Here is a 72,089-nt window from a genome sequence, read left to right as displayed (position 1 = left end):
ATTTGGCGTATTTGAAGCCAGGTTTAGAGGAATAACTCATTTTAAATTAACAGTTGTTACCACCAATCTTTCTACCACCAATACTTGATCCTTTTCTCATTCACTCCTATGTCACCACCTGCTCTCCCTGCAGGGATTGAAATCTTTTTTGACCACCTCCCAATATTGCTGCTAGATTTTAAAGTTACCACTGCCAATTAGAATTTCCACTAGCCAAAATGTTTTTCTTGAAATAAACCAGAATATGAGGGTGTGTTGAGGGTCACACGAACAAAAATGCACTCTTGAAGCTAAATAAATCCAAAACCAACGAGTTAATTAAATTTGTACTTCAATGTAGAACAGTAATTTCTTACACATGAGATTACTTTTAGCCTTTTAGTCATAAAGATTATTGAAAGATATTCCATATTCCAGACTGAAATACTATAACAGAAGTGGAGTATTGGCCAGAATGACATGAACATTTGGACACTTATTCAGCGGGTATCTTGCATGTTGCCTTCAGGTGCACTGTAAAAAAAAAAGCAAAAATCCAGCGCGGTCCGGGTTTCTAAGCAGAGTCAAGAGTGATTATATTGTTTTAAGAGAATTCTTAAAATGTAAATAATGATAATAATAAATAATGATAAGTCAGTCTTCACTTTCTGGCAAAGTCCACATATAATAGTATCATAATCTTCCCTATGTTTCCTGAGTGTGTGACTGACTGTATTTTATCTGTTTATTTTGTGTTTGTGTGTATTGATGAAACGGTCTTGGAAAAGAGGTTTTAATCTCAATGAGTTTTTTACCTGGTTAAATAAAGGATATTGATTGATTGATGCGAGCAGAATTTGAGGCGCTCCTTTCTGGTTGTGGGTTCAGGCAGCATGGGCTAAGTTCAACAGATACCTGGCTGGATGGTGAAAGTGAATAAGAAACACTGTGATCACGCTGCAGAGGACAGTAGCAGAGGACAGTAGCAGAGGACTGTGGTTGTACAGTATTCAGCCTTCAATTATGAATGTGTGGTGGCAATGTGAGAAGTGAAAGCAGGGGTGGAAGTAACGGATTATAATTAGTTGTAATTGAGTAGTAATAATTTATGCAGTGGCGGGCAGGCTGCTTGAAGGGCAGGGGCGGGGAAAAAAAAAGTGCATCTACTGCGCAACATGGAGCGCCACCAGCGTGTGGAAAAACGATGCAAGGCTTTCCACAAGCATATCGTGTAACCAGCCAGTGGGGAAAAAAGTAGCCAGCTAGGGGGGTCTGGGGGCATGCCCCTCAACACCCACCTACTCCCCCCTCCACTCCCCCCCCCCCCCCCCCTCACCCGGAGAAGAGTTATGCCCGTAAAAACCCAAATTTGTTGGCCTCTGGCATGTTCTAATACCACTATTCCATCATATGCACTGATCATTGCATAATAATGAGGGTGCCTCTCCAATTGTAAACATTTAGTGAATTATTGTAAACACGGCCAATTCAAAATCGTATCACTGTCGTCACGGCGCCCACTTTGGGAAAGCCTGGCCTTGTAGCGGAGACTGTATGGGGCACTGCATTGTCTTTTGTCACTTGGAAGGCCATCTAAGAGAGCACTTCAAGAGTTCTTCCACCAGAAAGGCACCTCAATACCCTCAGCTCAATGCTGCTGGGCAGTAAACCAACTCTGTGAGCCACTGTCACACTTGTTAGGACAGGTTTTCTCAGAGCTTTTCAGTCTTTCGTCCGGGTGTCTATTTTCATAACTCTCAAACTGACTGAGGCTCGAACCCTCAACCTCAAAACTGCCACGCAGCTGTCTAACTCTGTGAGCCACTGAGTCTCACAAGGTCAAGTCATTTCTGTCAGAGCTTTTCAGTCTTCACTTGAGAAGTTCTTCAAAGTCCAAGCTTTCACTGAGGCTCAACCCCAAAACCTCCAAATTGTGGTGTGGCCATAGGTGTCATTTACAATGGGGACATGTCCCCACCAACACAAAGTGACACCCTTGTGTACTCAGATGTCAAATATGGTCTGACAGAGAATTCTGGAAATTAGAGTCTGGAAAAGTCTGGAATTTTGAAATGGAAAATGTGTAGGAACCATAGATTGTGTAGGAACCCTGATTTATGTGTAATAATAATGTAATGCATGTGTAAAAAAAAATCAGCTTGTAGGCTCTTCACCTACTTGAGTAAAACTTCAACAAAGTATTAATAGCCTACTTCTGTGACATTTTGGTTGTTGTAACATTACCCATGTGGGGGCTGAAAAAGAGCATGCACGTCAGTTGACTTCCGGTGTTAAAGGTTAAAAAGGACACCACAACCCACGCCTTCTCTGGTAATTCAATTTCCTCTTCTTTCCATTGCTAATTTGAACGAGTTTCTACATATTTTGCCTATTGTTTGTGTTATTCTCATGTCTTTATTCTTTTTTATATATTTATTTTTTACACTACAAAAGATATGACAGAAAAATACATCCTCACACAAACAAAAACTAGAAATAAGATAACTGGTAACACTTTACAATAATGTACACAAATAATGTAGTAGTTACTAGTAAACTAATCATTAACTAATAGTTAATGATTAGTCATTAGATAATGAGTAGTTAATGAATAATTTGTCATTAGTCAATCACTAGTTGAGTAGGTAGTCATTAGTTAATGATCACTAAATGTCAGCTCGTGAATATAGTAGTTAATCATTAGTTACTGATTAGTCGGTCAGTTCTAGTTAATCGTTCGTTAATAATTAATAAATGTCAGTTCGTGAATATATTAGTTAATCATTAGTTAATCATTAGTTCATGATTAGTTGTTAGTTCCTTAGTAGAGTAATTACTCATTAGTTAATGGTTAGTCAATGGTCAGTTTGTGAGTATAGTAGTTAATTGTTAGTTACTCATTACTACTCATCAGTTACTTATTACCTGTACAAAGTTACTCTTTTGTGTACCCTATTGTAAAGTGGTGTATCATACTGAGTAGTTTATGAGTCCATTAGTTACTCTTTTTGTGTACCCTAATATAAAGTGAAACCTATATGTAATAAATTCAAGACTTGTTCCAGGTGAGATCTGAACCCTCAGTCCCAAAGGGTCTAAGTCCAGTTCTCTACCAACTGAGCTAACCAGCCTGTTAACACAGCTTAGTCGGTAGAGCCATACTATGGATCTGTAGAGCCGGAGACCAAGTATTATAGTTTTGAAGGTATACTCCACCCAAATACTACTTTCTGTCCAAGTACTTATAGTTTTGAAGGTATATTCTGTGCTTTAAAACACAAGTACTTAGACAGAAGTAGTATTTGGCTGAAACATACCTAAGTACTTGGACATGAAGTAGTATTTGGATGGAATATACCTTTAAAACTATAAGTATTTGGAGAGAAGGTAGTATTTGGGTGGAATATATCTTCAAAACGATAAGTACATGAACAGAAAGTAGTATGTGGATAGAACATAATACTTAGTCTTCGGCTCTACAGATGCATAGTATGGCTCTACCAAATAACAGGCTGGTTAGCTCAGATGGTAGAGAACCAGACTTACAATTTAACAACCTTGGGGCTGAGGGTTCAAATCTCACCTGGAGTGAGTGTTTATTTGTTAATGATATGATCTCTCACTTTCACTAAGAACAGGTAATGATTCAGTACTCATAAACTACTGAGTATGATGCACCACTTTACAATAGGGTACACAAAAAGAGTAACTAAAAAGCGCAATGCCCGCTAAAATATGCCTCTTAATTGAGTTTATTGACACAACAGTATGAAAACTTGGAGAAATCAGATGCTAACACCCACACTGAGGAACAGCTCAGCGGGATGAGCAGCTGTTTCTCTGTCTCTGCATGAAGGCTGAGTGTCGGTTCCTGATGGAGGAGAAATGTTGTTCCGCAAACAACTCCCATCTCTTTAACATGGCTGGAAACACACGGCTGACAGAGCGCCTCCTACAGACAGTCAGCCCACCCCTCAGTCACTTTTAAATGGCAATAGCCAGAGGAAAGAGTGAAAACCACTGAGAAAACCATTCTTAAGAGGTCTGACCTGGTGGCACAGAGGGTTAGCTTGCTGCCCAGCAGTATTGAGCCCTCAATGGCTTTTGAGGTTGTGGGTCTCAGTCAGTTTTGAATGGACAGCCAGAGGAAAGAGAAGAAAGTGCCCACAGATTAGCTACTTCACTAGTGTAGTCGCAGACTGTAGTTCAATCATGGAAGACCAAATAAGGCATTAATAGAGCACCCCATGCTGTCATAACCCTCAGCCCAAATGACGTCACTAAATGACGTCACCATCTCCGACGTCACCTTCTCCATGACGTCCCAAATGACATCAGTATAAGGCATTAATAGAGCACCCCATGCTGTCATAACCCTCAGCCCAAATGACGTCACTAAATGACGTCACCATCTCCGACGTCACCTTCTCCATGACGTCCCAAATGACATCATAAATGACATCATAAATGACATCAGTTATGACATCATAAATGCCCTTCTCCCAAATGACATCAGTTATGACATCATAAATGACATCAGTTATGACATCATAAATGCCCTTCTCCTGGTACTATATAAAGCCCCCATCACCACAGCTTAAATCACACTTGTGCAGTCATCACTCACCTTGTGTCAGCATCACGCATTCATCCAGCATCTCCAGAGCAAAAAGCTTCATCCCACCACCTCCCCAGATCACCACCAATGTCATGACTCCTGTTGGAAACAAATCCCCTTAGGGGGGATGTCCTATGTGGTCCCCTCCCGGGGGGGTCCTCCCTTCAACAACTGGGCTGCTGTCCTCATCAGCCATGCGTCCTACATCCATCCAGAGCAAGCTGCTATATCATCAGCCCAAAGATGCCTCCTTCCATGATTGGTAGGAAGTATTAATGCATTTCGTTGGTGGCGGTCTTCTCTCCCAATCCCCGTTTGGTGCCCATGCCCGGGCAATTTGCATATAACCCCATAAGTGTCCTTGCCATTGCTTAACCTCAGTCAGCCCACGTCCTGACAATTTGCACAACCCATCATCCCTGCATTCTGCTTAAACATCAGTCAGCCCATGTCCTGACAAGTCAGCCCCCGTCCTGACAATTTGCTCAACCCATTATCTCTGCATTCTGCTTAAACCTGTCAGCCCACGTCCCGAGAAGTCAGTCCACATCCTGACAACTTGCTCAACCCATTATCCCTGCATCCCGCTTAAACTTCAGTCAGCCCACGTCCTGACAAGTCAGCCAATGTCCCGACAATCTGCATAACCCATCATTCCGGCATTTGCATAAACCTCAATCAGCCCTTGGCCCCCTTTTCCTCATCTCTCCCCATCATCACATGACAGGATCCTGGTTCGTCCTTCACTTCAAGACCACACTCCAGAAATGCAACATCCCTGCAGAGAACTATTCCAGTCACTCCTTCAGGATCGGAGCAGCCACATCAGCAGCCATGCAGGGGGCGTCCTCCGCCTCCCTTCAACAACTGGGGCGCTGGTCCTCATCCGCCTATGCATCTTTCATTCGACCAGAGCAAGACACCATATTATCAGCCCAAAGATCCCTCCTTCCATGACTAAAGAGGCAACAAGCACTTCGTTGGTGGTGATCAAACTCTCCTTTTCCTCATCAATGCGCCCATGCCCGGGCTATCCACATCCACGCCCTTGCAACCCCGCTTTGCCTTAAAAAACCCCGGTCAGCCCCTCATCTCCCGACATGCCTAAATTCTCCCCCCGTCAGCCCACGACCTGACTAAAGCATACCCCAGGCGAGCTCCATGACCCCCGTTTTCACTCTCCCAGTTCCTGAAATAACTTTAAATTCCTTTGGGGGATGTCCTATCTCATACAGCACTGACGCCCCTCTCTCATAAGCAAGAGGAGCGTCACATCATGGAGTCATACGCCATACTCAAACTGTCTATTCTGATTCAATAAAGTTTGTTAAAATTATATTACGAGTCTCTCATGATTGAAGTGTAGTCGCAGACTGTAGTTCAATCATGGAAGACCAAATAAGGCATTAATAGAGCACCCCATGCTGTCATACCCCTCAGCCCAAATGACGTCACTAAATGACGTCACCATCTCCGACGTCACCAAATGACATCAGTTATGACATCATAAATGCCCTTCTCCCAAATGACATCAGTTATGACATCATAAATGACATCATAGATGACATCAGTTATGACATCATAAATGCCCTTCTCCTGGTACTATATAAAGCCCCCATCACCACAGCTTAAATCACACTTGTGCAGTCATCACTCACCTTGTGTCAGCATCACGCATTCATCCAGCATCTCCAGAGCAAAAAGCTTCATCCCACCACCTCCCCAGATCACCACCAATGTCATGACTCCTGTTGGAAACAAATCCCCTTAGGGGGGATGTCCTATCTCATACAGCACTGACGCCCCTCTCTGGGGGGGGTGGTCCCCTCCCGGGGGGGTCCTCCCTTCAACAACTGGGCTGCGTCCTCATCAGCCATGCGTCCTACATCCATCCAGAGCAAGCTGCTATATCATCAGCCCAAAGATGCCTCCTTCCATGATTGGTAGGAAGTATTAATGCATTTCGTTGGTGGCGGTCTTCTCTCCCAATCCCCGTTTGGTGCCCATGCCCGGGCAATTTGCATATAACCCCATAAGTGTCCTTGCCATTGCTTAACCTCAGTCAGCCCACGTCCTGACAATTTGCACAACCCATCATCCCTGCAGTCTGCTTAAACATCAGTCAGCCCATGTCCTGACAAGTCAGCCCCCGTCCTGACAATTTGCTCAACCCATTATCTCTGCATTCTGCTTAAACCTGTCAGCCCACGTCCCGAGAAGTCAGTCCACATCCTGACAACTTGCTCAACCCATTATCCCTGCATCCTGCTTAAACTTCAGTCAGCCCACGTCCTGACAAGTCAGCCAATGTCCCGACAATCTGCATAACCCATCATTCCGGCATTTGCATAAACCTCAATCAGCCCTTGGCCCTTTTCCTCATCTCTCCCCATCATCACATGACAGGATCCTGGTTCATCCTTCACTTCAAGACCACACTCCAGAAATGCAACATCCCTGCAGAGAACTATTCCAGTCACTCCTTCAGGATCGGAGCAGCCACATCAGCAGCCATGCAGGGGGCGTCCTCCGCCTCCCTTCAACAACTGGGGCGCTGGTCCTCATCCGCCTATGCATCCTTCATTCGACCAGAGCAAGACACCATATTATCAGCCCAAAGATCCCTCCTTCCATGACTAAAGAGGCAACAAGCACTTCGTTGGTGGTGATCAAACTCTCCTTTTCCTCATCAATGCGCCCATGCCCGGGCTATCCACATCCACGCCCTTGCAACCCCGCTTTGCCTTAAAAAACCCCGGTCAGCCCCTCATCTCCCGACATGCCTAAATTCTCCCCCCGTCAGCCCACGACCTGACTAAAGCATACCCCAGGCGAGCTCCATGACCCCCGTTTTCACTCTCCCAGTTCCTGAAATAACTTTAAATTCCTTTGGGGGATGTCCTATCTCATACAGCACTGACGCCCCTCTCTCATAAGCAAGAGGAGCGTCACATCATGGAGTCATACGCCATACTCAAACTGTCTATCCTGATTCAATAAAGTTTGTTAAAATTATATTACGAGTCTCTCATGATTGAAGTGTAGTCGCAGACTGTAGTTCAATCATGGAAGACCAAATAAGGCATTAATAGAGCACCCCATGCTGTCATAACCCTCAGCCCAAATGACGTCACTAAATGACGTCACCATCTCCGACGTCACCTTCTCCATGACGTCCCAAATGACATCAGTTATGACATCATAAATGACATCATAAATGACATCAGTTATGACATCATAAATGCCCTTCTCCCAAATGACATCAGTTATGACATCATAAATGACATCAGTTATGATATTAGTTAATGATTAGTTTACTAGTAACTACTACATTATTTGTGTACGTTATTGTAAAGTGTTACCAGATAACTAAATGGAACATGTCTTCATTCTTTTGTGAACATGTTTTGTACTCCATTAATACACACATAATACACACATGAGATCAGAGTGAGGTGCCACCCAATGAAGACAGTTATGTGAGTGGTTAGAGTCTGCAATAGCAACACCATTACTTTGCATTCACTTCAAAGGTCAAGTTTATTATTCTCTTGCGATATATATATTATTTGGGGTATATTTTCGGAGCTTTTTAGCTTGCCGAAATGGAACATGGAGTGGGATGAAAATACATTGCTGACCAGATAAAACCGTTACATTGGCACCCTATCTAACCTCTACGAAAGGAGGACACTTATCAAAAATGGACACATCGCTGGTATGACAGCTGATCAAATCTATGTTTAGCTCTCACAACACAGATGGAGGTTTCATAAACATTTCAAACGCCATATAGGCCTCTGAGGACCTGACCTCTGGGTTGGAGTGGCCAGGGATTCATTGTGATGGTAATCCTGTTTTATCCAGTTGGACCCTAAAATAAACCTGGCGCTCTGAATGCGCTGTAATCCTCGTACGTCCCGGAGGCCGAGCTGAGCGGGCCTGTTATGTCACAGATGAAGCTGGAGAGTTAAAACCATGCTCAAACCAGGGCTAAGGGAAATGAGCAGGCACAACCAGGGGTTATCAGGATCAGCGTTAATTTAAAATTACCATTTGGGACACACACACATACAGAGAGAGAGAGAGAGAGAGAGAGAGAGAGAGAGAGATTCCTTGTGTATGCATTCATTGATAGATTCAGAAGAATACAGTGAGTGTAGTTCAGTGGTTCTCAAACTTTTTCCATGTCGAGGACCTCTAAACTGACACAAATTAGACCACTGACCTCCATCTGATAAGATTGTGTCCCATCTGATCATATTTTTTGCTTTTAGATGTTTTATGACAGTAGGTGTATGAAACCCACGACGAAAATAGCCAGACATTCTGTAATTGTGTTGCTTATGGATGGAATTATAGTGAAAATAAAGTATTCCCCCTTTTTGCTGCGCACCCCCTGGAACCCCCTCAAGGACCTTTTAGAATCAACGGTGTAGATCCTTTAAAATCATGGTTAGAAAAGTGGACAGCATCCTCAAAGCACTGCTATCTATGGCTCTCTCTAAGTGCACACACAGCATGTCTTTCAATCAGGATTACCACTGCATTTGCATTATGTACATATAGAGGGGTAAATGACTCAGAATGGCTTGTATACATTCATGAATAGGCTGATGTGATGAAATATCACTTGTTACAACGTGTTTGTCTTTGTTATAAGGAGCTTTCACAAACAAAATACCATAAGTCCCAGATGGCAACTTGACAAAGGTAAAGAAATGGTGGTTGTGATCCAACCCTATTATAATATACTGTAGGACTGCAATGAACTGGTTGAACCAATCACGGGTGAGGATTCAGCATTCACTAACAACGCTATACAATCCTCTTAGGCTCAAGTCCAACTTCATGTACATCTGCGGCGATCTAATGAAATGTATGTTGCCTTAATGCTCTCAATACAAAGCAAGCAGGAATGACCATGTGGCATAACATAAGGATTATCAGGTCAATTGGAACAAGGGGAAGAAAATAAAAAATAACTGAACCTGTAGTAAAATAATCCATATACAGCTGTATTAATAGATACACCATGTATTAATACAGATTTAATTGATTGTATTAATATATTATATTCATACATATATATTACACATGTTTGAATACAGCTGTCAGAGGCCAAACATCTGGCCACATGGGTTTTTGCTGTAATTGCTGTGCCTTTCTAAAAGCAACAGTATAGGCCTACATCAAATCCATCTATGTTATCCCGTCATCAGTGATGAACTAAACGAGCTGTGCTATTTATCTGCTATAATGACAGGGATAGATTAGAGGGGATAAGTCATGATGATGGGTAATAACCCCCACGCGTGGTGGTGTGATATTGAGGTCATTGACACTCAACCAGCCTGAGCATTTGACATGGTTTGACATTCTCCTCCCCATAATATCAGACGCTCTTTGGGCTGCCACATCCAGCACTGAGCCCACAGATGGCAGGAGGTGATTGCAATCATCTCTGATTACAATGACACAAGATCCCACAGACGTGGATGGTGAAGAGCTATACATTGCTGCTTTTGGAAAAACTAGAAGTGCACTTGGAGATTGCAGACCTCCGCCAAGGCCAATACTCCAGTCTGCTATGATATGCACATTTTGTGAGTCGGATCAGAACCTTGACCCTGAACCACCACCCACATCCCCCCCAATGCACTCCCCGTACCCACCTGTCGAACCCTGACTCTCGAGTCTAGGACCTTCCTATCCCTAGCTATGCCCCGTTTTACCTAACCTCGCTTGTTTCCTGACCACACCCCCAGGGCCACCCAGGTACACCCAGCCACTCCCCCTACCCATCCCTCGAAACCCCGACTCTCGATAGCCTTCCTATCCCTAGCTACATACGGCCTCTTTCCCCCTAGCACCACCCCTTTCCTGATCAACCCACCACCCAGATACACCTAGCCAGTGGTTATTAGCCAATCCCCCTCGTACTTAAAGGTGCGTTTTGGCATTTTTCAACCTGGACCCTATTTTTGTAACTTTTTATGTCTAGTAGTAACTTAGCATTAGCATTTTTCAGATGAGTTATTTTTACATAAAAAGTTATGAAAATAGGGTCCAGGTCAAAAAATACCAAAATACTCCTTTAATGCTCATGGTACCAACTTGGCCTAACAAAGCAGTGCAGCTCCTCCTCTAGTCTCTGCCTTGACCTGGGTGGTGACTTACTCCCTACCAAAGACCACATAAAATATGGACGTAGCCACCGTGAAGTCACCCATTGATTTGTGGACTACCATTTTGAAGCCTCGAGTTTGGCATTTTGACCATGGCCATCTTGGTTATTTGGAGCCAGAACCAGCTAAAGCGAGACCATGGGTATCACAGAGCTGCCTACTATTGGTCCGTGATCGGCGAACTGCGCGATCACTGTACTGGTACTGGTTTATAGTCTATTTTACTTGAAATGGGACAATACTTTACAAAATGAACATCATGCTGTATTGAAGGAGACTTGAAACTAGCGATTGAGACCATAAACTCATTAGGAAAGTGTTTACTAGGATCATAAATCAAGTGAGAAGTATGGTGATTTTCCCATTGACTTCCATACAATCAGATTTCTTTTTGGAGCCAGTGGAGTCACCGCCTGCAGGTCATTCGAAAGAATGCAGGTTTTCACTTCCTCATTGGCTTCATCTTTCAGGACCGCGGGTTGCCACCGGGTTCCCCCTTGCTCACTACGCCTCCCTCTACGGCTGTAATTGCGCTGGGGTATAATGTGCCGTTTGAATGCATAGAGCTATGCATTATTGATAAATGTATAAATTCAGTGGAGAGTAATAGTCCATTGCACTGTGTGTGAGGTCGTTGTACAGTGAAGCTTGTCTATGTGTCTCTGCTGCTTCAAGACAAACTCCTGTACCTTTACAGTACTGTGCTAAATTTGATTTTGTACATTCTCAGTTCCTCACAGTTGCTTTATCTTCACGACAATGCAAAACGAGTCACACATTAAAGTCTTTATTTAGGATCAAATGTCAACCAGGAAGGAAACGTGTTCTTTACACCAGGGGTTCTCAAATGTTTTTCAGCCAAGGACCCCTTACAAGATAGAAAATATACCGGGGACCCCTTCATTCTGATTTGCGATTTACAGCATACAATATTTTCGTTGAACTAATTATGAAGCTTTTGCACACAAAAAAAAGTTTTTTGTTTTATTTTCCTGAAAACTTTTCGCGGACCCCCTGGCAAAGTGCCACGGACCCCTGGGGGTCCCAGGACCCCCATTTGAGAACCACTGCTTTTACACCACAGCAATCTTTGATCGACAGCACTTGCACGGCGGAGGCATTCAGTTAACATATAGAGAAATCAGATAGAGCATGAAATTACCTATTTCTCAATCGCATTATGCCTAAAAGTGGTGTGGAAAGTGTGGAGAAATAGCGACAGGGCCGTGCCAGATGATTTAGATCCACGCTGCCAGGGACTCTGGACTATGAGAACACAGCCAATTCAAATATAGCACAGACTCTTGGGAAAAGGTTTCCTTGAAAACATGATTAATGGCGATCCAGTGGATTTGACTGAGCCAGCATGGCGTGACTAATGCAAACAGCTTTCCTTAGGCAACCTTTGCACAACTGATATATGTGAAGAAATCACAGTCTATTTATATCTTCTGTTTGCCCGCATAAAGTATACAGCAATGAATATCAAGATCTCTAACGTGTCCATAAAGTGCTCCCAGGATACATTGGTAACACTTTAGAATAAAGGTAGGCTACATGAATTAACGGTTACTTAATGCATAATAACGCAGAATAAGCATGAACTAACCCTTAGTTAATGCTTACTGTATTAGCCTAACCATTTAATACTTGGTTAACATGACCACCATTAGTAAATGATTACTCGACACATTAGTTAATTGTCAATTAATGGTTAGTTAATGTCGATTAATTGTACTGTGTTACCAATAGATTTGATATCCAAACAAAATGACAATGCATATTCTGCCTTTTCTGGTTGCAGCAACAGCATTCCATCATCAGTGAATGTGAATGGCGCATAACAAAACGTTCAGGGATCAAATATGTCAAATGTTAGAAATCTGACTTTCTCCAAAGACGCTCTTGCAGTTTCATTGCATCCACTTTGCATCGAACTTGGCTGTTAAAAAACACAGTGTAAATTTGAGTCAGCTCTTTGAACAAGTAATGATATAACACTGTGCAAATACTGGCAGCATCACATTGTGCACGAATGCCAGTTCCAAGAACTGTTGGCTAATTTTGGTTCACATGCAATATGGAGCCTCTGTTGAACTGCAGCCTTTGTTAGAACAATATTACCTGGGGATATTGTAGCTTTTATGTTTATGGTTCTACATAATGGTTACTAGGTCATATACACTGACTGACATTCTTTATACTGTGTGTGTGTGTGTGTGTGTGTGTGTGTGTGTGTGTGTGTGTGTGTGTGTATGCGTGTGTGTGTATGTGTATGCGCGTGTGTGTGTATGTGTGTGTGTGTGTGTGTGTGTGTGTGTGTATGTGTGTGTGTGTGTAGTAACTGACTCTCTGATGTTATTTTCAGTCACAAACCTTTCCACGAACTTTCTAACTTTAGTCCCGCCCACAAAGGCGCTAATTGGCCCAGTCGTTTCTCGCCGTTTGACAGCAACACTTGACCATCTGAAGAGCGGAGGGAGTCTGGACCCAGACTAATACAAAACATTAGAACACGGCTCTCTTGAATACTCGATTCTGATTGGTCAATCGACAATATTCACCGGTCATTATTTCTCGACAACCGACTGCTGCTCTGCCACACCTGGATTGATCAGTTGATAAGAGCTTTTTGTCAGCAAACACTACTAATTAGGCCAACCAGTTGCAGCTGTGGTGTCTTGTGTGCCAATTACGAATGAAACCGCTTTGTCGTTGAAAACGCTATTAAAAAATCTATTTGAATAATTATTTTTGTCAGATTATTGAATGATTTAGTTGTAGGCCGTGTTCTAAGCGGGATAATGTATATTGAGGCGGTGATTACTGGGAAATAATGACCTTCAGGTGAATTATTAAGCCCGTCGGGCTCAATCATCACCTGTCGGTCATTATTTCCCCCGTAATCACCGCCTCAATATACATTATCCCTTACGTAAACACCATGAAATAGTTTCCACAAGTCTTCATAGCAATTATAATCACAGTTTGAATGTGTCTTTGACCAATCGGGGCCGGTTTCACAAAGATATTTTAGAGATTGCTTGTCTTGAAGGTGGTTATGTACCATGTTAACATCAATAATCACGACAACATTCATTTGGAAAATATGACTGTAAAGAGATGGTACCATCAGACTGACTGCTTGTACCCGCCTCTACAATGCACTGTTGGGTCAGATCTTCTGGGTAAAATTACAGCACCACACTGTTGTTACTTTAACTTTAACTAATAGCCTACATAACTTTGTTCCAGGTACACTATTCTAACAGCATAGTTCCAACAATAAGTTTGCTGACCTCGTCAGAATGCATATTCGCTATTACCAAGGTCTGTCTTTGTCTTGCTCTTATCTAAGAACATGATCTTTGCAACAGAAAGCAGTATGGGAAATGTGGTCATAATTTTGAGAAACAGAAAAGACTACATGTATGGCGACCGACTCATCTCTTGTAACACGATGGCCAAGTCATCATGGCCTCTGATGGTGACATCACTGTGGACCAACACGGTAAGGTGCTATGGTCGACGTGTTTGATGAAACCATACAGTAACACACCATAACTGGGGCTACTTAGCTGCTGAATTAGCATCAGTGGTCTTAAGCAAGCCCCAGCCTTCGGTTCTGAAAAATGAAACCAACGCGGAAGTTCCCGAAAACTGCAGTTCCACGAATGGAATGTTCCCTTGACGCTGGGCTCCACAAGGGAGTCATTCCCCTTTCACCCCCATGTTAACATGTCCAACTTCAACAGCAGAAAGAAAAATGTTTACTGCCTGGTACAAAAAACAGTTTTGGACTCTATAGCTAATTTCACCATTCATGACAACTGTAAACTTTTATATAACTCACCAGTTTATTACAGTCTATGGCTGCAAAACTACTCACTTGATTTATTACCTCTGAAACATTTTCCTAGTTAGTTTATGGTCTCAATCACTAGTTTCAAGTCTTCTTCAATACAGCATGATGTTCATTTTGTAAATGACGGTCCCATTTAGAGTCAAAAATATGATAAAGCAAACTATGTTTTGGGGGCGTGCCATGTCAAGTCGCCTGTCCAGTGAGTGATCGCACAGCTTGCTGAACATGGACCAATAGCAGGTGGCGCTGTAGCTCTTCTAGTGGTCACTTCTGGCTAAAAAAGAAAGAAAAAAGATGGCGACGGTCACAACGTGAGACTCGAGGCTTCAAATCGGGAGCCCAGAAACCAAGGGATGATGTCACAATGGCTACGTCCATATTTGTCGACAGTCTATAATTATTGTCTCTGAATTGATTATTTTCGTACATTAGCACTATCTCATACACAACAATGATTTGCTCAACAGTAAAGACAAACACACACACACACACAAACACAAACACAAACAAACGTTTACTCTTATCCATTGATTTTGTATACAATACTGCTCATGTATCATTTATGTAAATTCAAATGTAATGTCATTGGCTAAGATCACTTGAAAGAATGAGTTTGTGGCACTACTAGTGTTTTGAGCTCTATTAAAAGCATCGTGAGTCATGACCTCAGGACCCACTTTTATAGAAACGTCTCGGAATGAAATTGGATCGTAGCAATATGCATAAGTAGAAATCCAGGCCAACATCGTTATTTATAAAACTTGAACTTGATGTGAAAAATCTCCAGCTCTGTGACAGCCAACATTTAGTGCATTGTCACTCCTCTTTGCGTTCCACATTGCTATATTCAATTACCATATTATTCAACATCCCAAACATCCTCCAGGTCTGGTGGGGCTTATCCAAAGAGTGCAACACTGACAGATAACCAGAAAGAAACCATTTCAGTATTCACGGACCAAACATTGTGATGCTGTATGAAATGTTCCCTGCGGTCTCAGAGAACGCTCAGTATGAGCTGTCTTCCCATTTCAATCCCCATGAGAACCACTGCTCATGGGGTCCGGGGACCACCGGAGTCCTTGAGGTGGTTTCAGAGGGTCCCAGGCAAGGGGCAAAATTATTTAAAAATCTATTTAAATTTACAAGAAGTTAACACAATTACAGAATGTAGAAGAATGACTATTTTGATCACTAGGGTATCCGAAACCCCAGGCTCGCCTGCTGCGCGGCCTCGCCTGCAGCCCAGCTGCTGCGCGGCCACGCCTGCTCTGGTATCCACAGCGCACAATCGCCTGCTCTATTGGCATGCGTAGCACACAATTGCTCAACTTCGCATCACTGATGACATCACTGTCACTGATGATGTCACCATGCCTATGACATCACTGATGATGTCACAATGCCTATGACATCCTCAGTGCCTATGACATGTTCAGTGATGTCAAAAGATGATTTTGGCCAATAAAGATGTCACTGATGATGACATCACTGATGATGTCATAGACATTGTGACATCATCAGTGGGACAAAAATTGAAACAGTCCACTTGCTCCCTTTTATATCGCTCTCTACCTACAATAAAAATAGTCACGGAATCCTATCATAACTAACAATAAAAGTATTCTGATAGTTTAGGTCCAAAATCTCATAAAATGGGGGTGGGGGTGGGTCTGTGACCCATGGGGCCTTCAAACCCACACAGAGGCTGCAGAGAGGGCCTCCAGACAGCCGTGGATGGAGAGAAGCCAGCCTCATGTTACACATGCGAGCTACATGGACACAAGCCTAGTAGGGTCACCTGTCTGATGTTGAAGGACTGAAACAACCCAATGAGCCCTAAATGCATCAGGATGTAGGAGAGGTAGGTGTTGGACAACATTACTAAACACACAGAAGTTTCTCAGAGTTTCTAAGAATGTTCTAAGCGAGAGAGTTCTAAGAATGTTACGCCTCCGAGCAACTGCCAAGTCTGCAAACAAGTCCACCCTTGCCATTGGAAGCACAACTGAATAGTGGAAGCAGCAACAAAGTAACTGTTTCCTTTCTGATCCGCACCAGTTCAGCCCAACTACAGGTTAGAAGAACCAGTTCAGCCCAACTACAAGTTACAAGAACCAGTTCAGCCCAACTACAGCTTAGAAGAGAACTGTCCAAAAAAATGAGAGAAAAAGGGGGGGGGATTGACTTTGCGAGCCTCATGTAGGTTATTCCAAAGTCTAGGGCTCCAGTAAAAGCCTGATAACACTTTGATTTTCAGATAGACTTTGGATGGTGAAGAGACCCTTGCCCAGGAATATCAGGCTGCGCCAAACTCATGGAGTTAAAAGACTGGTGATAGGCTACTGGTGATGTACTAGACCCCTTGTTTTGAAAGCCTTCAGTAAAATTGTGAAATAATTTCTAAACGCGATAGCCAGTGTGAAGAGGCTATAACTGGGTTTCCGAGGTATTTCGAACAAGCAAGAGATACATTGATTTCTACAAGGAATTGCAATTATCAGTTAAATAAAAGCACAATGAATGTTCTCCAGGTGAACAAGACTTGACTTTAGCTATTTCTGATGAAAGCAGAACTGCAAAGGTGCTGCCAAGGTTTTTCACTTCAAGTTGGATGACCAGTCTCATTTTCAACTTAACTTGTTTTTCATTTTTCATTGAAGTGGAAAGTAGACCCCCAAACATTTCACTTTGAATGTTTTTAGACTTACTGAGCAGCAGCAGACATCGACAATACATCACACAGCAGATGTATGGAATAGGAAAGTGAACACTGCCATCTGCTGTTGTGGAGTTGCAACTGGTTTAAACAGGGACCTGATTAAAAAGTAGGACAGAGACCTTTTTTATTAAAAGTATCTTTTATTGTATTGAAGATTACAGAGAATCATTGATTTTCATTCTATTAAAGGAAGTAAATCAGAATTTAAACAGCTATTCAATGGTATTAGTGGCCTCCAAGTGCTAAATTATGAAATGGTTTCTGTTCATTACAGTATGTGACAACATTCCAAGGACTTCAATAGTACTGCACTGAGTATCGTTTTATACATCTATCCTTCAACAGCAACACAATGAACTATAGCTAGATAGATTAGTCCTGTCCACAGCTCCGTTTAAGATAGAGGAACTGAAAGAAGTCAACCATCCCATAGAACTTTGAATTTGTGACTACTGTATGTGCCTTTGACATGTTACTGGTTCAGTCGATCCATTTACAGCATGTTATGGTGAATTTTCAGAAGTCATTTGTCTGGTTCAAAATCATCTCCTTATCCCACTTATTTTTTTGTCACTCTGAAGGTCCACTCAGAAGATAAGTGGAATGACAGAGTGTAAAAGAAAATAAAACGTTTGTATGTGCTTTCATATTTATCAGCTGAATATCTATTTTCTCATGGAACTCAAAATGTGAAAGCAGCCATATATACAACAGTGCCAACTCAGACGTTACACCTTCGAATGGACAGCTACACTACGAAGGCATCGACGACTATACCTGCACCATCTCGTTTCATTCCAATTGTGTTATCTTTGGTGTTAAGTTCTCAGGTACATTTCTCACAGCCAGTTGAAGCACATTCAGCACACCATGGCTGTGGTCTGTTGTTTTCTCAGAGTGATTTGAGGATGAGGAGACACAAATGTTCATTGTTAGAGGTTGGGCGATGGGGGGTGTAGGGTGTATACAAGGAAGAGGCGAGTAGTTCACCAGTCTACGATCTTTTCCGTCTGTTCTCAAAATTTCTGAAGTTGACCGGCCTAATCTTCATCTCTACAAATTCAATCGAATGCTCATGGCCCCTCCAATGGAACCAGTTGATCCCCTGTGGAAAAGTAGAATGTATATTGTGAGAAAAATGGCTATAGTGAACTATTACAGTAATTGACACACTAACAAACAGTCCTACTGGACACACACACACACACACACGCACACGCACACGCACACCCACGCGCGCGCACACACACACACACACACACACACACACACACACACACACACACACACACACACACACACACACACACAGTATGATCTATTCTAGATGATAGTGTATTACTGTATTACTGTAATCATTCAGATCTATTTGTCTCTGGATAGAAAAGGCAGTATTTCAAATTGTATGATTATAGTGATTTATATATGTTACATACCTTACTGTGACTATTGTCACCATATTTTCCCATGGGGTTGGCACGATGACAGTTTTTATACCAAAAGGCACCCTTGTAGGACAAGGCACAGTTGGTGACAGCGATATCGTTATCGTTGTCATAGGTGGAGAAGGGGCGCCCCTGGTGGTAAGTCAGGGAGTCACCTGGCAACGACACACAATTCACAATACAGTAATGGGATGAATGGGTGAATGTGGTCACACTTTTGGGTTGATCGCTGACTACACACCATAATCAAGCATTATGAGAACTCATAAGCAATACAATTTATGTATTGATTTATTTCTAGTTTTGTTAAGTGACACGTACCTGCTGTTCCACTATACGCCCCTAGATGGATTTTGTAACGTGTGCGTGGCTCTGCAACAAAGAATTTGTCATACTGAGCGTATGCTGATTCCCCGCGGTCCCTCAAGTCCACACGCAGCTCATACTGGCCAGAGGATGTGATCTTATGGAGATTGGAGAGACCTGCAACACAAGTTTAGTATGTGCTGAGTGAGGGAGTGAGTGAGTGAGTGAGTGAGTGAGTGAGTGAGCAAGGGAGTGAGTGAGGAAGGGAGTGAGTGAGTGAGTGAGTGAGTGAGTGAGCAAGGGAGTGAGTGAGGAAGGGAGTGAGTGAGGGAGTGAGTGAGTGAGGGAGTGAGTGAGTGAGTGAGTGAGGGAGTGAGTGAGTGAGTGAGGAAGTGAGTGAGTGAGTGAGGAAGAGAGGGACAGAGAAAGTGAAAGAGGCTCGAGGATGTGTGCACTTACCCAGCCAGAACTCATCATTCTTGTTGCCGAAGCCAGCAGTGTAGTTCTTCCAGTTCCTGAAGAAGTCCAGCTTTCCATCCTGGCGCCTCAGAAAGACCTGAAGAGTGAAGAATACAGCCTGGCTCTCATATGAGTGTCACAACATTCAGTCATAACATACATCACCTAGGTCAGTGGTTCTCAAAGTGGGGTCTGGGGACCCTTTAGGGGTCCATGATGGCGTTCCAGGGGGTCCCCAGAAAAAAGGGGAATACATTATTTCCTCTATAATTCCATCCTTAAGTAACACCATGACAGAATGTCTGACTATTTTGGTCATAGTCAGACATTACACTTTCTGTAATAAAATGTCTAAAAGCAAAAATCTTATCAGATCCATCAACCCCATGAAAAAAGTGGCACAACGTCCGCCCGCCAGACGGACATCCACACTCCCAATGTTATTGTAGATTTCTATAGAGACCTGCTCCATCAAAATGAGTCACATTGACCCTAAAACCATTTTGAGTTTACTACACTGTTGGAAAGAGGAGAATGTCATCTTAGCCATCACAACTGTGGTATCAGTCACCATACAATACTGCTGTGAAAGGGCTGAGTCATTTATATAAGGCCTACACCTGTAAGCTTGCTTTACTTGCATTGTGGTGGCATTTCTATTAAATGCCTATAGGTCACACGTATGTCACACGTCCGTTTCTCTAGATGTATGATAATGCTATTTATATATATCTATATATGCTTCTATAAAGCCTCATCCTGTTGAACGCAGCTCTTTTTGTCTCTGTGCATGTTGTTGTTCACTGCTTTCACTCACTCACACCCAGACACACACAGCAGCTGAAGATTGAGACAGAAGATGGAGATGTCTGAGCACACAACTAATTATGTTCTTAATTAAAATTGGCAAAGTGGGTGGTAGTGTGTGTGGCGGCAGTGTGGGTCGCAATTGTGATGTCATCAGTGATGTCACTCGAGCAATTGTGATGTCATCAGTGATGTCACTCGAGCAATTGTGATGTCATCAGTGATGTCACTCAGGCAGTTGTGATGTCATCAGTGATGTCACTCGAGCAACTCTGATGTGATGTAGTATGAGCGCGCACAGTTGCACGATGGCGCCAAGGTGGGTGAGTGGTGTTTCTCTGTCAGTCATGATTTTGGGAGCCCGTGGAGCCGGCGATTTCCATAACTGCAGCCATGGCACATCATCTCCAGGGATACTGATGTCAGATATCTATGGCTAAACATGGTCAAAGTTCCAAAACTTGAAGTTAACATGTAGAAATGCTGCCTGTAAGTCAAAAGCCCTCACAGAAGGTGATTAACAGCTGAAGTGAGGGAGAAATTGGCTGTGCTGAAAAACAGCTAAAACTGAAATGGAAGAACTGTAGTGTGTAGAGGGTACACAAAGGAGAATACTGTCACAGAGGACTAAAGAGACGATTTACCATCTAAAGAAACCATAAAATTTCACATTTGAGAAGCTGGAATCAGAGAATTAGGACATTTTCCTTACAGAAATGGCTCAAAATGATTAATAGATCATCAAAATAGGTACCGGTAATTAATGTAATATTTGGCAATGAATCGATGGATTGACTAATTGTTGCAGCTCTTCATCAGTTTTTATAAAATGTATTTGTATGTATTTTCAAAATACAAAATATGTATTTGTATTTCAAATACATTTTTCAGACCAGTATTTTGTATTTGTATTGTGATACATTTTTTGAGCACGTATTTGTAATTTGTATCCAAATACTTTATGATGTATTTTCGCCCATCTCTGTGTGTAACAGTCCCTCTGGTGCTTGAGTTACTAAAACATGGCCGCTCTGTCTTGTTCTTACAGCTGATGTTATCCAGCCAGTGACCAAGCCCTGCAGGGTGACTGTAGTGTGTCTGCTGCTGATGTGTTTTCTCCTACTGGCTGCTCTTATAGGCGTTGTGGTCCACTGTGAGCCATTCACTTCCTCTATCACACATTAGATTTGCCCTCTTCAGCATCCATTTTCTATATTTGTCTCTACCTAAATTTAAACACTGTTTTGGATTTTCTGTTTCCTGTGCAGATACAAAGTCTACTGGCAGATTAGAAGAGACATTCTCAAGGTGCAACTCCACTGAGCTCAGTGAGTCTGACTTATTCTGCCTCTGTGTGTGTGTGTGTGTGTGTGTGTGTGTGTGTGTGTGTGTGTGTGTGTGTGTGTGTGTGTGTGTGTGTTTGTGTGTGTGTCTGTGTGTGTGTGTGTGTGTGTGTGTTTTGCATTTATGAACTTGCATGTACTGTACATGTGTGTGCATATGCATTGTGCTTTTATTTGCTGCTCTTAAGATCATCTCTTCTTGCAGAGCGTTTCTGTAAAGATGGAGGATATAGATAATTCAGCAACAGTTTTTACTACATTTCTACTGAAGAAAAAACCTGGGAGAACAGCAGGCAGGAGTGCAAACAGAGAGGAGCAGACCTGCTCATCATAAACACTGAAGAAGAACAGGTAAAGAGAAAAGTGGCAACACGTTTTTCCCCCTGAAGTTGCTGTTTGATTGTAAAAATCTCTTTAGAGTGTGTTTCATTTGGATTAAGTGTCTCACATTACACACTTTGTTTGAGTGCTTCACACGTGTGTTTTGATGTCATTTGTCTTTGAAACAATTGAACAGAACTTCATCAATTCCTTGAACAAGATAATCTGGATTGGTTTGAGTGACAGAGATGAGGAGGGAGTCTGGAAATGGGTGGATGGTAAACCTCTGAGCAGCAGGTAAGACATTCATTCTTCAGTCCTATTTAACAGTCAACAGTCAACAGTAATGATAATGCATGGTGCTCTTATTTGGCATCAATCACAGTTGACTCTTTTCTTTTTAAACAGGTTCTGGTACAACGGCCAGCCCAGTGGAGAATACAATGGTGTAAAGCGCGACTGTGTTAACACACTTATGAATGAAGAACTAAACAGCTGGAATGACATCAATTGTGACTTATCGTATTACTGGGTCTGTGAAAAAGTGATTGACTTCTAACATTGTGTCATCTCAAATGAAAACATATTGTGACTTTACCCCCCACACGATTGTCACTGTCATTCACACATGCAGAGAACATGAAATCTCCTTTTCAGGGATCATCTTTTATTGTTTGTAAAGAACTTTGTCATCTATTTTTTTGTCATAGCTTCAGAACAACTATTTGTATTTGTGAAGCGTCCAGTAGAAGTGTAGATTTACCAGCTCCTCTTTTCCACCGTCTCAATTCAAGACTTATAAAGTGACTTTTGTTAGCAAGATTATATAGTGCAACATCCTGCCTGAGGAACTTAGATAAGATAATAGATTAGATTGATTATCTTTACATTGATTATCTTTCAAATCACCTCAAAATACACGTTCATTGTTGTAGTTTTGCAGGTTTTTAATTTTCTTGTGGTGTGTGTGTGTGTGTGTGTGTGTATGTGTGTGTGTGTGTGTGTGTATGTGTGTGTGTGTGTGTGTGTGTGTGTGTGTGTGTGTGTGTGTGTGTATGTTTTAACATTTTTTTTTACAATTTGTAACTCCTTCGTATATTTACAATTATTTATTTATTTATTTTATTTTTATTATCCATAATAAATAAACTTATTCTGTATGGATTAAGATTTTTTTTATTTTTAGAAACACACTAGATTGCCTTGATTAAGTATGATGAACTGTCTGATGACATCACATCAGATCTCTAGACCCATCCTCCATCACAACTGTCTGATGACATCACTGAGGCCCACCCACTTAGCATCAGAACTGTCTGATGACATCACTGAGGCCCACCCACTTAGCATCACAACTGTCTGATGACATCACTGAGGCTAACCCACTTAGCCATCATAACTGTCTGATGACATCACTGAGGCCCACCCACTTAGCATCACAACTGACTGATGACATCACTGAGGCCCACCCACTTAGCCATCACAACTGTCTGATGACATCACTGAGGCTAACCCACTTAGCCATCACAACTGCCTGATGACATCACTGAGGCTAACCCACTTAGCCATCACAACTGCCTGATGACATCACTGAGGCCCACCCACTTAGCATCACAACTGCCTGATGACATCACTGAGGCCCACCCACTTAGCATCACAACTGCCTGATGACATCACTGAGGCCAACCCACTTAGCCATCACAACTGTCTGATGACATCTCTGAGGCTAACCCACTTAGCCATCATAACTGTCTGTCTAGAATAGTCAACAGAGTACACTGTCTAGGTTAGGAACCATATTTATAGCAGCCACAACATGTATTTTAGCTTGAACCACAGCTATCTAAACAGAAGGCCAAAACAGTGTGCGTGTAGTGTAGACAAGGTGCAAGGTTCACAAGGCACTAAAGGCAAAAGTATAAACATGTTCTCTCTTTTTCTTTTTTGTTGTTGTCCCAAGCTGTCAGAATGGCTGCACTTAAAATGTTTTATATTTTTTGAAAGATGATTTTATTTCAAATTGATTGATTGATTTATTTTTAATATGTTTTAATGTTTTTTTAAGTTGAATTCTGATCTATTAGGTATCGTATCTGTATCAAGTATCGTATCGGCATAGAGTATCGTGATACTAAACTTGGTATCGGTATCGAAGTCAAAACTTTGGTATCGTGACAACACTATGGGGGACCCTGGTTAGCCTGATATTCAGACTGAATTGTCAACTCGTAAATTCATTTCTTATCAAATGGGGGTGCGTCAGTTTAGGGGTCCGTGACGTGAAAACATTTGTGAACCACTGATCTAGGTCACTGTACGTGTCCCATAGCCATCATTGATAAAACCACTCCAAGATATCTGTTGACCTGTGTCATCCAAAAAGCCCTCCGTCACCCATAACGAGGTGACTTTCTTCCTCACCAGCCATCCTCCGCTGTCTGCGGTCATGTCACAGTAGACCTGGGTGGGTTGGCTCTCCTCTCCTCCCACATAGACGGTATACAGGCCAGAGCTCGTCTCCCCATTCAGTAAAGCCTGGGCGCAGTCCTTAGGGCGTCGGTACAACTGTCCAACTAAAAACACACAAATTAATAATAAGAAGGGGTTCTCTTTTGGACCTCAGGGGAGGTCTGGTTTATGTTGATCTCTGGTATAATTATGCACTGTAGACAACATAGTGTGAGAAAGAACTGGGGTGCTAGAGCTTGAAAAAAAGTTGAAGGGAAAATACAGGTTTTTTCCATTGGAAGCAGCTGAGACAGAATGAATAATAATAAGCAATCTAACTCAACAAACAGATGAAATGAAAGCAGTTTGAGTTGGAGGAAATGACAGAGTGCAGACAGGGAGTGACGCTTACTGGTCGTGAAGACGGTGTTTACGTGACGACTCCTCTGGCCTCCAGCGACGGCCTGCAGTCTGACACTGTACTCTGTGGAGCCAGTCAGCTGGCTCATGCTGTAAGAGGTGGCTGTCGGGCTCACCACCACTTCCTGAATACACACACGCGAGCGTGCACGCACACACACACACGCACGCACGCACGCACACACACACACACACACACACACACACACTTACTATGTAATTACATTGGTGTTCATGTGTAATTACAAATAGTTCATACGTTGTTAGGGAGCTGTAAAATAAATGTTTACTGAGTTTGGAAACAGCAGGGCATTGTGATTAAAGTGATACAAAGATGCACGTACCCTGACTGTTCCATCAGCAGAGGAGAAGGTGAGGGTGTAACCGGTGACAGCGGCCCGTGGAGGTCTCCATGTGAGAGTGGCGCTATCAGTTTGAACGTTGTTAGCTGCTAGATCACGAGGAGGATCCACATCTGAAACACAGTTGTCTCACTGTCATTCTATATGCAGTAAGGAGATCATAGCTTGAACATATGCAAGAATCATATAAGATCATAAGAATATAGATTTTGTCATAATTTGCTGTACAAAATAAGACCTGGCTGTATGCATATGAGGACCTGTTATACATCTTGATAGGTGTCTTTTAGACCTGCTAGACCTACCAGTGACTAATTGGGTGGTGGCGGAGTCACTCTTCTGGGTGTCCCTCATGGCGTAGACCCCGACTGTGTAGTGGGTGGCCGGAACCAGGGAGCCCATCTCAAACTCCACCGTGTTCCCGGAAACATGCTCCGTCACTGGGAACACTGCAGGGCAGTACACACCCCCACTTACTGATCAAATCACATCAAGTCTCCAAGCATCATTTAGATGGTGTCGTGGTTGTCAAGTTGGATAATATACAGGAGGCAGGGAGTTGGATCGATAAGAGATTTCCAAAGTAAAGTGGTAATTAATGAGAATAAACGGTGACAGCATTTGAGGGGCATGTAGTGTAAATGACCAAAACAATCGTGTTAGGGGGGGAAAAAAACAGAAAGACACCTGAATCAGCAGTGTAGGTAATGACGTAGCCATCGACAGTGGCCACAGAGGGTTGCCACAGCAACAGGGCGGAAGTGTCCGTGACATTTACTGCAGTCAGACCCTGAGGTCTGTCCAGAGCTGGAGGACACAGGCACAAACACTGTCTCAAATACAATACACACTGACACCAAGGTCACTGCGTGTCAGCAGCCACAGGGAACTATTAGCTTTGTGGAACAAAGCGAACCTGTTGTTACGGTGTCAGTGGTGGGCTCGCTTTCCTCCAGACCCGTCACGGCAGTGACCGTCACCTGGTAGGTCAGGCCAGGGACCATATTGGGCAGCACAGCCTGCGACACAGAACCGTCCACAGTCAGTGCCATCGGGCTTCCTATGGAGGAAAAAGAACAAAACAGGCGTCATGATGATACATGAACCTGGCTTGTTTTCAGTTGTATTCCTTGGACCATTTCCATACTGTGAGAGAAGTGTCCAACTATAAATACTACGCAAACACATTCATATCAACACTTACTATATTCATTCAAACACCAGCCATAATGTATGGAAACTTCCAACACACTCCACGGCGTGCATTGAAATACTACAACCCATACAACTAAACTCTAAATTGAAAATGTAATGGGCGGATGAAAACTAGCAAATGCCATTTGAGCACTACTGTAACTGTAACAAAACGAAACAAAAAAAATGTAAATAAAAAAATAATGATATACATTACTGTATGTTATAACCCCTTACCTCCTTGAAGCGGCACATAGAGGACACGGTAGTTGTCCACTCGAGAGCGAGACGGGGCCCAGTGAACTACAGCCGAGGTGTCGGTCACTTCGGAGAACTGAATTCCCCTTGGAGAGCTCAGGCCTAGACAAAGTGCAAATGGATATGTGCAGACAGGAAAGCATAGGGGGGGGGGGAGAAGTTAAAATCAAGAAAATATGTGCAATAATCTGGTCGAAAATATCTAATTTCAGCTCAGATGCAAATTCAACTGGTGTTTTTCAAAAGAACATTTTCCATTAGAGAGAGACAGTTAGACCTATGAGGAAGAAAGATTAGTCACAGCCACTCAGTTGACAGATGTAAGCGACACACTTCCCAGTGTTTTTATACCTGTCTGAGCAACCCCGATAATAGGTTGGGAGCGCCGGTCCAACGTGACACCGTACAGCTCGATTTCGTATTCGGTGCCGCCCATGAGTCCGGTTAGAACCTTGGTGCGCTCATCACCGAGGACGCTGTACTCTTGTGGATGGCTCAACTTTTTAGTGTCTCTCAGTTTGATCACAAATCGGTCAAACAAGTCTTCGTCGGAGGCCCACGACAGACGGAAGCTTTCGGCCGTGACGTCCGAGACGAAAAGATGCTCCACCTCTGGCTCGGCCTCTGGTTGCAAAGGAAACAAGAACGTTGCGACAGGCCTGCTGCTTCGCACAGCCACATAAATCAACTTGTGAGAGGTGGCTGAAGGTGTAAGTTCAAGTTTGGTTGAAGCCGGCAATCAGGCAAGAAGGTTTCCAGGTAGTCGTGAGTGAACATGGTTACATTTGGCCTGAAGGCCTCTTTCCCACCACCGGCCATGCACGTCAGTTAGTGCAGTCAAGGGTCAAGAACGCAGCGGTCGAGAGGCAAAGGGCACAATGCATTCAATCAGTTGGTGAGTTTCTGAGCTCATTAAAAAGACAAGATGCGTTTTGTCGAGATGTTTATTTAGCTTCACATTCCATATCAGGCTCTGTAACTTGTCTGTTGGAAGGATTCCAGCAAACAGTGGTGAGACCAGACCCCCATGCGTCCTTCAGGCCAGCCTCGATGCATTCAGTGCATTCAAAGATCATGAAACGAGATGAGATTAGAGGTGAAAATCAACTGTATTAATTCATTATGATTAGAGGTGAAATCAACTGACACGTCATGCTCACAATGCCTGGTTGATTCATCAGTGTTTTCCTCCTTTGTCCAGCCTTTTGGACATTAAGTTTAGTATTCAGTGGTCTGCAGTTGCCAGTCACAAACACAGACTAGCCTATTCGAGCAGGGTAAAGGCGATGATAGACGTCATTGGACATAATATGATCATGTGATAATCATATCATGTCCGCTGATATCTGCGTCCTCATTATCACCAATCAGAAATCTGAGGGAAAACACAGTATAAAATATGAAAACAAACGAGGATGCTTGTTCATATTTTGGAGGTAAGGAGAAAACAGACAGGAACTTCACATCTCTTTCGGGCTGAATGCTTCAAATGAAAGAAGAGGGGGGACAGGAATGGTGCAATTGTTCTGGAAAAGAGCGACGTTTGGTTAGATATCACTGCTCAGGTGAAGCTTTACCATCAAAACATGGCATTGACCAAAAGCTATTAATACTTAAAACTCATTTGGTTCAACTAAGTTACAAGAAACAACCGTTATTGTTATACAGCAGGCTAGAAAGTGTTATGATGCAGAAATTCTCTGTATAGATCTGCCAGGTTGTGATGGTTAAACTTCAGGATTGGATCTTATGATATATATATATATATATATATATATATATATATATATATATATATATATATATATATATATATATATATATATAGTGATCAGTGATAATTTGAGTTAAGAGAGGGATTGGGGCCCTTGTGAGCAGTACCTGTCACAGCCACTGTAGTCAGTGGCCGAGAGAGCAGCCCTGACTGTGACACCCCCGTCAGCCTGACCTCATAGCCTATGCCGGTGATCAGGCCCCAGATGTCCAGGTGGCTCTGGTTGCCCGGGACAGTGAACTCATGGGGCTCCAGCAGCCAGCCGGAGTCTGTCACCACTATGTGAAAATGGCTGAAGCCGCCACTAGAGGGGGCCAGCTCCTCCTGCTGCTGCTGCTGCTGCTGCTGCTGCTGCTGCTGCTGCTGCTGCTGCTGCGGCTTCACCTCCCAGGACGCACGGAAGCCGTATGGGGTCATGTTTGAAATGGTCAAGTTTTCCACTTTGGGCAAGGGAGCTAGAGCGGAATGGGTTTGATTTGTTTTCAAACGGGAAACAGATGTGGGAAGGGGGACAAGATGCCATTAGAATATTTTTGGGGCGATGCTGCGTGCAATGGTTGCAAAAGCACAACTGTTCGTTTCAAATCATAGAATCTGTTATTCTACTTTGCTCCCATGTGTTAATGGTTTGACAGAAGCAAATAGGAGCAGTAAAAATGAGAACGACTGATCCATATGTCTCCTGGATATAAGACTTGCAGATAAAAGCCATTGTTAAATTCCAATACACCGATCCGGGTTCAAATGCTGGGGGACAAATTTCCCTGAAAGATACTTCAATTAATTACAGAGTTCCTGGACATTTTAACACACATGCCATTTACTATCGATATGTGATTAGAGTTGAAGATATGAGTAAAATACATAGTACCTGTGATGGCATGGGCTAACACAGAGGGAGTGCGGCGGCCATGAGAGATACCATACAGTTCAATATCATAGCCTGTGGCGTCCATCAGGTTCGAGAGCGTAAGGTTGTGGACGTCAGCAGGCAGCGTGAACTCCAGTGTATCAGACAGCTGCTCAGAGTCACTGACCCGGATAATAAAGGCGTCAAAATGGCCTGACACTGCGCTCCAGGACAAGGTGAGGTTATCTGGGCTTACAGACGAAGCGGCTATGGGGCCCAACTGTGGGACGTCCTCTGAACAAGAAAGAATATGGCTTTTCAGTTATGTTGCGCTGGATATTGGTTAGCATAAAGTCAAGTTTAAAGGGACACTTCACCCCCAAATCAAAGATACATATTTTCCCCTCTACTGTTATTTACCCATCGAGGTCGTTTTGGCGTGAGTTGCCGAGTTTTGGAACAAACTACACCCTAAAAGCTAGCAGGTGTGGTTTGATCGAAAGTAAATAGCTAACTGATAGCTAACTGATAGCTAGCAGCTAGCGCGTGTAGTTCGGTCGAAAGAAAATATTTCCTACATGCAATTGCATACAACAAGGTCTGTGGATTATCTTGAGTAAAGTGGGTGATCATTTCTGGAAAGAGACATTGCTGTCAAGTTTTCCCATTGTATTCCTTTGGCGCTTTGAGCACCACAAGCCGAGTGCATCCAGTTCCATTGTATTCCTTTGGTGCTTTGAGCACCACAAGCCGAGTGCATCCAGTTCCATTGTATTCGAGAGAAGGCAGCCATCTCGACGACCGATATCTCCAAAACTCGGCAACTCACTTCCAAACGATCTAGATGGGTAAATAGCACTACATATAAGGGGGAAAATATGTATTTTTGATTTGGGGGTGAACCGCCCCTTTAAATAATGGCAACTGTGTGTGGTCTCTGTCTTACATGCAGTGTAAATAAAGGGGGGTAAGGTTGTACCTGTAGTAGCTACGGCGTATAGGGGCTGTGTGTTGTGGCCACCGGTGCTGGCATACAGCTTGATGTTGTAGCTCGTGCTCGCTTTGAGCCCGGCCATGACCGTGGAGTGCGCCCCTGCTGGCAGGGTGCGCCCCATTGCCTGCGAGGGCAAAGCAGACTCTCTGACTTCTACTATAAAGTTATCAAATGCCTTTTCTCCTGTCCTCCACGACAGAGAAAATCTGTCTGAGGTAATGTTAGAAACAACTAGCCTGGACAAATCAGGCTCTGCAGCTATAGGGGAGAGAAAAGTATAGTATGTATTCAGTCCAGCGTCAGACTCCTGGGTCAGTGTGCACTCACAAATTGAGTTTAAGTAGGAATTCTGAGCTTGCCTCTTACAGTAACTCGGGATGAAATTTAGATTTTCTTATAGTAAGTGCTGCAAAATTAGTTCTTCATGCATAATCCAAGGCAACTTTTACAATGCACCTAAAAACTGAACAATTCTTTAAAAATCTTTAAAAAATATGTGTAGTAATAATAATAATACACATTAAATCAAAATACCTGTTGATGCAACAATACTGACAGCGCTTGTTCGGGATCCCTTGAATATCCCATAGAGGTAGGCTATATAGTCAGTGCTGGGCATAAGCCCTGTGATGTCCTGGGACATTACATTGCTGGATATGTTAAATTCCTCGGGCTCCCTCAGCCAATCAGAATCAATAATCTCCAGGGTATAACCATCAAATTCTCCCCCAGTGCCGTTCCAGAAGATTGAAAAGCTCTCTGATGTTAAGTTAGACACATACAGTTTGCCAACCACTGGCTCGTTCACTAAAGAGAGAAACCATTATTAGATTTTCATCATCATGCAGAACACGGTATGCCTAAAATTGTACTTCAAGTGTGATGGGAAGTAGACTATAATCTGTTCGAATGGTTTAGCATGTAAACATATGTGCAATGTTAGAGGGCACTCACCACCACCCACTTGCAATTCTTGATAGTCTGAGTAGCTTAATAAAAGATTAAATACATGCGCATATTTTTGCATAAACAACAGAGAAAATCTGTGGTGCTAAGGTGAGAAATACATATGGTCCACTACAATTAAAGGAACGGTTCACCAAAAAATGAAAATTCTGTCATCTACTTACCCTTTACCATTTGAAACACAGGTGAAGTTTGTCCATATAACACACGGGGACGTTGGCAGCACAACAGGAGAGAAAACCAGTCACCGTGGATTTCAGTTGTACTGTACTGAAGTCAATGGTGGTTATATGGACAAATTCACCTGTGTTTCAACTGGCATGAGAGTGAGTAACTGATGGTAGAAGTAACATTTTTGGGTGAATTGTTCCTTTAACATAGAAACTAGAATTTTAAGTTGATTATTGGGTTTCTACATCTAACACAAGGTCACCAACACAGAGCATGAAAGATGGACAAACATATAATAATGCCAAGAGAAGAGAAAGAACAGCAAATAATAAGTGATACGTGGCTGTAGACGATTGGTCTGCTAGATGAAGTGTTGATTTACGGTAAGTGTGAAAATGTGGAACAGAGACTATAGGATTAAAATAGTCTCTTCCAAGCGCATGGGCCAAGAGGCAATCATGCACTTGCAATGTTAATATCATGGAAGGGATGGAGTCTGCGTTAACGTTGCACCAGATTGCCTCTGCGTACAGAATGACAACGAGAAAAGGAAAAAGCCGTGCAAAGTGTCGTTCATGCGTTGAGGAATTTCCATCCATGTCAGTTCCATGCACAGAGACATGCAGTAGAAACAGACATGGGAGGCATCATTCAGATGTAAAACCAGGTGCCGTTGCTGTTAACCTCAGATATATATACTGTATATATATTTTTTCTTTACCTTGATAATGACAAGATGATTTAATCATTTGCCACCTAGTAGTTCAAAAGGGAAACGAGGATATTTATTTCAACATTCTCCTAGTAGTAGAATGAAGAATAAATGTTATCAAAATCTGCAAACATTCTGTAAATACCGTTGAAATGATATCCTTCACACCCAGAGCTCAAAATGTCACTAATACTCACGCAGACTGTGAGTGCTTATAGTTTTAGACAGACTAATTACTCACGCAGACTGAGTGCTTAGTTTAGACAGACATCCACGGGCAAAGGATCTCTCAAGGTTAATTAAAGACACACTGAATGATTGGGTTGATGGGATGAGATGAGATGGACATGGACACGCTGTTGACTGTGCGATGGTTGGGGGTGAAAGTTGTCGCTTTGCTTTTGCAATCACTGCAGCACATCAGCATCAAAACTCACCACGATGCAAGGGATGGTGGAGGGGGAGGGGCTTCATGCACTTTGGTAACTGGGAGGGGGGGGGGGGGGAGCAGTACAGGGTAAGGGCGGTCATTGGGAGGCCCGCTCGCAATGTGGCATGGGCGTGCGACACCCGTCACCCTACCCCTCTCTCTCAGCTAGACACAAACAGTGGCTGGAGGGCAAGGATGGTAACATGGCGTGTTGGTTAAGATGAAGCATTGCAGTACACTGTGGCCGGGGGTGTGGCACAGTTGATGACAAAACACTTAATAGGGTTATCATGTCATTTCCCTCGCTCCATGCAATGTGATGCTTAGTGTGGGGTGGACATTGTGAGCAGGATGACAGAGGTGCTAGTATGGAAAACAGTGTTTATGTGTGTGTGTGTGTGTGTGTGTGTGTGTGTGTGTGTGTGTGTGTGTGTGTGTGTGTGTGTGTGTGTGTGTGTGTGTGTGTGTGTGTGTGTGTGTGTGTGTGTGTGTGTGTGTGTGTGTGCGTAATGGTCAACCCAGTCGCCAGAATAAAATGTCTGCATTTTAAGTTTCTCCAATCCACGGATATGTCACATTCAACGTTTGCGGACCAAAAATATGTTGCATGTCAACATTTCAAATTGCCCGGCATTTTCCAAAGTAAATTTCAAAATCGCAGAGTTTCCAGTTCATTTGAAAACATTACGCAAATAAAACAACTTGGTAAAGGTTAGGCAACTAAAACAACTTGGTTAAGGTTAGGCAACTAAAACAACTTGGTTAAGGTTAGGGTTATGGTTTGGGTTATAAATGACAAAACCTTGAAATGTGACTTACGGTTGAAATGTAGGCTTTGAACACTGGGGATTGAACACGACTCTCCGGTGTGAAAGGCGAGTGTCACGCCCTCCATCCACTCTGACCACAAAGCCCTCACTGGCCACCACGCTATTTCAGCAGCAGACTCTATGACGTGTATAACGTTGATATACACGTACCCATCTCGAAATGTTGATATGCAACATATTTTGGCTCACAAGGCATTCAACGTATCTGTGGTTTATTCGGGCGACCAGGCTGGTATGGTTCACCTCATACCCCAACTGGAATAGAAAGATGTGTGGTCAAAAATCCGTGGAAGGAAGGAAGGAAGGAACAGAGAAGAAAGAGAAGAGAAAGACAGCAGTGGAGCGCTGGAACACTGCCAGGGGCAGGTACCTGTGGTGGCATCAGTGTACACAGGTTCAAGGAAGGAGCCCTGATGCATCCCGTACAGAGCAACCATGTAGCTGGTGTTGGGAGTCAGCCCAGAGAGGCCCAAGCTGAAGGCGTCTCCAGAGAGACTGAGGTTCTGGCTCTCTGCCATGTGCTCCAAGTTTGTTACCTCAATGACAAAGCTGTCAAACTCCCCGTCCTTGGGGCTCCAGGACACTTGGAAGCTGTCCCATGTAATGTCAGAGATGGTGAGGTTCACCACCATAGGCCTCAGAACTTCTGGTAGATAGACAGATCAGAGTGGGGTCAATTGAATGGCAATACGGGTTATGAAAATGAATGACGCTGGCATCACTTTTGAAGGCACATTAAAACAATGATATGGGCTGAAATGTTGGATGAATGAGGATGACATGAAAAAAGCAATATTGATGAGCATGCAATATAAGTGTGCCAATTGGAACTGCAATGATTAATCGATTAATTGATTACTTGTCAACTATGAAATTAATCGCCAACTATTTTGATAATCGATTAATCAGTTGGACAAATAAAATCTCAAAATTGTCTGATTCCAGCTTCTTAAATGTGAATATTTTCTGGTTTCTTTACTCCTCTATGAGTAAAATCTTTGGGTTGTAGACAAAACAAGAAATTTGAGGACGTCATCTTGGCCTGTGGGAAACATTTGCCATCATCTTCTGTCATTTTATAAACCAAACAACTAATCAATTAATTGAGAAAATAATTGACAAATTAATCGACAGTGATCGGTAGTTAGCCTTAAGCCTTACTTCCAATTTCCTCTAAAATATACAGAATTTGCTTTATGTATGAATTGTCGACGGAATAAAATGTTACTTTATAGCATATAAAAGCAGACAGGACAAAGTATGGAGAGATCGCTTGTGATGAATGGCTATGAAAAGAAAGTTCCGCTCCATGTACCTGTAGTAGCAAAAACTTTGAGAGGTAAAGACCGCTCCCCTTCCACCAGCCCATGCAATGTAATATCATAGCCTGTAGAGGGGGACAAGCCCTCGATTTCAGCCTTCCTGACACTCCCCGGCACTGTGGTCACATGAGCTCGTGTCCTTCCTGAGCGAGCATGGAGCTCCACAGAAAAGCTATCAAAGACCTCGTCGGGGGCTGACCAGGCCAGCGTCACGCTAGCGGAGCTCACGTTTGTGACCGCGAGTTCCCCAAATATGTCGGCGCTCGAGCCCTCAGGCTGATCGCCGGAGGTCATCCCACCAGACTCCGAAAGGGAGGAACCCCCAGAGTTTAGGGGGTGGAGGGGACCTGGGCTTTGAACGGTTCCAAAAGCATCCGAAGCAGATTGTGCTGTCGTAGGGGCATCTGTGATACTCAGCATAAATACATCTGGAGAGGTAGGCTTGGGTGCTACAGTAAATACAAGTGTGTTAAAAAAAACAATTATGTTACTGGCGGTGCTGGTGGGCAAAAACATCAACAACAACAACAAAACAGATAACTAACCTGTGAAGAAAAGATTTGATTAAAATAAATAACTGGGAAAGTAGTATAAAGACATTCAAAAGCATACAAGTACAACATGGTATTACATTCACTGCAAACCTTAATCTACTTAGTCCTTGTGGAGATTCATGTTACCTGTTTCAAAATACCCAATTGCCACGAAAGTACTGGTGGTCGTGGTGATGGTTGGATTTTATTTTATTTTTTCATTAGAGCCCAACAAGATGTCAAATGAAAGCTGAGAATCCACAGATTCCAACGGTATTACTCGTATCACTCTACGACCAAAACTCACTGACCTAGCAGCAGCAGAAGATAGACCACTTACTGCTCGGACAGACGGCAGCAATAGGGTACTTTGAAACGGGTAACATCTGTAGCTGTCTCTTCTCAAAAGTGTGTTTTTTAAATCATCCCATGGTTCTCCAGGACCATGTGTGATGTCGTCATGCACCAGGGATTTACTGACCATTTACTGACCATGTGTGATGTCGTCATGCACCAGGGGGATTTACTGACCATTTATGCGGAGCAGCTAATGCGTTAATGGCACTGGAGTCAGTGTCATTAACCTTTGAAGGTTCTGAGTAGTCCACCAGAGTGGAAGTACACAGTCGTCTTCAAATGGACGGTGAAGCCATGCACAGCCATTTTATTCCTGTCGTCCTGAAGAGAGACCGTTTGAGTTTTGTGTTGTATGCACACATCTCCATCTCCATCGTCATGACTGAGGCATTGGTTCAACATGCAAAAATGACTTGACGTCGTAATCTTCTTGCAAGCAATGAGTGAAGTGGATGGAGACATTCACAGAGCAAAATAGTTGCATTTTAAAGCTCAAATGCAGGAAGAAATCAGGATAGCCAATGTTCATTGATCATCTGATGGTAATCAATGCCACAGGGGATCGACATTACTACTTGGAAAAAACGGTTGATTTCTCCTTGTATTGGAAAGCAACATTGTGCCATAGTGATGAGGCCAGGTGGTATGAGGCCAAAATGGCCTGTTTGTGAAAACACAATCATCTCTGTTGCATCCTCATCATGCCATGCCAAACGATCTGCAAATGATGATTGTCATCAAAATGATTCTTTGTGTATCTCAATGATTCAAATATGGGCATGCAGATCGTATAGCTAGCTGCATTGACCTAATAATAAGACCCATGGAGGGGAAAGCTGTCAACACCAGGACATGATGGTGTCTGGAATCAACATTCAGTCCAAAAAAGAAGCTTATACCTGTGACTGCAACAGCTTCAAGTAGCGCGGATCTCTGGCTATCGGTTATCCCGTAAAGCTTTATTTGATATTCTGTAGATGCCTTCAGGCCTTGGACTCGAGTGCCAGTGGCATCTCCACGAAGTTGGACATCTTTCATTTTCCATAACCGCTGAGTGTCTCTATATTCTACTGTGAAATTATCATAGACGCCGCGGGCCTTTAGGTCCCATGAGAGGTCAAATCCATCGGACGCTAGGCCCGAGATAGTCAGGGCTCCAAGCTCGTCTTCGGGCCCCGTCCCAGAAAACTGGGAGTCAGAAGAGTCTAAATACACAAAGCTAATGACATTGTCCTCCGAGCCTGTGGGAGTGGTTAGCTCAGGGACGTCAGAGTCAGCTAAGTAAAATGTGAAAGAGGCTACAAGAAAAACACAAAGGCACAGATCAAGATAATCATTTTCAGTGCATGTGCATCTCATTGCTCTGTTATTTTGGCTGCAAATTTATTTCCAAAATCATCAAATCCCTGGAGGAGCAATTCCAAATCCGAAGATTGAAAGTTGGAATCCACTGCCCTGAGAGTGGGTCTGGTAAAATGCAGAAACTTTTGGAACCCTAAACTTAACAAAATGGAAAAGCTAGCTCTCCTGTCTGTTTTGAAGACTGTGAAAGCCCTGTGAAAAAATCTGAGCGACTTCTGTTTTGATCTTGCTTTGAAAGCATGCATATCATTTACTCTAAGATCAAATCTTGGCAACGTTGGAATGGCCCACCCACCTGTGGATGCAGACAAAGTGGCGGGTTCGCTCTGCCTCTGGCCCCTCCCTGAGGTCAAGGTGATGGTGTAGACCATGCCAGGGGTCAGGTTGGGTAGGACATAGGACGTGGCTGTCGCTGGGACGTCCACCTCCTCTACTTGACCGTCCCGGGAGACGTACACCAGCTTGTATCCCGTGATCTTGGCCCGGGGCTTTTCCCATGCCAAGGTGATGGTGGTCTCTGTTGACTCGCTTTTATCCAGGTCTCTGGGGGGATCCAGGTCTAGGGGCGTTACAGGAAAAGTCATCATCAGGTAAATCAAGCAGTGTTGGGCAAGTTACTCATGAAGTGAATGTTTCTTACTCATTTAAAAAGTAATACAATTACTTTACTTATTGTATCAAAAGTAATTAGTTACATTACTCGTTATATTACTACTGTATATTACTTTCGCTATATACCCCCTCTTTTCGAAAAAGTGACGTACAACCTGTTTAGCCAGCTTGCGTTCTGGCAACGCAGTCTTGCATAGCCAGACCTACAGTATCTCTACACTTTGTTTTAGTGCTGTGCCAGCCCTGGCGAAAGTAATGCAGTAACTTTAAGTTACTTGGATTAGTAACTGTAATATAATGTAATTACTGTTTTGGAAATTGTAATCCCTTAGAAGGATGGAAAGTACCGTAATACAATTACAGTTATGTTTTAACTGCCCAACACTGAAATCAAGTGATGCTGTTGCAAGCAAGGAAAAATGCTTCATGGTACATTTTTACTAATTTTTTAAACTTTACATCTGTCTGCACCTCTGGCACATTGTTGACACAAAATCCTGCATGTTTTTTGGCCATTAGCTTCATGTTAACACCCAATTCATATGAACAGCCATAGACTGGTCATATGTGTATTTATATGAACAGCCATAGACTGGTCATCTGTGTATTTATATGAGCAGCCATAGACTGGTCATATGTGTATTTATATGAACAGCCATAGACTGGTCATCTGTGTATTTATATGAGCAGCCATAGACTGGTCATCTGTGTATTTACATGAACAGCCATAGACTGGTCATCTGTGTATTTATATGAACAGCCATAGACTGGTCATCTGTGTATTTATATGAACAGCCATAGACTGGTCATCTGTGTATTTATCTGAGCAGCCATAGACTGGTCATATGTGTATTTATATGAGCAGCCATAGACTGGTCATCTGTGTATTTATATGAGCAGCCATAGACTGGTCATCTGTGTATTTATATGAGCAGCCATATATTTGTCATATGTGTATTTATATGAGCAGCCATAGACTGGTCATCTGTGTATTTATATGAGCAGCCATAGACTGGTCATCTGTGTATTTATATGAGCAGCCATAGACTGGTCATCTGTGTATTTATATGAGCAGCCATAGACTGGTCATCTGTGTATTTATATGAACAGCCATAGACTGGTCATCTGTGTATTTATATGAGCAGCCATAGACTTGTCATCTGTGTATTTATATGAGCAGCCATAGACTGGTCATATGTGTATTTATATGAGCAGCCATAGACTGGTCATCTGTGTATTTATATGAGCAGCCATAGACTGGTCATCTGTGTATTTATATGAGCAGCCATAGACTTGTCATCTGTGTATTTATATGAGCAGCCATAGACTGGTCATCTGTGTATTTATATGAGCAGCCATAGACTGGTCATCTGTGTATTTATATGAGCAGCCATAGACTGGTCATCTGTGTATTTATATGAGCAGCCATAGACTTGTCATCTGTGTATTTATATGAGCAGCCATAGACTGGTCATCTGTGTATTTATATGAGCAGCCATAGACTGGTCATCTGTGTATTTATATGAGCAGCCATAGACTGGTCATCTGTGTATTTATATGAGCAGCCATAGACTGGTCATCTGTGTATTTATATGAGCAGCCATAGACTGGTCATCTGTGTATTTATATGAGCAGCCATAGACTTGTCATCTGTGTATTTATATGAGCAGCCATAGACTGGTCATCTGTGTATTTATGTATGAGTGTGAAGGATGGATGTTTGGACAGCTGAAGTGTCTCTCACCAGTTGCTGCATTCGTAGTAGAAGGGAGGCTCTCCCTCTCATTCTTCACAGCCGTCACTCCAATCCCATATTCTGTCCCTGGCTTTAGCCCTGCAATACAGAAGCATCAGGAGATGATAATAGTATGACCGATACAATGAAGTCTACAGTTTGTATATAGTTGGTATTTGTCCATGTTTGACTCGTTGATCCTCACCAGTGATAGTAGCCTGTGTGGTTCCTCCAGGGCCACGTGGGAACAGCTTCTCCCCGTGAGGGCCCCCAGAGATGGGGCTATACTTCACCCTGTAGCTGCCAACATCAGCTGCACTGTTACTCCAGTCCAGAGTGATGCTGTCGTCGGTCTGGGACACGGCCTGCAGGTCCCTGGGCGCATCCAGGTCTAGAGGAAAGCAAAATATAATCACATTTAGAGTGTTATGTGTTCCACAAAATGTTATTTTGGTTATTATTATGTAATTAACTTAGATTAGATTAGGTAGATTATGATCCCAATGGGCACATTGCAGCAGCAAAAGATATCATGCAGCAAATAAAAATATATGATAAAAAATTAATAGAGCAAAAAAATAAAAAATACACTAGAATATACAGAGTAAAAAATATGTATGGAGGGAAAAAACAGGAATTATCTACATTTATAGCATAGAGGCAGGGTTTGAAAAGAGAACTGAGTCGAGGAAAATTTATGTAAAATACATATAAAAAAAATATGGGAATTGATCAAGGAAGAAAATGAATAAAAAATAGATACAGGAATCATAAATGTTGTACAATACGAAGTGGTGATATTTTAGGGACTACTCTTATCAGGATGTGTTCTCAGTGCCTACCCGTGGTGAATGTTTTGGTGACGGGGTCGCTGGTGGCGTCTCCCCTCCTGGAGGTCAGGGAGATCTGGTACTCCGTGTCCGGGCTCAGACGGTCAATGCTGTGCTGCGTGTCCGTGGAGGGAAGCTCCACGCTGGTTCTCTCTGTCGGGTCGGAGCTGGGCCCGTACCACACGGTGACGCCGTCCACGCGGGCCACCGGCTGGGGCCAGGCCACCAGGGCAGACGAGTCGGTCACGTCCTTCACCTCCACCTGCCGAGGGCCATCGATCTCTGCACAGGAAACACGGACATCATCCTTCTTCCATTTCAAATGTTACAGTGACGCGCTTCCTATGGAGGCACACGGCACATTTCTCTTCATCCAGGGGTCTCATTTATCAAACTAGGATGAACTAGAAGAACGACTAACCTATCCAGTGACTGCGTGCACCGTCTGCACATCTGCATGCAATTTCCCTGTTCATTTGCAGGCTAATTTATAGGTGTCGTGTGGCAACGGGTGTTGACCATGGTTGGATTGAGACGGATGATCCATGTCCCAGTTGGACTGTGATTGTGGGTAATTGCCTGCAGCAGGTGTGGGTACTTGTCTCCCAAAATGTGCTTAAGCAAGGGACAGAATTGACTTAAATCATTGGTGCAAGTTGTCTTGTTAACTTTGACATACTTTTGTGTGGAATACCTTTGCAAGGCGACACTAGATTCACAGGCGGATCAAGTAGAGTCTACTTGATCCGCCTGTGAATCTAATTTGTAACCAGTGACTGTCTACTTAGTAGACAGTCACTGGTTACAAATTAGTCATAGTTCTAATAGGGATTCCAGGCACATATTGATAAATGAGGCCGCAGGTCCGTTAGTCAAGACCACCGTAGTTCTGGCAAAGATCAACTCTTAAGACAAATTCTTAAGTGACAAAACCCGCAAAGTTTGTTGACGTACGCCATCCATAAAACAGCCCTTCGAAAACTCGACTTGGCACTCGCATAAGACAAAGCTGGTTGGATCATACATAAGGAACTATTGTGAAATATGTGATTCCCTCTCACTCACTCGTTCACTCGTACTACCTGACAGAGTGCTCGTGTTTACTTGTACAGGAGAAATACTTCAGCTAGCTCTCACGGCACTGCTGAGAGGACCTCTGGGAACGAAAAGGGTACGAAAACGTTCATTGCACAGCCTCACTTCTATCAATCATTGCTGCACGCCGTGTTGAATTTCAGCCTATATAAATACATGACATCAGATACGGAATGGTAAGACACTCAGGAGTCCATCAACAAGGACTTGTAAACGGAATGGCTTTTCCATGCACAAAGAATGCTTAGCCTGGCATGCCACCATCTATTCCATAAACAACCCGGAGCATATATGACCACGTAATGTATGCGCTAACACGGCGCAACGACAGCTTCAACGAGGGTTAACGGCTAAGTCCAGTGGAAAAACAAACAAACTATTATACGTCATGGCTAGGCTGAGGTTCAGAATGATGTCTGCCTAAAATCTCTCAAATTGAACTGTTGGGGTAGTTGGGAAGTTGGGATTTCCTGGGATTTCCTGTTGTAACTCTTCTCTTCGTTATGGAATTTCATGGTGTGACTGCAGTTTTTTTGCTTGATCTGGTGATTTATGAGGTGTAGGGGGTTTCCTACCCTATAGGGTACGCTGCTGATAGTGGCCAGGTTGAGCAGCAAGGACAGGCAGACATGACATCATCGTCGTTATGAAGACGACACATCTCATGATACAATCTGAGGCATGGGGGTGGACTCTAAATGAGGTGTGTGCTAAATGTTTGGTTAGAAGACAGCTTGAAACTCACTGGTGGTGAACTTTTTGGATGTCTGGGGTCCTTTGGTGTTGTTCTTGACGATATTGATGGAGACTTCATACTCCTGCCCTGGTCCAAGGCCTGTCTGCTCGAATTGGTTTTGAGACGACGGGAGAGAATGCTCAATCTTTCCATTCTCTTCTTTCTGCATGGACACGTAAAACACAAAATAAAGAAAATAATCATACAATGTGTTGTTGTATGCAATAAATTGATCATGACAGTTACTGTAGCTGCATAGTGAATAGCAGAGGTGAAAAGTAATATTCTCAATCTTTTTTGGGGGGATTTGTAAAGTATTTTTATAATGCTATGTTTACTCTTACTTGAGTAATTTAAAGAATAGATATTCTACTCAAGTACTTTTAAATGTAGACTGAGTAAATTCAGGTTTTTGTTTTGCACACCACACTATGAAAACAGCACGGTAGCATTGGGACTGCTCAAAACAGGTCCAGAATCACTTCCGTATTTAGGGTGCCCAAACATGGTGGCTCCTTAGTGCAGTGGTCAATGAAATTAAATCGTGCTCTAGACTGGCCAATTGAATTAGACAGGTGTAGATGATCCACAAAATTATAATGATCACCAGCGTCACATTCGTTCCGGAATCTCAGTTTCATTTGACACTGCTGATAGCCATAGCAGAATGGATGTATCTGATTCGACTGTGACATTGCTGCTGCCAGCAGCTCTAGCTCGTCTGGCAAAGGAGAGAATCACCAACTGAGCATGCCTGGCTGCATCTCAACGAGCTGTTCAGCATGAAAGACAAGCCAGTACTTTTAAATAGTACTATAATACTTTTTACTCTTGCTTGAGTCATTTCATGGACTAGTAATGCTACTTGAGTTAATTTTCACTAAAGTAACAATACTTTAGTACTTGAGTAAGATTTGTCAGTCCTCTTTCCACATCTGGTGAATAGTTAACCAGTTAAATATTACAGGTTGAATACATAATACACAGTGAATGGGTGAAAGGACCACTAACAAAAAAACACAGTGAATGAACCTTGACAGACAGAACTCCTGTGTAGTCAAATACATGATGAAAATCACCACGGGAATAATGAATGATTGAATGTTACATTTGATAAAGGGTAGGGCCTCTGAAGCAGCTGCTATAGTATATTCAAAGCTATCTGGTCTCAGATGGGTCTGAGACAGTAGTTATTTATTTTCAAAATAAAAAAGCATTGGCTCAAATGATAAGCGATGGATTCGTTCTGATACTTTTGAAATCTAAACCTGCTCGTTCAGAAGATTTCCATATGACAAAGCAATCAGTAGTATTACCTCTGTGCAGACGATAAAACATTTTAGCCATCTAGTATTCCACAGTAAAGGTAAAGTAAATCCAGAATTCCAATAGGTTGGAATAGCTCATCTCCCCTCACTTCCCCCCTGTTGGTTAATAAAATCCTCCAAAAAAGACCTTCAAAAGAACTGTCTTGTGGAGAGATAGGCAGACTGACCGTGTTGCGGAAATAGATCTCCCAGCCATCAAAGGAAATGTCCAGCTGGTCCCACATCACTTCCACTGAGGTCTCCCTCACTGACTTGAACTTCAAACCCTCTGGCTGTGGGAGATCTTTAGGGATGAAAACAAAAGGTCTTCAAAGCCTGGTCAAGATAATACACTTGTATCACAATATAATACAATACAATACAATACAATACAATACAATACAATACAATACAATGCAATGCAATACAATACACTACAGCAATGGATAAATGCGGCATGTTATTAGCATATTGATTTATCCATTGAGGACTATGTTGCTCCATTAATGTGCACAAATGTTTGTTTTTGTTTTGGACTACAGTAGGGATGCACGATATTAGATTTTTTTGCTAATGTCCGATATGCCCATATTTTCCAACTCTTTTGGCCGATTGCCGATGGCGATACCAATGTACATGTACGCATACATTTCCCCTCCACCTCACTTCAGAGAACATGTCTCAGTCTCCTATAATGGAATTAACACATTATTATGTCTACTCTTATCGTGATGGCCCGCTGGCAGATTAAGACATTTAAATACAATGCTTTTCAAAATGTACACATTCACTGGGCAAAATAAGAAAACTACGTGTACTTGTGTAAAACATGCCATATATTCAAGCCTCGAGAATTTTGGCAGAATTAAAGAGTCATTCTATCGGCCTGTCATGTCAGCAGAAATGTTTGTTTTGGGCCGATACAGATGAACGTGCTGATATCATCATGCATCCCTGTTTTGGACGTCACTGCTGAAACTGTTTCTAAAGGTTTTCAGAGTAAAACAGCGTAGACTCAGAAGACGTGACGTGACGTACGTGTGGCGACCCTTGCACTGACGGGAACACTCCTCTTGTTGCTTAGGATGGCATAGACCTGGATCAGGTACTCGATGCCGGGTTCTAACTCTTTGAGAGTAGCAGCGGACTTGTCTCCTGGCACAGTGAACTCCTGGTAAAACCCGCCAGCACTGGTGGGCACGTAGGACACCAGATACTCTGTGACCAACATCTCATTGTTCCAGGACAGATCCACGGTCTCAGGGCTAACATCAAGGACAGTTAGGTCCTTAGGTGGAGACACTATGGAAAAGGACAAAAAATGACACTGGTTTTTCTATTGCACTAGACAGATGGAGAGTCTCAAAAACTTGAATCACAAACGTCTTTTTCATTTGTGCATTGGACTGAGTTGAGCCACTCACCTTCTGAGCAATCTTCTCCGATGTATCCCTCATCGCAGACACACTGGCCATTCACACAGCGGCCTTTGTCCTGGCAGTTGTTGAGACAGCTCAACTCCCCACAGTTGTCTCCCTCATATCCAGCCTCACACGCGCACCTGCCATTGACACAGCGCCCCCTATTGTTGCAGTTATCTGGACAGGTGAGCCCGGAACAGTCATCTCCCGAGTATCCCTCTTGACAGACGCACGTGCCGTCTAGGCAGTAGCCCCGGGACAGGCAGTCATTGGGACAGGCCTTCTGGCTGCAGTCTTCCCCGGTGAAGCCCTCGTCACACACACACTGCCCGTCGATGCATTGACCGCGGTTCAGGCAGTTGTTGGGGCAGCTCAGTTCAGAGCAGTCCTCACCCGCGAAACCAGCATAGCACGCGCAGCGGCCGTCCACGCACTCTCCACGGCCGTAGCAGTTTGAGGGGCAGGTCTTGATGCTGCAGTCCTCGCCAGCAAAGCCTTCCATGCACACACATTGGCCATTGAAACAGCGCCCCCTGTTGAAGCAGTTGTTGGGGCAGGACAGCTCAGAGCAGTCCTCTCCCTGGAAGCCCACACCGCAGGCGCACTGTCCGTTGATGCACTGCCCCCTGGTGTTACAGTTGTTCAGACAGGCCAGCTGGCTGCAGTCGTCGCCTTGGTAGCCGGCGTCGCAGATACACACGCCGTTGAAGCACGTGCCTCGGCCATTGCAGTCATTGAGGCAGGTGAGCGTGGAGCAGTCTTCTCCACCGTAGCCAGCGGTGCAAACGCACCGGCCGTCAACACAGAAACCATTCCCATGGCAGTTGTCGGGACAGGTGCGCACTCCGCAGTCCTCCCCGGCGTAGCCCTCGTCGCAGTAGCAGGTGCCGTTCACACAGCGCCCGCGGTCGTAACAGTCTTTGGGACAGATGAGTTCGGAGCAGTCGAAGCCGGTCCAGGGGGGGTCACACACGCAGTCTCCGTCCTCACAGCGGCCGCGGCCTAAGCAGTTGTTCAGGCAGCTGGTCTGAGAGCAGTCTGCGCCGAAGAAGCCGTCGGAGCAGACGCAGAAGCCGCCCACGCAGCGGCCGTTCTCTCCGCAGTCCACAGGGCAGACCTCCAGCGTGCAGTCTTCTCCGGCGAAGCCCTTGAAGCACTCACACTTTGCGTCCACGCAGCGCCCCCGGCCCTGGCAGTTGCCGGGACACTCGGACTCAGTGCAGTTGGGTCCCGTCCACCCAGGCTGGCATATGCAGCCGCAGCTCTCAGCACTGTAGTTTCCATGACCATTGCAGTAAGGCTTAGTACCCACTTCACCTAAGACAAACACAATGTGTAAGAAATGCCTTGAAATCACTTTGTTTCACTATTTTACTAGAGTAGTTCCATTACAATACTTTGTGTAAAAATAGCATTTCTATGGCATTGTATTAATGTATTTTGCAACACATGTTGTTAAAGGAACACTCTGCCCATTTTCAACCAGCTTTGTATCATTAGAACATCAGTAGTATATCAGAAAACTGTAAACGGTTTTGAAGTCTGTCATTTAATTTGACAGTTATTGAGTGTTAAAGTGTGGACCAGTGACATCACTGGTCCACACTAACTCAAATTAATAACTCATTAACTCAAATCAACTCTCAATAACTGTCAAACTATTCATCATTCATCTAGTTTGACAGTTATTGAGAGTTGATTTGAGTTAATGAGTTATTAATTTGAGTTAGTGTGGACCAGTGATGTCACTGGTCCACACTTTAACACTCAATAACTGTCAAATTAAATGACAGACTTCAAAACAGTTTACAGTTTTCTGATATACTACTGATGTTCTAATGATACAAAGCTGGTTGAAAATGGGCAGAGTGTTCCTTTAACACAGAATTATTTTATTATTTTATTCATTGATGGAAAATACTCATTACTTTCATGGGTATTGGAGCAACTACATGTCATGTGTGTCTGAGCTATTATAAAGCCCTATTCAATCGTGATTCGTAACTGATGAACTTTTGTCATCCTCTGTGTCAACAAAGAGGATCCACGTCCACATTGAGCTCCAGTGAGCATTTTAACAGATGAATTGAACACATGTGCCTTAAAAGTGAAAGAGAAACCATGGAGTTATGTATCATCCCATTAAGGCCCAGTCGCTGGCTGATCCTAGCCATCCCCTGTCCAAAGAGTTCAATTGCTTCTGCCTGGCTGATCCTAGCCATCCCCTGTCCAAAGAGTTCAATTGCTTCTGCCTGGCTGATCCTAGCCACCCCCTGTCCAAAGAGTTCAATTGCTTCTGTCTGGCTGATCCTAGCCACCCCTCCAAAGAGTTCAAGTTGCTTCTGTCTGGCCGCAGAAGGCACAGGTACAGTCTGCCAAGTTGCAGGACCAATAGACACAAGACCTCTTTTGTCCCTGCTGCCATTGGCCTTTTAAATAACTTACTGTGGTTTTTATTTCATAATTGTTGTCTGATGGTTGTGTTGTGACTGCTGGCTATCCAACAAATTGCCCCTCGGCGATAATAAACATAACCTTGATCCTTGAATGGCAGGAGTTCCAATACTCAACTCCTCAGAACAATGAGGGATGATTTTTGGTGTCTTGGCCAAACCCTACATACCCATGATGACACAGTGGTTGACATAACAAGAGAGCATTATACACAGTACCTGTGACCTGAGCAGTGCAGCAGACAGTCTCCCCGTGACACTGATCTCTCAGTGTGGAGACTTCTCCCTCCAGCATCTCCAGCCTGCTCAGGAGCTCCTTCAGGTCGGGCAGCCCGTCGGCGCAGTCGCAGGCCTGCCGGGGGATGTTGATGCGGTGGGTGAAGACAATCTGGTTGTCCTTGTCCACCGTGTGCTCTGTGGTGTGAAGGTCCGAGGAGGCGGTGCCCGCGTCTTTGGGGTCGAGCAGCGCGCTGTCGGCCGCGTCCAGGTTCACAGAGCACATGGCGCCGGCGGGGACGTTGATGTTATAGACGTGGCTGAAAACCACGGGCTGGTCCGCGCTGGCCAGGGTGTGGTTGTCTTCTCCAGAGGTGGCCAGGGTGTCTCGTCGATGCCGGAGGATTTTGGTCACCAGCCCGGCATCGGATAGGCCGAGCAAAGCGGTCGAGATGAGAAGGCAGCCTAAAAGGCCCTTTGTACCCATGCTAGATGTGGGATTTGGATTTGGTGAAATGAAAGTCAAGTTAAACCTTTTACTGAATGGCAATCCTGGTTTATGCTGAAGGTCCCTGAAAATAAACAAAAAGAACACCATAATGAATCACACAAAATGCAAAATGTTCAATATCCAATGCATTCAATACAGTAAGATAAATATATAATATATATTTAGCATGACTACAACAAAAATTCAAACAATAAAGAGCCGTAAAGCAACAACATAAGTGTCAACAATAGCAGTTAGGATCCATAAATTAACACATTCCTGGAAGGATAAAGAGAGTAGAAAAAAGATCCTGCAGTGTACGTCATCACCTAATTACCACCATCTCCTCAAAGGCACCCCTCAAAAATAAAACGTATCCCTCTCACCCATTTCCCTGAAATGGTAGGCTGTTAAACTGACCATAAAATTAATGAGCAGTTTATGTTTCACTCCTTCTTCACTCAAAAGCAGGGGACACTGTGGGATATGGAATATAAATATTGAATAGTTAACTAAATAAAATGTGCAAAGAGAATAACATTTCATTGCAGGTTTGACAAACTGTTTTGATAAAGCTGTGGTCTGGGGAACCTCAAATTATCTCAGCAGAAGGCAACAATGATTTGCAGATATCATTTTGTTCCTAAAAAAAACAATCTTGGCCAAATCTACTGGAAATATATTTTCTAAAGCTACCAAACATTATTGTTATGATCCTTTGTGTGAATAAAAACATTTCATTGTTGATTCTCACAGGAATTCGGAGTTGACAGTTTTGATAGATTCTCAGGCTCCCTCCTTAAATATATTCATATTTAAATGAGTATGACATCATCTGCCTTTTTAAGCAGCCAATCTACTTTCTTTGGAAGAGAGCTGGCAACACGTTGGTGCCAGTCATGTATGAGGTCATCATCACAGCATGGCAAAGGCAAGGCATGGAGATCTGGATGGGAAAGTGGGGCATGAGGCTTGACATTACGTAATGTTAGCAGAGCCAGGGAGCAAAGTTAGCCGTTTCTCCCCTTGCACAGAGCCAAAAGAAAGTGTGGAGAAATGCCTGGCGATACAAGACTAGGGCTAACTGGTTAGCAAAGACCATTAGCGCTTCCTAAAAATAGCAAAATATCATCATAGCACATCACTGCAAAGTCTGAAGTATTTGTTGTGGCCATTATTGACTGTGGCCGAGTCAAAGTTCATCAATATCACATTGCTTTGGCTGCATTTCGTTTGCTATTTTTGCCTGTTCCTGCAGTGTGTGTGTGTGTGTGTGTGTGTGTGTGTGTGTGTGTGTGTGTGTGTGTGTTTTGAGTCAAACTAGTCAAACTAAGACAAATTCCTCGTATGTAACTTGCATACTGTGGCATACTGATTCTGATTTGGACTTAGCGTGGTTGTAACTGCATACAAATTGGGTTAATATATATGTATATATATATATATATATATATATATATATATATATATATATTTCTTTGTTTTCTCTTTTTTTGCTATATATTATATTTTTTGATAATGTATTCATTTGATGTATTTATTTAATTAAACATTAAAGAACCACAAATGAGTCCAGAATGACTTAACATTTTTTCAGTAAAAAGCACCTTCGATACCCTGCCCTACTCATGAACACGCATTACATGTAAGGCATTCCAATGGTCATCATCTGGTTAGCAGTCAATGTGCTCACGAGAACACACCTTCAGAATGGAATTCTGCACCTCGTCTGGAAAGAATATGCATCAACCAAAATGAGACAAAGGTTGGTACAGTCATCTCAATCATTTGCGATGATTTAAAATGGTGGCATGACAAATGATGTTCAGTAGCTTAGGCTGCTGTAGGCCTACATGCTTGTCCAGTATCTCGCAATTCCACTGGCCCACTGTCGATGGCGACAGCTGTGCTGTTTTATTCTTTGGCAGGAGTCAGGGTGTTGACAAGAAAACCAAGACAGAGACAGCGATCGATGTCAGAGTCTGAAGTGTGTCCAGCTACTTCTCCCCCTTCGAGTGGCCACTCATAACTGTTCCATACTGTGGTATTGTTCTAGTCTTGCAAACTAGATGACAGAGTCTTTATGACAAGAAATGAACTGCTCATCCTGGCCAGCAAGACTGAATGAGACTTTTGCAACGACTCGACATTTGGAGACTACATTTTATAGGATGATCAAGGTATTGACAACTTTATTCCATAGATACAGTCAGTCTCCTCATAGACGCTGGGGTAGCTGGCTGGGGGTGTGATCAGGGTGGGGTAAATCCTCCCGTTCTCTCCATTCAGCATAGTTAGCATTTTGCTGCTAGCCCAGCCCAGGCAGACAGGATCGGGGATTTAACCCCCGCAGTGAATGCACATCTGAACAGACGTCTATGTACCTGCTCTAGATTCCCCAATCCTGTAGTGTAGAGCCACAGCACCGTCGTTTGGTGAGTCAGCCCGTTGAGATATATGTTGTTGTTTTTTTTACCCCGCTCGCGCGCCAGCCGTAGTAACATTTTGTGGGTGTTCCCACACAGACCGACTGTATCTATGAAAGATAAGCTTCTCAAATTAAAGCAGGGAAGGAGGAAGTGAATTTGTAAGAAAGGCAGAATCCACACTTGTGCTGGCACATCAACTGATACACGTTTAAAAATTCTCAGCTGTTGCATATTACCGCATATATACCCATTACCCTACTATCTGTATCTACAGTATAATGGGGTCAAGCAATGCATGAAGAATTGAAAATCCAAATGTATTCCACACACATGACTCGCACTCGCCCATGGATGCCTCAGATGACTTCATAAACTGGACAGTAGAACGTATCATTTGTGGGAGACACACAAGAACAAATGATGGACTTCTTCCTCGGCGTGGGAAAGCAGTCTTGCATTACTGTACTTTGGGGTTTCCAAACGATGTCAGTAAGTAAGTGTGGGTGGGTGAGAGGTCACAGCAACTGGCTGCACAAGCTACACGTCAGTTAACAATGTTAGTGCGTTAACCTTTCCCACCCATGGCAATGTATGTGCTCAAAGATGTTTTCAGTGATATTTAGAAAACCATGATATTGTCACTAGAAATATGAGAAAGCTATCCCTGCAGGCTTTAGGTGAATTGAAGGCTACTATGCATTTCTCACCAGCTATACTTAGACCTGTTAATAGAGAGCCAAAGGGAACGTTACTTCCTGCTTCAGAATGTACCAGAGATTTTCTTCCGCAATTTATTTTCCCATAGACATTTCGTAAAATGCGTATAAAAATAGTTTTACTTGGTCAAACCAAACGGTTCAGCTATATTTAGAATCGGGAGAGACCATAGAACTTAAAAAAAACAAAAACAAAAAAAACATAGAAAAAATATTTTCTTTAAACCCGCATTTTTCTGAGTGAAATGTTATGCGGTCTCTCCTGTTTCTAAATATATTTGAACCGTTTGGTTTGAACAAGTACAACTATTTTTATAAGCATGTTACGAAATGTCTATGGGAAAATAAATGGCGGATGAAAATATCTGGTACAGGGCTGAAGCAGGAAGTGATGTTCCACTTTGGCTCTCTATTCACACAACCTCATCTCTCTCCCTCTCTCTCTCTCTCTCTCTCTGTCCCCCTATAATGTTAAACCCTAGGAAGGGTTGCCTTAACAGCATGACCTCAGGTTGACCTCCATCGAGTCATTTAGTCTATTATTGAGTCCTATAGTAATAATAATATGGTTTTTTTTTGTACGTGAAAAATATGCCAGTGGGGTGAGATAATTTCACTTGTTTCCAATGCAAATCAAATTGTTTCAAGAACCATGTGTCATTAGTGTGGTGATCTGCCTTATTCAGAATGTTTTAAGATATTGACGCTCATTTCTAGGAAATTCCTGTAGTGAAACTGCATTGGAAACAAATGGGGTAATCTCACCTCATTGGCAGAAGTTTTCCTCTCGGTTTAAGAAGAAAAACAAGATTTGAAGGCTAAATTTAAGGGGGGTGTTTTTGCAGTGTGGCATAACAGGGCCACCCACATCCCCTGCTACTACACCTGCGGTGTGGCAAACTAACGCCTCAATAAAGGTGTCACATTTAAATTCTTCCCCAGACATTTGCCAAAGCTTTTTGTCCAGAATTTCCGATGGATGGCTGCTCCTTCCGCACGCTAACCACTGAAAAGCCAATGGCCGACCTCCAGTGGAGGATTGTGCATGGAACAATAGTTATGTCATTTGGTTCATTTGGATCCAAGTTCTCGTGAAGAGAGTTCCCTCTCTGCTCTGTGTCCCTGTCACACTTAAATTGTCTTTGGGGGTAATTCTGCTATTTGGGAAAAGCCATGAAACAGATGCAGGGGCAAGAGACAACAGGCTATACTGTGACAAGTGCTGGATAGTAGCCACCCTCCTTTGAGCACAACATACATCCTATACAGGCTGACAGGACATCTGGAAGCATTATGCATACTGTATCTGGAGAATCTAATCTAATTATCACTCAATTCAGTTGATATATAGTTTTGACTATTACCAAGAGCGACACTATTTCACTGTTGGGAAGTGTCTTTTATATGGCAGTTTGATTTATGGCTTGGCAGGTAATCAATTTTCCATAATGTGTATTGTTTCATAGTTTGTTCATTTTTATGGTATGTCTCTTTTTTTTATTTACAGATTAATCCAAATATCAACGTCGACTCAGACATTTCCCAATTGTTTCACTTTTTGGAACTAAACACCGTTCCGTCTGTATTTGTTTCCCCCTCTTAATGTAATTGTTGCTGGGTGTACTACAGTATGTCATGATAATGCCGTTTTAAACAGTTTCTTTATAATGCCAGTTTGAATCTTCTGGTACCTGTAGTGCTGACACTTTCGGTACTGAGGGATGCGTGTAAAGGAACTTAAGAAAGATTGATATAATTGACTGTTTAGATGAGTGTTCTCAAAGTGGGGTTCGTGGGAACCCTAGGGGTCCTTGAGGGGGTTCCAGGGGGTCCCCAGCAAAAAGGGGAATACTTTATTTTCACTATAATTCCATCCATAATTAGCAAAATGATATGTTTTGCTCATGGGTTTCATACACTTTCTGTAATAAAACATCTAGCAATAATCGGGGACCCCATGGGACCAAGTCTTATCAAATGGGGGTCTGTGGTCTGAAAAGGTGGTGAAAAAATGTGAGGACCACTGATATAGGCCATCTCTCACCCTCCCTATACCCCTTCTCTTCCGTTTATTGTTCTGACCTCTGACGTCAAGGTGCCCACGTCAGGAACATACAAACACTGCTCCCTTTCTCCGCGCTCCCTTGTAGGCATTTTGTGCCCCTTCTCCTAATCTGTTAAAGCACAGGTATAAAACTGAGCTTGAGTTTCACGGCTTCTCTCACATCTGCTGAGCGGTAGGATGAAGGTAGGCCATGGCTGGTGTTGTAAAACTATAGGCCTTGCAGAATGTTTCTGATGTCCTTCTATAGGAGACTTTATGAGACACAAGAGTGATAGTTAGGAGTCCTGAGATACGGAACAAATCCGTTAAGATCCCGGAGCTGGTATTATTGGGGCCTAAGAATAAATGTTACTCATCTGAAAAAGATTAGACAGATTATGGCCTAAAACAAGGCTTAAAGGGACAGTTCACCCCAAAATCCAAAATACACATTTTTCCTCTCATCTGTAGGCTAGTGCTGTATTTGTCCATCTAGATCGTTTTGGTGTTAGTAGTTGCTGAGTTTTGGAGATATCGGCCGTAGAGATGTCTGCCTTCTCTCAAATACAACGTTACTGGATGGCTTGACCGAACTACACCCGCTAGCTGCTAGCTAGCAGCAGACAGATCAAATCATAGCTAGCAACTAGCAGGTGTAGTTCGGTAGAAAGATAATAGTTCCAACATGAAACTGCTCACAACAAGGTCTGGATTATCCTGAGTAACCGGGTCATATTTTCTGGAGGCATTGCCGTTGAGTTCCACAAGCCGAATGGCATCCAGTTCCATTGTATTCAAGAGAAGGCAGACATCTCCAAAACTTGGCAACTCACACCAAAACGATCATGTAAAATAGCACTGGAAGAAAGATATGTATTTTTGATTTTGGGATGAACTGTTGGGGTGAATCTGTAGATAGCCAGTCTAACATTGACTATATTTTAAATAGGAACTTATTCCCTGAAGAGAATCCACAAGTGATATTCCTGTTTCAATGTTATAGCCACTTAACTATACTCACCACACCTACAGAGACTAACTATATAGAATACTGTAATAACAGAACAGCTTCACACTACCTAAAATGGCCAGCATACATCATTCCAAGTACGAGTGGGGTTGACCAAGGACATCCGACTTCACTGTGGGGCACGGCGAGACGAATTGAAGAGAAGATTGAAATAAATATAATGTGTTCACTAAACTGTAATCCAGAATTGCTATTGCTTTATTACTCTCCCCCCACGCTGGCAACCAGACGGGAACTTTCCCGCGTGGAAAAGTGAAACTGGGAATGTTGGCCCGGGCCTCGGGACATCTGTTTTGCCGAGTACGAGAGAGAGAGAGAGAGAGAAAGAGAGAGAGAGAGAAAAAGAGAGAGAGAGAGAGAGAGAGAGGGAGAGAGAGAGAGAGAGAGGGGCACTAAGGAACGTATCATGTGTCCAGACAAGGGCAGCCCTGAGACTGAAGCAACATCACGCTTCAGTTACGCCTACCGCTGATTACTCTCTATTGTATATTAAAACTTTTCGCTCTCAGCTGAAAACGCTACTGCAGACAGACAGGCAGACTTAAAAACAGAAGAAAATGAGTTATAATCAGAGAAAAAATTATGACAAAGTTGGCCAATATATTCTAATGTCCCTGTATTTCAATCTGTTTCATATTGCTCTCCATCCACAAGCTCTCTTTTACGATGTGTCACTATTGTAAAAGTCTTAAACCTAACCATCAACTAACCCTAAAATAAAATAAAGTATAAATTAACACCTACTTAACATGAACACTAGTAAATGATTAGACACATCAGTTAACTGTTAATTAAGGGTTAGTTAATTATTATAACCCCTAATGAATGTACCCTTATTGTAAAGTGTTACCTGTAAAAGAGAAAATATCCCTTATCTTAGGTCAGTCAGAGAGACTCCAGCTACTAATTCCACCGTTCCACCGCAATCTGTGCCAGAAGAAGTCATTTTGCTGTCACTCATTGCTTCTACCTATGCAATCAGCCAGCTGGTGTGACTGTGAAGCACTGCCCCCAGTGACCACACCAAGTGAGTGCGGCGTCTTCAGTTCACACGCGGCCATCCTTCCTATCTGTGAGAACAGCTTGAATCCAGCAAGGCTGGACGCACTTCTCATGGAAAACCTTTGTGGGAGCGGAGGTATAGCCCACTCTCTGGTCAGACTTCTCATGGAAAACCTTGGTGGTGGAGGTAGCCCACTCTCTGGTCAGACTTGAACATTGATCCAATGCATCTGCTTGTTTGTTCATCTCTGATAGTTTTATTTTCCGTTAATGGCGAAGCACCAGGCTGATGGTCGTAGCATCTGGAGCAGCTGGAAAGCATTTCCTAGAAGCTAAATAGTGTGACACCTCATTAGTCGTGAGTTTTCCTTATGCTGCAAGATATTCTTGTGCAGTCTATTAAGTAGTAATAAACCACATCTTTACTGTGTCCCAGGGAGCACGAGAAATAGCGTACAGATCATTGGTTTCATATATAATGTCTATAAAGCCTCTTTCACACATAGTTTCCAATAAAATTACTGGGATAACCTTTCAGGCACTGCTAGTGATTTTCACTATTCACACATGCCGGAATAGATGGGGCAAGGGATCCTGTTCCAGACAGCTGCCTATCAGTTTCACCCTCGCGGAGTGAGAGGAGCTGTCCTGTTTCCAGGGGAGGCAAACATAAACAAGTTTGCGGATTCAAATGATCTCACCGGCATGGTCTTGGGATTGGTTCACTCGAACCACGTGAAAGCATCCTTCCTCTGACGGACGTAATGTTTACGTGCTCTTCCCTGCAATGTTACTGCTTTCATAGAGAGGCAAAGTGACCGCCTACTTCCTGCTTCAGCACTGTACCAGAGATTTTCATCCGCCATTTATTTTCCCATAGACATTTCGTAAAATGCTTATAAAAATAGTTTTACTTGTTCAAACCAAACGATTCATATGTACAGTATTTAGAGAAACAGGAGAGACCACATAACATTTCACTCGGAACAAAACGTAAAAAAAATTGGATTTAAAGGAAATATTTTTTCGATGTAGTGTCTTTTTGTTTTTCTCCCAGTGAAATGTTCTATGGTCTCTCCCGATTCTAAATATAGCTGAACCGTTTGGTTTGACCAAGTAAAACTATTTTTATACGCATTTTACAAAATGTCTATGGGAAAATAAATGGCCTATAAAAATCTCTGGTACAGTGCTGAAGCAGGAAGTAGGCGGTCACTTTGCCTCTCTATTCACAACACAGTCGTATTGACATTTTCCCTGCAATGTTATTAGGTCTTGAGGTGGGATATTGGCGGTACAGATTTTCCCTGAATATCAATGCCTGCTCCCATTCCCACATGAACCCATGCAGGAAATGTTCCTGAACATTTCAGGGATAGACTGCATGTGTGAAAGGTGCTTAAAATGGTAAATGGACTGTATTTATAGAGCACATTATATAGGCTAGTCTATCGACTACCCAAAGCGCTTTTACATGAATACTTCACATTCACCCATTCACCCTCACATTCACACACTGACAGCGTCTACAGACATGCAAGGCGCTAACTGCTCGTCGGGAGCAGTTAGGGGTTCAGTGTCTTGCTCAAGGACACTTCGACACACTACCGGGAGGAGCCAGCATCGAACCAGGAACCTTCCGATTCCCAGGCGACAGCTCTACCTCCTCCTTATATGCTCCAATTTGTGACTAATCAGTAAACTGCCTAAACTTCCTCCACTACAGTCAAAGTAAAGCAAGGAGCTTAAAAAAATCACAACAAAAGCATAAATAGCTAAAAAAAACTGTTTAACCATAATTGATAGTAATGTGGATTCCATTTGTAAACTTTATTTCTAGTATCATGTGGTTTTTATTGTTCTGCAGGATATCAGAGGAGATTTATGAGTCCATCGTTGGTCGATGACCAAGACAAGGAAAGCAGATTTTGAACAGCTGAGTAGACGCAGCCATCTGCGCTCGGTCGCACACGCAATCCGTATGCAACACACCCACGTCTAGACGCCCTGGCAGATTTATAGCTTGAAGGCCGAATATCAAAGACGCACTGAGAAAAATCTTCCACATTTTGTGCAAACACATACATAACTGTTAACTGTAAAGTGAGGTCACCCTTTGACACGTTCATTTCCTCAGACTTCAGGGAAGGTCAGACTATGGACAGACAAGCACATGTCACTCCTGTAACTCACCAGTATCACCAATATACAGTAAGGCCGCACAACTTCAAGTCAATCACTGAATTTGCACTTATAATTAGGACATCCTTATGTAAATGCAGGGCAAAGAGGCATTCATCATAATATGAGGAGTCCCCACTGACTTCTCTCCAACCTCTGGTTCTCTCTCTGCACAGAGGTCAAGCAGAGGGAAATACTTTCCCTAAGTGTAGGAGGAGCCCCAGGGCCGCTAAACCAGCTGGCCCTCCAACAGAGGATTGTCCATCAAGACACCTTCCCCACTCTCACCCAGTCGCGGGACGTCCCGGCACATAGCAGAGAGGTTGTAAAACATCCCCACCTCGCCACTCTCAGAGAAGATGACAAAGCGGAGGACATCTGTTGCTGGAATGGATGTGCGAGAGGTATGAGCTACGCCTACGGTATGTGTCTGAGCCGCTGGCTAAAAATATTAACCCGGGTAATGTTTGAGATGTTCTACAACCAATAAGCCGAATGACCATCTATCTTCAGATGAAATGTTATTTCCTCGTGGAATTCAGGATTCAAAACCACCACACAAAGGATCAAAGAGAAATTGGGACAGTTCACCCTAAAATGAAAATTTGGTCACCATCTACAATAGTCAACCCTCATGCCAAATTGAAACACATGTAAAAATGTGTCTATATAACATAGTGAGGTTGCAAGCACAACTCGGGCGAAAACCACTCGCCATTGACTTCAGTACAGTACAACTGAAGTCAATTTTACTTTTCCACTACAAACTGTACCTGTGTTTAAACTGGCATGAGGGTAAGTACGGTAGATGATGACAGAAGAATCTTTTATTTTTTGGGTGAACTGTCCCTTTAAGACCATCGTACACCAGCCTGAGACTTCAATTAGGCAGAGCTAATGGATTTAGGAAAGAAGAAGGAGAGGAATGTTTTATCTCTTTGCCCACAGTGGCATCGGCCCTGTTTCCTTCCATTTCATCTCCATGATGGAAAAACAACAGAATGAGAACTTTGCATCGCCCAAGAGGAATATAATAATCCATCAGGCTGTGAAACCTCTCTTGGACTACTTCTGCCACTACACGCTCTACTCTCATCCTTTACACACAAACAGGACAAAGACTTAGATTTTCCTTTTTCTGTTTTCCTATTCCACTATTGATCTACGATCCATGACAGCATGTGTAAAATCTCTTTGGCACGCAGAGTGTGCTGCTGGCTGGATAACTCCTCCACATGTGCAGTCCCTCAGCAGTCAGTCATCACATCACATCCAAGCCTTCTCTCTGCTCTCTCCTCTCTGACTCAAGGAGGAAGAAGCTGCCATAGGCACCAAGTATCTTTCCCCATAAGCCCTAATCAGTCCTCTGTGGTGCTTCACTAAAGCTGTGCAAAGAGACAAGTCTAGCTGCTAAATAAAGAACCAACGGTGAATGTGAACACAACCGCTATTGCAGATGATCACTAATTCACATTGATTCACAATGCATTCAGGTTCAATGATTTGAGGAACTAATTCGTGCAGAGAACTCACGTCCATAGGATGGCAGCATCATGAATGAGAAGGTCAAGCATATTGGCTTTTTCCTGCATTTCCTCACAAATCCCCGCATTTATGAATAAATCCAAAGGAAATATTGATAGATACATAAATGTCTCTCTTTTACCTGTACCAAGGTGATCTTCATGCTCTCACAAGCCCCTGCAGCAGGTAAGATGAGGTGCTTCTCTGAGTCCTCCTCACAGGGAAATGACGCCCTGCTCTGCCAGCGCTCCAGCAAGGTGGCACAGCTCTGCTCTCCTTCCCTCACTCAGGTCCTTATCTTTCTTCTAGCTCTTATGGCTTCGGCTGGGGGGGTCCCGCTCCCATACAGTCTACAGAAGCTCTGACTGAGAGAGATAGAGTAAGAGAGGGGGAGAGAGAGAGAGAGAGAGAGAGAGAGAGAGTGCGAGTAGGAAAAAATGTCTTATAAAGTGTGAGGAGCCTTTGGGTCAGACCCCCATTGCTTAGCTCCAACCCTTAAAAAGCCGTCATTCTCCCTTCTCCCCACCACCCCTCTCCCCTCCTCCCCTCCACCCCTCTCCCCTCCACCCTCCTCCTCTCCACCCCTCTCCCCTCCCTCTAGCTGGTGGATGCAGAGTGGAGCTGGAGCTCCTGCCTTAATGAGATGCCATCTCTTACTGGGCTTCATGGCAGAGGCAGCGTGCATGTGGCTGTGCGAGGGAAATTATAGTGGGAAACACAGCAATGGACAAAAAGTGGTTAGAGTGTGGAGGGCAGACCGACATTAGCCAGGAGGAACCTTATTACCGTATTACATTTTAATAAAAATTTCTCCTATATTATTAAGGCTGTCATAGGAAGCCTTTGATCAATTTTCTAACTCAAATTTTCTGTCATATTTTACTGTGTGGTTCTGTTGAGTCAGTCCACCCTCCCGCACACTCCTTATTTCCAAACTCTGGCTAATCCACAATCAGGCACACATTAGGTACTACTGCACTATGGGATGATCCCTCAGATGGTAATATACGTCTGAGTATTTCTCCAGCTCTACAATGCATGAGGATGTTCACAGCAGCTGAAATCATACATTTCTTGGATGGCCAAATAAATGAACAAATCTGTTCTACATCTCCGTTTGCGATAATATAACTTAATGTCAAACTAGTTGCAGTAAATATCCGTCGAGTGCTGAATTAATATGAAAAGTGAGAAGTAGGGGCGGATAATAATGCCAATATGCGGTCATTTCTAATTGGTGAAGGATATGTTTCCTTGCTCAGACACAGCGAGAGTTCCTGCCCAGACACGGTTACGGTTTCATACGTTTAACAGATGGGATGAGCAGGAAACAGCCACATTTCCAACGGCTGGGTCAAGCGGTCTTGGCGCAAAATAAAAGCAAGTTGCAAGGTCAACTTTTCGGTGTGAATTGTAGTCCATATCGATCCTGAATTGTAGTCCATATCGATCCTGAATTGTAGTCCATATCGATCCCGAAACCTATATGAAACTGCAAGCCTACGTAATGAACGGTTGGAAAAGGCAACTGGGACTTGTGCCATATGGACGCAGCCTTTAATAGGATAACCTTAATAGGATTAGTTGCGAATAAGGCACGTTAATGTCAGCTTAAACCTTTAAGGTGAAAAAAAAAGTGGTTGGCGAGTTGCACACGTATCGGAGGAAGCATGTGCTACTAGTCTATGGCTCTCCCCAGAATGGTAGAGGGGGTGGGGCAATGACCGGGACAGCAGGGGAATTGACCAATTGGGGAGGAAATTGGGGGGGGGGGGGGGGTAAAATTGTTAATTATAGTGCTGTCCCAGACATGCAGCATGCATTTCGTGATTTTGTGAGACTTTTGATATTATTCTGGCATGCTACTTTATTTATTATAAATCTTGATGTCCAGTTCGTGGTCTTCAGCCCTATGCCTTACCAAGGGCACCATTTGGCAGGATAATCATTCTACTTTTCTTATCTTTTCTAATGTATAAATGCAGTTTTATGGATAAAAGTGAAGGTTTAAGTCACGTCTGTAGATGTAGCCACTACAAGCCAATTCTGTCCCAAATCTCATGAAACAACACGGAAGACAGAAATTCCAATCCGAGCATCAGAAACACTCGTTTGAGGATCTTCTTTACTGACTGGAAGGAGACGCGTACAAAAGGCGCATCAGCAGACCCAAGCCTGAAGCCAGACTAAATGGTGAAACGGCGTTAGTAGATTTGTCACATTTTACTTGCAGAATATTAGACCAAACACCAACTTGCTCTCAGTAGTATCTCTCCCTATCCACAGGCTATAAAGTAGCAAGCGTCAGCAGCTTGACATGGTGTCATTTAATACAGAAAAGATCCAGGTCATGCAGTTTTAACACCTTGTGAAGTGGGTCCTAGCGGGCAGGATAAGCTCATAAAAAATAATCACAATTCAATTCACTTATCACCATTCCGTTGACAGAGTTCAATTAAATGCAAAGCATTTTGCATGTAGTCTTTAATAACCCAGTCTTTAATAATGTCCGAGAGTGGAAGCAGTGGATCCATGAATCCAACCAAAACATGATGTGTATGTATTTATTATGATGTGTTACTTCATTGCAAAAATTCATATTTGACATGGAATGATAAATATTTACAAGTAAGAGAAAATTAGATTTACTGTTGAATACCTGAAGTTCCATGTCTATTTCTCTGTTGCCTTGAGGAAGATGGTCTGTGGAATGTAGTAAAAAAGGTCGTATGGCCCCAGTTTCTTACCGGGGCCTCCACATGTGTTGCACGCACGCACGCACGCACGCACACACACACACACACACACACACACACACACACACACACACACACACACACACACACACACACACACACACACACACACACACAAGGGGCTGTTATGATCACAGCACAGGACCATTTTGAAAAATGTCTGACATTAATGTAACAAACCAATTCAACTGATAATATGGCAATGTCAGTGATATATTGTGTCATTTTATTGTGGAAGCTGGGATTGAGCACTTGTCACTTGAGATCTTTATATTTCACGGATTATTAAAGAAAATTGTCTCCCCCCCCCCAACATCTCAGCAAAAAATGGATTCCCCCCTCCCTATTGTTGAGCAGTGTGCAGATTCTTGGCATGGCACTTTAAAGTGTAGAAATTATAATTCAGCACCTCAGGATGAAAAAACATCTCTCTCGATGTAAAGTGTAGAGCAGATTCTGGAGGAAGAAGGTGAAGAAAGTCTAATAGCCAGACACATCAAGTGTAAATCTGCCAAACAGATGGCAACACAGACTTAGACTAGCCCAAGACCACCATAAAAAACCCATGTCTGTTAAAACAACACAGGTGTTCTTGTGTTGGAGATCTAAGTAGGCTTTACACATCTTCCTGAACTCAAGCCTGTTCTGTGCTTCAATTCAATGTTTGGTTCCAACTCAATGCAAAAGAACAGGATGGGTGAAAGTGGCCTATGGGAAGAGCATAGCTTCAGCATGGAGCAGAGAGGTGGACTATGGGAAGAGCATAGCTTCAGCATGGAGCAGAGAGGTGGACTATGGGAAGAGCATAGCTTCAGCATGGAGCAGAGAGGTGGACTATGGGAAGAGCATAGCTTCAGCATGGAGCAGAGAGGTGGACTATGGGAACAGCATAGCTTCAGCATGGAGCAGAGAGGTGGACTATGGGAAGAGCATAGCTTCAGCATGGAGCAGAGAGGTGGACTATGGGAACAGCATAGCTTCAGCATGGAGCAGAGAGGTGGACTATGCGAACAGCATAGCTTCAGCATGGAGCAGAGAGGTGGACTATGGGAAGAGCATAGCTTCAGCATGGAGCAGAGAGGTGGACTATGGGAAGAGCATAGCTTCAGCATGGAGCAGAGAGGTGGACTATGGGAACAGCATAGCTTCAGCATGGAGCAGAGAGGTGGACTATGGGAAGAGCATAGCTTCAGCATGGAGCAGAGAGGTGGACTATGGGAACAGCATAGCTTCAGCATGGAGCAGAGAGGTGGACTATGGGAACAGCATAGCTTCAGCATGGAGCAGAGAGGTGGACTATGGGAACAGCATAGCTCCAGCATGGAGCAGAGAGGTGGCCTATGGGAACAGCATAGCTCCAGCATGGAGCAGAGAGGTGGACTATGGGAACAGCATAGCTCCAGCATGGAACAGAGAGGTGGACTATGGGAACAGCCTATAGCTTCAGCATGGAGCAGAGAGGTGGACTATGGGAACAGCATAGCTCCAGCATGGAGCAGAGAGGTGGACTATGGAACAGCATAGCTTCAGCATGGAGCAGAGAGACTATGGGAACAGCATAGCTCCAGCATGGAGCAGAGAGGTGGACTATGGGAAGAGCATAGCTTCAGCATGGAGCAGAGAGGTGGACTATGGGAACAGCATAGCTCCAGCATGGAGCAGAGAGGTGGACTATGGGAAGAGCATAGCTTCAGCATGGAGCAGAGAGGTGGACTATGGGAACAGCATAGCTCCAGCATGGAGCAGAGAGGTGCTCACTGAAGGTTTATAGAAGAACACTTGTAATCCAAGTGGAATCCTTAAAATACCAAACGTTTCAAACAATCCAATACACTCTTAGTAAAGGTTAAAAAGCCATTAGCCAGGAGTGGACGTGTTCAACGTGTATGCAATCCATTAGTTAGAAACATATCCAACTAAATTATTATTACTTTGCTGGATTACTTGAAGTGTTGACACATTAATAGCAACAATTTGATTTTCCATGATGTAAGGATGGATTTATTTGAGTTTGAGTTTAGACAGTAGCATTCTTTCCACAAAATTATGACTGACCCATAGACTTGATCAACTAACACTAACTGATACTATAACTAATAACAATAACTAGCATACCAATAAACTGTTTCAGTATATGAATCTAAAAACGTTCTCATTGTGCATAGGCTGTATTTACAGACAGTATTTTCAGTATGACTACAGTGTTAAGAATGAACTCACATTGTGTACATTTCATGGATGCATGTACCTCACCTCTCGCTGCAGCTGTGGTAGCTCCTGCTTTAACTCATTTACAATTTCATGTACTGTATGTTTAACAATTTGAAGCAGTTCCAGTTTATTTTGGCTTTGACACCATTTATGGTTTCCCTTTTGAACAACTTGGAAATGTTTCAATTGACATAAATTGACATAAGTAGGCCAGAGAACTGTTCAAATGCAATGCAATACAGATGCCAAAAGCCATACTTTTTTAACACTTAGTTTGAATACAATACATTTTAACCTATTTGTTTTTTTATAAAGGCCTGTATTTGCCTCGACAAATGATGTCAAAGTATTTCCTTACAAAGTGATTGTAAGTTTGCACGACAGCTGCGTTGCTGACAAAGTCACAAGTATTATTTAACCCATTGATACCTGATGCAGCATTTGTGTGTGTATCTCTTTAAGACCGCGAACCGCGTTAACGCGGTTCGCGGTCTTAAAGGGATACGCACACAAATGAGGGATATACACGCAAATGCTGCATCAGGTCTCAATGGGTTAAAGAATGTGTATTCTTGTGCTGTGTTGTATGATCCTGGTTCTGCTTTAGATTATATCCTTATTGTTGTTGTCATTGTTGCTGTGTTGTTGTACTGTAACACCAAGACATATCTAACATATCTTGCAACCATCTGTCATCTGTCGCATCATAGAGACACTGCGTAACGCGTCATCATTCAGAAGCCACGCCCAAGACGGGAGAAAACAGAAACCCCCCCTCCAATCCTGGCGTTCTCCTATGTCATGTGCATGGTTGCATGTTGCACAAAAAGATTGTATATACGGAAGATGAACACTCCAACTTACTTCCTTGACAGCTAGATCCACATTTTTCTTCTCGCCAATTCTCAATGGCTTCCTTGTTTTGCTCAGGAGTACAAAAAAACTTTAACTGGCGATTTTTTACATTTGTTGTCTGCGCAGCCCACCACACAACAGCTTTTAGCTATGTTTAATTCAAGGAAAATGACGCTGGTGTGTGGAAATGAACGGAGCTTTTCCCCCGTGATGGGCGTGGCCTATTTCATGCAGTGTCTCTATGGCAATAAAACATTTTCTGATTCGTCTGACAGTCTTTTTTTATGTGTTTAAATGTTTGACCATCTTTGAACCCTTTTATTTGATCAGTGGGAAAGTAATTCACAGTTGAAAGTGCACCATTTGTTTTGGGATTTGTCTGGATTTAATGAATATAATACAGTAGCACACATAGATATGTAGGCTGCCTCAAATTGTTGCCTTGCTGTTCACAGTGGAACTAGAATACTAATACTGGCTGTGAGAACCTTGTCATTTATCAGATGATGTGTTTATTTCTAAGAATTAAAGTATTTAAAGTTGGAACTGAATATCTTAACATTTTTCAGCACTCTGTGATGTCATTCAGTTGATGACAAAACTGAATGTCATCAAAATGTCAGGCCTGCTGGATAGAACCAAACATAATATATAACAACCAGTCATAAGTCAAATCTGTTTCAGCAAATAATATAATATAATATAATATAACAACCAGTCATAGCTCAAATCTGTTTCAGCATATAATATAATATAATATAATATAACAACCAGTCATAGCTCAAATCTGTTTCAGCATGTGAGCCATAAAAAGCATACGTCTTGCCAGACTTCTTGATTTTGAGTTCTTTCCAGATGGGCTTGACAGACTCATGTCAACAAATACTCAGGAATCCATACACAGAGCAACAGACAGACTTAAACACACACATAGGGCTCTATTCTCCCACAGGCCATCGGCGCTATTACGGGCCTTAACCGCAAAAAAACGTGCCTTGCGCCTGTTTCGGCAAGATAGCAATAGGCTTTAGGCTGCCAAATGCGCTTTAGGCCGAATGGGCGTGGCGTAGTCCCAAAGTGGGCGTGTCGGCGCTAAATACCAGCCTAGTCATATCTTGGGAGCTGGCCTACATTTAGCGCTTTGCGCTTTTCAAAAGCAGGCCTATTCTTTGCCTTCACTGCTTCTTCTCTGTCACCCTTCTCTCTCTCTCTCTCTCTGAGTTCCCAGCATGCATTGTGTTTCTTCATTTCGCTACTAAATAGCCACCAATTGAGCCAAAATAGATATAAAAGGTAGTTCTAAATTAATGTGTAATGGTAACACAGCCTGCCATTGTCAACATTTCAATATTGGACCAAATAAAACCTCGAAATGAAAACACCACCCTATGTGAAACATATATGTCCTCCTGGGCATATATATACCCCTTGTCGAGTTAACGTGATTTAGAGAAGTAACAGCGGAACGCGCTTCGGAACGCGCTTCTAATGGCATCTGCTATACTGTGATGTCCGTCCAATAACTTGGCCCTATTTCACATTTAGTTTTACAATAAAAACACATTTATGCAATGACTTGACATAATGTAGGGTATATTTATGTGCATCATCCTTCCTGCAGCAGGCGAGAGAAAATTATATCTTTCTGGACAAACTTTCACCAATCTAATAGGCTATATTTTTCTAGCTGATGCATAGAACATTCTTTTCACTTTGATCTTGCTATAGTGTAGCGTATTTACATGCTTGCAGTATTGAAACTGCAGTTAGATTGGTTTGAGAAGCATAATAATATGGAATAATAGCCTATAATGCAGACAGACAGGCTGGATGAAGGGAGGGGGGGGGGGGGAGCAGAGCGTTTGGCTTTCGTCTGGTTTTGCGGGATCACTGGAATTGGAGCTAAAAAGGCAAGCGTGCGATTCGTTTATTGCACTTATCCAATGAGCATGACGGTGCATAATTTTACGCCTAAAAGGCGTGGTTGTAATGCTTTGGGCTGCATCTAGCGCCAGCACGACGATATCAAGTGCGCCTTTCCACGCCCACTGCTTTGATCTGCGCCTGCCGCTCGGCCTAGAAACTGCGCCGATGCAACGATAGGGGCCTTAGTGTTGTGTCTTGTAAACCCATGGGGGTTGGGCACCTAGAGTGCATGACACGTAAATCAATCAATCAATCAATCAATCAAATCAATCAATCAATCAATCAATCAATCAATCAATCAATCAATCAAATCAATCAATCAATCAATCAAATCAATCAATCAATCAATCTTAAAGAAGCTGAGATGGCCCACTGTAATTGTTGCAAAGACACTTGCTCTTACAGTAGATGGGAGGAAATATGGAAGTGAAAATATTAACATTTTGTATGACAGCACCTCACAGCTATTGAAGCTATGGTATATCTTTAAAGGCCCCCTCCACTCAAAAATGTGTTTTTCTTCTTGTTCCTTCAGTTGGATGTTTGGGCTTCACTGTGCCTGATGATGTCTGCTGTGCAGAGTTTGACACTAAGGGTGTTTACACCATCGTCTGCTGAAAGTGGAAAGTTTCTCTGTGCTTACTGAAAAGGCCATTTCAAGCATGATTTGTGACATCAGAAATACTTGGAGCCAATCCCTTTCCAGTATTCAGCCGTTCACTTTAAAATCTATAAAGTTGAAGTTGTGTTTGTGCGTGTGTGTCTGTCTACCTTTATTGCACGCCCATACGCCAGTTCGGATTGGGAAATTTTGCATGCCGGTGGGTTATCATCCGGGGAAGGTCATGCAGAGGTCATCAAGTCCTGGAACCGCCTGGAAAGTCCTGGAAATGACCTGGAATCCAACTCACGCCCACACCTCTGGTTGGAATGGGCTGAAAATGTGCATGGCTGTGGGTTATGATCTGGGAAAGGTCATGGGTACCGGTCATCAAGTCCTGGAACCACCTGGAAAATCCTGGAAACCACCATCATTTCCAGCCAAGCAAAAGGCGCAGTTTGCTATTTAACCCGGGCAATGCCAACTAAGTACATTGCTAGTCAACAATATTTGCATATTTACAGAGGGAGGAGGAGGCGGGGAAGTCATTTTAAGGATTTTAACAAGACTTTTTGTGTGGGGAAAAACCATATCAGACACAAATTATTGGTCAAAGTAGAGTATTTTATATAGATCTTAAAACATGACTTAAGGGGGTCTTTAAAGGGTGTAAATTAAGGTGGTTTGGTGTGTTGTACTTGAAGTGTCTAAAAGTAACACAAAAACACAATAGAAAATATGAATATTGCTTTGCTGACTGACAGAGGCAGAGACAGAGATACGGAGAGATGGAGGTCTCTCCTCACATGTGGCGTTCCATCCTCATCAGTCCAGCTGCCTGAGTCAGCTGGAGGCATCCTGCAGACACTGAGCAGAGCACATTGTCACAGCTCACATAAACATGAACTAATATGGCTGTGAAGCCATCACAAATCCCTCTCAGCGCACTCTGAGGCTCGCCAGCACAGCTCTCATCCACAGCGCCTGATTGCAGTCACTATCAAGAGCACCGAGGTGGAAAGAGTCCAGACAAATCCTACTCAAGTACAAGTATTGTGACGGAAAATTAACTTAAAGGGAGTCTTTGCTGATTTCCAACCCGCTTTGTATCATTACAATAGCTGGGTTTCCATCCAAATTTTAATCGAATTTTCAGAAAGTCGGCAAAATAAAATGCGAAACAATGCGCGTTTCCATCCACTGCTATTTTGCGAATTATAGAGCTGTCAATCACCTCATGTTTGAGTCTGTCTGAGCTGCTGATCAGTTGCTAGACCCGATATACAGCTTTGTTAAACACATCTAACGTTATTAATTTAAAGTTTCTTGATGTAGACAAAGGTACCATAACGCCATTTCTGGATTACCAGGTGCGAGTCGGCAAACTAACTTTATAATCCCAACCCGATCTTCAAAAAAATAGTAAAATAGCAACGTTTGTGGACCAACGTTGCTATGTTACAATTTCGGCTCAGAAATTGTAAAATGGTAATCCACAGAGCAGACAGTAAGTGAATACAATTTCATTCAAGTCTAGAAGTGAGTCTTCTTAAAGTTAATATCCCAGTCTACCACGGCGGGTATTGTGTGCGCGTAGCATTATTTACCATGTGTAGCCCTATTGTGTGGAGGCTACACACGGCATGTCATGTTTTGCAGTGATCAAGGCAAACTGTGTTGTTTTTGAATGGAGAGGCAACGGAATATCGCTTAAACTGTTTCCACCGCACGTTTCGCATTTTCCTTTTATCGATACACCCGACTTTTCCGCCTCCTTCAAGCGTGAAAACTTTTTTGCGATATTTGGAGGTTTTTGCGAATTAGGCAGCGTTTCCACTCAGTTTTCTTATGCGCAAATTGAAATTTCGCATCAAAACAGGTGGATGGAAACCCGACTACAGTCACTAATATATGCAGATGGATAGCCTTTGCCTTGTCTTCATGTTTTCCTGCACAGAGTGCTCCACACTTTATTCCAGCACTTCCTGTACAGAATGATGCAAAACGCATCATTCTGTACAGGAAGTGAACAGATGTAGATGAAGATGATGAAGGGCAGCTTTGAAGGCGGTCAAAGCTTAGTAAACAAGCTCAAGTGTCTCATTAAAGCTCGGTGACTGATGAAACAGAGTTGAAACTGCAGTGGGTGAGTCTGAATATGATTATTTTTTACTCACAATAAGCGTAACTGTGTTTGTTTTAAAGGGGAGTCATTCAAATAATTTTCATTGAATAATCAGTTGTGTTAGATACTAAAAGTCTAATACGGTATGAGCTCAATAGAACAAATTTAGGAGAATGATATGGTCAACACGCATGAGTGAGGGGGTACTAGTGGCATGGCCACTGACCTACAGTAAGCTGTCCCCAATGCAATGTCATTAACCAGGAAGAGAAAAATAGAATTCAGATTGTGGATCGTCTACACCTGTCTTCAATTGGCCAGTCTTGAGCATGATCTAATTTCATTGGCCACTGCCTGAACGAGCCACCATGGGCACCCTAAATGCAGAAGTGATTCTGGACCTGTTAACGAGCAGTCCCACTGCTACCCTGCTGCTCTCATAGTGTGGTGTGCAAAACACAAATCTTGATTTATTCAGTAACGGAAAGTACATTTAAAAGTAACTCTACCTGTAAGTAGAATTATTATTTTAATTACTTGATTAAGAGTAAAAGTATAGCATTATTTATAAAATATGTTAAAAAGTACAAATCCTCAAGAAAATACTTAAGTACAGTAACGAGAATACTTCTACTTGAGTATTTTACACCTCTGCAAGAGTGGCATGCGCAGAATCTCCAACCACAGCAACACAAGCGGCAAACTGGAAACCCTTCTCAGTGCGGTAGCTGTCATTAGCTTGTGCTCTGTACATAATCTGTATGAGGATCTGCACATCCAGGCATGAGTTTAGGGATTATACTGTTGAATGATCTGTACTGAATGTGACCCTTTGTAAGCAGCTGTGTTTGTTCAATTAGAGCTTCATCAACCAAATGGCCAAATATTCGTCATGGATCAGTGAAAAAATCATTCATCATTAGTTAATGTCTAGGTGGTGAAAAGATATACAGGGCTGGTTTCAAATTTCATAAAGCTTTAGCATATAATGACGCCGGGTTAACATTACTAACTGAACTCCACATTTGACTCCTGGGGGTTGAATGGATTGTAAATCCCAAACATACGCCACACTATTTTTGTCATATTGGCTAAAGCATGTGAGTTTGCAATATTTCAGAATGGTGAGAAGTATTATGTTTTTCCATTTATGTCCAGTGCACTTTAGAACATGGTGGCATCATACTGTGTAGTGTGTGATGATAAAAAAATATATATATATATATATATATATATATATATATATATATATATATATATATATATATATATATATACCGTATATATATCACTGATTCTTGAGAGTTGGGACAAAACAGGTTTTAAAAATCTTTTTTTTTTAATCCACACTATATTCATTAGAGTTATATATTTCTGTAGAGAAAAGTCTTAGCTATTTAACCATGTAAAGGAACAGGTTCTAAATAAAAACAACGTTTTTACAAATAAACATGTTTCCCTTTAGAACTTGATTTGTGTCAACTCCGTCAGACACACTAAAAAGTATACAATTTTAATTATCCCAGTCCAACAAGAATCTAAAGTTCTGAAGTATGTTGTAATAATGCTTAGTTACTCTGATATGTTATAAAATACAATATGTAAACTTAAGTTGTGATTTCACACTATTCCGAAAACCCAGATTTCTAAAAATCTGCATTTTTCAAACTTTGTTTTTAATTTTAATAGTATAAAAACAATTTCCTTAAATAAATAAGACATAAGAGGATGTAGATCAGATGCTCCTTTATTACATAAACAACATAAACTGAAGAAAGAATAAACATTTTTTTCAAAAATTAACCAAAACATACATCTGACGGTGTTGACAAAGAACTGACGGTGTTGACGAAAAACTGACGGTGTTGACAAAAAATGTGTGTGCATTACTAATTAACGAACAAATGGGTTTTTAAACAGATAGAGGTGACAATAGATTAAGAACTTGAACAAAAATGTAATTATAATAAACATAAGAATAAGTAAATTACACCATTTCCAACTATTATAGATGTCAAAAAACAGCAGTAGCGAGCACACTCCAAAATAAAGTAAATCAAGGTGCAGGGCCAAGGTAGAAACATAAAATGGAGAAAAGGCCAGCACTCTAGAATGTCCTTTATGCGTTTAATAGGTTGAGTACAGCACAGCCACAACGTACGCGTTTCAGCAGGTGTTGTGGAACGCTGATGAAGGCTACCTGCTGAAACGCGTACGTTGTGGCTGTGCAGTACTCAACCTATTAAACGCATAAAGGACATTCTAGAGTGCTGGCCTTTTCTCCATTTTACAACTATTATAAATTACACTGTTTCCAACTATTATAAATAACACTATTTCCAACTATCAAAAGAACAATGATCTCGTTTCCCTCCTCTCCCCCTGTGTTCATCTACCTCTCTACCACCTCCTCCTTCTCCTCCACCTCTTCTCTTCCTCTCCACCTGTGTTCCTCTCCCCTCCTCCTCCACTTCCTCCTCTACTCTTCCTCTCCTCTTGTCTACCTCTCCTCTCCTCCACATCCTCCGTCTCCACCTCTTAGCCTGTGTGGGTCCTCTGGTGCCTTTCTGGTGTGGGTCCTGTGACTAACTGGAAAGATAAATGAAAAGTGTCAGACAGATTACAATTCAATACTGTCAGTTGTTCATTTGCTTGGTCTTCATTGTGATTTTTATTTTTTAAAGTGGCATGCATGTGTGGGTGGGGGAGGGGTGTGTGCGTATGGGGGGTGAGAGAGAGTGGGTGTGTGTCAATTAGC

The 72,089-nt window shown here is 42.8% G+C and overlaps 1 protein-coding gene across 1 annotated transcript; it reads right to left on the bottom strand.

Annotated features, from left to right (window-relative positions):
• Positions 1-17,540: 17,540 nt before the first annotated feature.
• On the bottom strand, positions 17,541-47,928 carry LOC310781757 (tenascin-like; the record flags this gene model as incomplete). Its single annotated transcript, XM_083642377.1, has 28 exons — positions 17,541-18,477; positions 18,809-18,972; positions 19,139-19,300; positions 19,583-19,679; positions 24,475-24,626; positions 24,914-25,046; positions 25,266-25,396; positions 25,589-25,732; positions 25,971-26,090; positions 26,200-26,343; positions 26,715-26,837; positions 27,087-27,359; positions 28,617-28,964; positions 29,381-29,653; positions 30,339-30,611; positions 30,888-31,160; positions 33,833-34,108; positions 34,778-35,233; positions 36,574-36,972; positions 37,332-37,595; positions 39,393-39,482; positions 39,589-39,774; positions 40,226-40,495; positions 42,054-42,207; positions 43,540-43,655; positions 44,390-44,653; positions 44,776-46,089; positions 47,445-47,928. The coding sequence occupies 28 exons, from the start codon at positions 47,926-47,928 to the stop codon at positions 18,367-18,369; spliced, it is 7,194 nt and encodes a 2,397-aa protein (XP_083498503.1). The 3' UTR covers positions 17,541-18,366.
• Between the last annotated feature and the right edge of the window lie 24,161 nt (positions 47,929-72,089).

This window comes from Poromitra crassiceps, assembly GCF_964638095.1.
Source record: "Poromitra crassiceps genome assembly, chromosome: 8".
In the NCBI taxonomy this organism is placed as follows: domain Eukaryota; kingdom Metazoa; phylum Chordata; class Actinopteri; order Beryciformes; family Melamphaidae; genus Poromitra; species Poromitra crassiceps.
This window is presented reverse-complemented; position numbering and strand designations above follow the sequence as displayed.